We start from the raw sequence: 52763 nt of genomic DNA, 5'->3' as shown, positions 1-52763 counted from the left end.
GGTTTGGCAACATGGACTTAGCACAAGTGACTCCATTTGGGAGCCTATTGTCTTTTTTTTAAGATTTTATTTATTAATTTGAGAGAAAGAGAGAGACAGAGTGAGAGAGGGGGCACAAGCAGACTCCCCACTGAGCAGGGAGCCCAACGTGGGGCTTGATCCCAGGACCCTGGGATCATGACTTGAGCTGAAGGCAGATGCTTAACCAACTGAGCCTCAGGGGCTCTATCTCTTTCTTTTTTAATACTTGAGTTCACTGATAATCACCCCACTAAGTGTTTATACAAACATATGAGGGACTGGGGAATCCATGAGAATAGGGCTTGGTCCTTATACTGGAACTCCCAGAGAAGGTATTGTCTTGGTGTAAGGTATCCCTGAAGCAAACCCAGCTGCACGGCATATGACCCCATCAGTCAAACAGGACCCCATGTTCAGAGGACCCTTCGCTTGCTTCGGTGCTCTGCTGTCACCTTCTTGAAATTCTTAATAATTTCATCTTTCAACTTGTGTTTTTTAAGTGACGTCTTTTGGGACAAGGAGCATGCACATGAGCAGAGGAGATGCATGCAATATGTACACCCATCCTGTTCTGGCTGCCTCATCTGCATGCAGCATTCATGGTGCCCCAAGACTACAGAATCTGTAGGAGTTCACAGAGATTCAAAATGACTTCAAAGGAAACCCACTGGCTTCCACGGAGTGTTGGGAAAATGTGTGTGCTTCAAGAAGTAAAACAAAAATAGGTAAGTTAGTTTTTTGCCTGATTTATACTGTTCTGGCAAAACCAAATGCATATGCATGTACAAGCTACAAAATATGAATTGAGTAGTTTCAACTACTTCACATAGAAATGAAATATTCTTGTATTTCATTCAAAGCTAACATTGCACGACATAAACAATAAAATTCATGATAATTTAAATTTTAAATTTTCTTTACTTAGAACATTACATCATGATTTTAAAAATCATACCAAGTACAGAAAAGCTGAGGGAATAAAGGGAAAAAGCTTTATATTTTAGTACATTTAATGGCACTATTTTCTTGCTTTTTGAACAAGGGGCCCATATTTTCATTCTGGACTAAGCCCGACAATTTATGCATTTGGCACTGCCCTGAGCGGAGGAGGCAGGGAACAGTTGGTGCCAGTGGCCTGAGCTCTCCAAGGTGGTATTTGCCTCTGGTCTTCAAGTAACTAGATCCAATGGAAACATGATGCCTGGAGAGGTGTCCCTGTTCCTTAGCAGCCAAGGCCCGTGCTTATTTGTGATATAAAGTGACATTTCTTTCCTCTTACTGCTTTCCCCTAGAAATGCTCTTTGAGTCCATTTGTGTGTGTGTGTGTGCGCGCGCGCGTGCGTGCGAGCATGTCCCCTCAAGAAATTTTCCTCTTCTGCCAAGAAAAGGCGAGGGAAAAGGGAAGGACACTACGAGTAGAAAAGATACCTAGACGGTCCCCTTGGAAGGTGCAAGCTGATTGGAGGTGAGGCTAGGACAGGACCACAGACTGGACTGAAGGGGATGGGGGAGTCTTAGGGAGTCCAGGCCGTCTTGTGATAACAAACAAAACCCAAACCTCCTTATGCAAGTTCAGTGTTGACCAGGCAGCTGCCTTCCATGCAATGGCTTGGACGCAGGCCCCTTGCATTATGTGGCTCCACTTCTCACACTTCCTCACTTCCTGGCCCATCAGTTCCGTGCATTTTCTGTTGGCTAAATCCAGTCACATGGCCCCAACTAAGTGGAAAGGGAACTGAGAAAGTAGCTTTTCTATTGGCCCATGTGTTAGTCAGGGTTCTCCAGAGAAACAGACCAATAGGAGATACACACACACACACACACACACACACACACACACACACATAAAAGATTTATTATAAGGGATTGGCTCATGCAGTTATGGAGGCTGACAAGTCCCAAGATCAGAGTCATCAGACTGGAGACCCAGGATTGCTGATGACATCTGAAGGCAGAAAAAAACCCCCAAATGTCCCAGCTCAAAAGCAGTCAGGCAGAAGGAATTCTTCTGTACTTGTGGGAGGGTGAGCTTACGCACACCTTCACCTGATCAGATGAGGCCCACCACATTACAGTGGATAATCTGCTTTACTCAGGCTACTGACTCAAATGTTAATCTTATCCAGGAAACCCTCACAAACACACACAGAATAACGTTGGACCCAGGGGATCCCTGGGTGGCTCAGCGGTTTGGTGCCTGCCTTTGGCCCAGGGCGCGATCCTGGAGTCCCGGGATGAGTCCTGCGTCAGGCTCCCTGCATGGAGCCTGCTTCTCCCTCTGCCTGTGTCTCTGGCTCTCTCTCCCTCTCTCTGTGTGTCTATCATGAATAAATAAATAAAATCTTTTTTTTTAATAAATAAAATCTTTAAAAAAAAATAACGTTGGACCCAACACCCAGTCACCTCTGCTGCCCAGTCAAACTGACACATACAATTAACAAGAACAGCCCAGGAGGAGAATGAGAGTTTGATGAGCACAAAGCGTGTTCTGTGGGAAGGGCTGGATAGCAAGGAAGGCTGTTTTGGTGCAGAGGAAAAGTGATCTGTGGTGGGAATAGTTCCCTGGAGGGGGAACACGTGCTGGAGGGGCCCGCTCAGCTCCAGACCCATGAAAGCCCTGGAGGAGGGCAACACACAGCAGAACCCCCGGTGTGCTCTCACTGCTGGGCCTGGGGGCTCCTACCTTCCTGTAAAGGGAGACTCTGGTGAGAACATTTTGTCCGTTTGATAGTTTTATTAGATCCTGTGGCACAGGTAGGACTTGAAGAGTTGCCCACAAAGGGAGTGGGGGTGCTCAGCTCCCCAGGAAAGGCTTGAGGGACTCTTTTTATGTGGTAAAGCTGCATGCTCACTCCTGAGGTGTAAGCCTGACAACATATTCACAGGAAACCTGAAGAGCATGCTCCTCAGAGAGGCCAGAACTTAGGGCAGGGAGGAGCTGGGACCCCAGGAGACTTGGCATGGATGGGGGAGCAAGAGACAGAGACGGCACAAGTTAACTGCCAGACACACAAACGCATAGGAGCCTATGGTCCCAGGCCCTTCCCCTTTGTGGTTTTGTTTTGTTTATTTATTTATTCATGAGAGACACACAGAGAGAGGCAGAGACCCAGGCAGAGGGAGAAATGGGTTCCCCGAGGGGAGCCCGATGTGGGACTCGATCCCAGGACCCCGGGATCACGCCCTGAGCCAAAGGCAGACGCTCAACCCCTGAGCCACCTAGGCACCCTGGCTCTTTGCATCTTGATTGTCCAGGCCAATGGAGCAGACATTGTCTGACAGTTTGATGTTGAGGGTCATATCAAATATTTATTCAAATGAGAAAATGTTGCATAGTGTGATCACAACTTTTGGTGGGAGGGATGCATGTGTATCTGTGTATGTGTGCTGGAAAACAAGTAGGGGATGTGAAATAAAACATTAGCTGTACTTTTTAAAGAGTTGATTTGAAAATCCTGGTAGATGCAACAGCACACTTTCTGCCATCCCACGTAGTCAGAGCACCTGCGTTGGTTCACAGCATGGTTACGATGAAGGCAAGACCCAATCATCTTGAAGTTCCACTCTGGAGTTAGCAGAGCTCATCTCAGGTCCATAGGAGGCCAGGAACAATGGGTACCATGACTATTAGCCATGTTGCAATCCAAGCTACTCCAGAGGATTTGGCTGAAAGAACAATAAAACTCCAAACACTTAGATGACTTGACTTTAGGAAGGAAAAGGCTACTTCCCCTCTCCATTCTCCACCCCACGTCCCATCTATATCAAGAGAGAAAAAGGGAAGAGGAAGACAGATAGGAAGGGAGGAGAGAGAAGGGGTAAGAACAGAGGAGAGGGAGGACAGGACAGGAGAGGCAGCAGAAAATAAGAACAAAAAGGGAACAGTGATAAAGTGGGGAAGGGAAATTAGGGGCGCCTTTCTAGGATACAGTGGGTGGCTGGAAAGTGACAAGATTGGTTCAGCCCTCCCCAAAAAAGGGCCATGTTACTGTTTTCATCCTCTTTGCAGATGAGCAGTCGCCCTCATTTTATAAAGGACAGGGGACCGTGTCTCTTCTTTTTGCTGGATCTCAGGATGTGGTGTTGATTTGAAGGTGGTGTCATGGTCAGACACCAAACTGTCACATCAGGTCAGTGATGGCAGGAGAGACGAGAAGAGGCATGGCCAGTCGGGTGGGAAGAATAAAGACGAGTGTACAGGTTCCATAGTCCACATGTGGGAGCACAGGTGAAGAAATTAGCACAGGTGGGACAGTGGACGGGTCCAGGAAGACCAGGAAAGAGCAATGTCTCTGGGGCTATGGTCCCTGACGACTGGCATGACGGGGAACTCAAGTAAGCGCTGGCACCACAGGTATGACTTATTCTGGAAGGATATGGATATGTATCCTCAGGGATGTGGTTTCCGGGGTATGGAAAGTACAAGACCCAGAATGCTGGAGATAATAATCCAAATTTATTGAGGGTCCCCCCCCTAGTGTCTGCAGAATTGAAGGAACTGTTCTAATTTAAGTACCATTCATTGAAGACTTGTCAGGCACTGTTCTAGGTAGGGTATCCGTACTGCCTCATTTAGTCCTTATAACGGCATGAGATGAGGATTACTACTTTGTCTGTTATTTAAGGAAACAACTTGGAGAAGGACATGGACTTGGAGAAGCTAAAGTCACTTGCTTAGCTATTCAGTGTCAATCCCAGGATTAACCCCAAACACCGGACTCTAAAACCTATGAGCTTACTGCCCAATCCTGATTATCCCACAATAGGACCTGTGTAGGCTTGACAGAGGGCCAGGAGTGATGCTCAGATGAGTGGGTCCTCCCTAGAGAAAGAAGCTGAAACATGAAACCCAGAGTCTGCCTTTCTAAAGAGCAGAGTCCCTACCTTAGGATAAGACCTTCACTCCTGTTCACTACTCGTTCTTGCTTGTGCTCATCTACTTGGCCTTTCTTTCCTTTGCTGATTTAAGCTTTCTGCTAGAAACCTCCTCATGCACCCGCTCAACTGTGTCTGGTCTGCTCTTCCACCTGTGCTTCTCCCCTGCTCAACACTGACAGCTCCGATTGTCCTACAATTACCGGGGCCTCAGATTCTAGGACCATGCACTGTTAGACCAGGGGAGGAGAGCCAGCTGCCCTCCCAGGTGAGGACAATGAGCTCCACAAAAGCCAAGTAAGCTTGCTGAGGGGTGGGAGCAGAGCCAGGGGTAGGACCTGAGTCTCTCAGGTCTCACAGACGCCTTTGGGATCCTCCATCTGAGCAGGAGGCTGAATAGGATCCTCATACCTTTCTTCATTCATTTCATTCAAAAGAAAACGAATTACCCCATACCTGCACTCCCCACCCCCACGCCCAACTCCTTGTAAGCATCCTTTACCTAGTTTACACAGTGAGCTGAAGTAGATGGTGTCATTCTTGCTGCTCACAGGATTGCTGGCTTGGCAGGTGTAATAGCTGGAAAAATTTTGTCGGTAAACAGTAATTTCAAGCACAGGACTCTGGAGATCTGTGGGCAAGGGCCCTGAGTTCCCATACCAGGTGTAGTTTGCTGATTGGCCTGAGATCTCACATGACAGTTTCAGATGACAGCTATTGTTCACCTCCTGTAACGTCTGAATTTTGATGCCAGGTTTACGTACAGGATCTGAAGATGAGGAAGATGTTGTAAGATGAGACAATGGGTTTATGCATTTATAAGGCACTTACGCTTTGAACATTTAGCCAACAAAATATCAAGGGAGGTAGGGAGGAGCGCGGAGTGCTGCGGAAAGTTGTGTCATGGAGAAGGCACCCCCACAGGGGGAGCTAGTGAGCAGCTTTGACCTCTGGAGGTTCACACTGGAAGGGCTGCTCCTTGAGGGTGAAGCTAAAATGGATCCAGGAGGGGGAGCCATACACCCAGAAACAAAATGGGTCTATGCCTACAGGTCAGAAAGAGCCTCAGAGATCTCTTGGGGTCAGACTTGGTATCCAGCTGTCTGAGCTACCTGAGGCTCCTTCTCCTGCACCTGGCCCACAGTTGGCACCTTGGCCTGTCTGTCCATCCAGAGCTCTTGGGCTCAGATTCAGCCAGAGTCCTGGGGTAAGAAGTATACCCTGCACATGGCAAAGCCCTTTCCTGGAATCTGGAGAAAAACCTCATGTAGTCCCCACGTCATCTGTGATGAACAGCATTGTGTCTGTTGACTTTGGTATCTCAGGGTTTAGCACAGCGCGAGCCGGATAGGAATCTGTAAGCATCCGATGAAAGGATGGATGGATGATGGATGGATGGGTGATGGATGGATGGATGGATGGAGCAGTCATGAGACACAAAGGACAAGTCAGTAGCTTTGGAGTGAGACCAGCCTCAGTCTGGGACGTGGCTCTCATGGAGTGACGTTATCAAGATCATTAACCCCTTGAATTTCCTTCTCAGGAGTACACGGACTCTACCTCATAGCCCAATGTTAGTAAGAGAAAATGGCATCGCCCATGGGGAAGTGCTTCTTGCAGGGTGCAAGTGTCATATGCATGTCGGAGCTCACAGGGTCATCACTGCTGTCATCCTGCCACCAGATGGGATGAAACAGAATCCCAGCATCTGCTCCTTCCTTTCCTGGGGCCACTTTACCTGAAACCCTCTGGCGACTTTTCAATCTGGCCGTGAGTAAAACACCTGCAGAATCAGTACTGCTCTGGTGTCAAGGATTAAATGTGCCAGAGCCTTGACCAGATCATAGCTGGCCTCTGGCTGCCTGCGTGTGGGAGGTGGGGGAAGCTCCGCCTCCAGAGCCCTAGACCCGCCTCCTATGTGAAATCCCCTCAGATTACTGGACTTCCCCTGCGTGCGTGCTTAGATTGGGCAAGTTTTTTCTATTTTCTGCCATTTCCTATGGCCTCACCTCTCATGCTTCTGTCTTCCACATTTCACACGGAGAGCAGCACACACTCGGTGCTTTATGGATGGGATTCACTGAGCCAACCGGGGTGTCTGGCTCTACGATACCCCCTCTGAACTATCAGAAATTCAAGGGTGATGCTGAAGAATGAGCTTTCTGCTAATCCCATCCTAAGGGTCTTACTTCAGGAAGGTGTGCTTACATCACACCAGCTTGTGGAATTTCAAATATTCAGAAATGTTACAAGCTAATTGTGAAATCATTAGCGCCTTGGAGCTGGCTGTGATGGGAGTATTTACCAGAAATTGGTAAATGATACAAATTTGGGCTTTTCTTAACACCACCATATGAGACTTTGAATCTTTTCCTTTTCCCAGGAATTTTCAGGCCATGTGACTTGGAGGAAATATGTGAGAAGAGGCCTCCAGCCTTGGAGCCATTGAGAGGGTGGGACCTGATTGTATAAGACACTCTTCATTTCCACTGTTTTAGAGAAGAAAGAGGATTACAGATATATTCTGAGTATTTTCTAGAGATTTTGTATTTGTATTTTTTGGTAATTATCTGGTAAGAGGAAATTGCGTGATAAAATTATTTGGTTTGGAAAAAACCTCTCATTTTCACTTTTTGATGTTTCATTCCAATTACCTACTTTGATTCTCATAACATCCTAAAAGGAAGTGCTCACTCGGGATCCCTGGGTGGCGCAGTGGTTTAGCGCCTGCCTTTGGCCCAGGGCGCGATCCTGGAGACCCCGGATCGAATCCCACGTCAGGCTCCCGGTGCATGGAGCCTGCTTCTCCCTCTGCCTGTGTCTCTGCCTCTCTCTCTCTCTCTCTGTGACTATCATAAATAAATAAAAATTAAAAAAAAAAAATTAAAAAAAAAAAGGAAGTGCTCACTCGTGGCACATATACTAAAAATAGAACGATACAGAGAAGATTAGCATGGCCCCTTTGCGAGGAGGACATCCTAAAAGGAAGATATAATTATCCTCATAATATGGGAGCCCCGCAGCTCTCAGGGAGATACCTGTCTCGGTCTGCCCTGCCTCTCTTCTCTAGTTTTTGCCTACCTCAACGCCACAGAGGCGTCCTCAAGCACCACGTTTCTGTGTTATCACCTGACCCTTTGAGCCACAAATATTTCAATCAGATACACATACCTGAACCAAGTTGGTTCAATCAGTTTCTGTCTTTAAATTCTGCTAATTTAAACCAAGAGTTACAAAAGTCTGGGCTTTCAGAGGTAAGTCATGTAAATGGCAGGGATCCAGAGGCACAGTCCACAGATTCCTGAAGCTAGGGATTCCGGGCTGGCCCTGGTTTTCATTCTTCCTCCTGTTCAACCCTTCCTAACTCTTCTAAGTTCCTTGAATTGCTTTAAAATAATTCTAGTTCTAGTTTCTTTAATAGACTTCCCCCCTCTTTTTTTTTTTTTGCTAAATTTACATCAAATTGGCTTCTGTTACTTGCCATCAAAAGAACTTACCTAATATGGGCACAAAGATGTTAAGATGTTAACGATCTTTCTTCAAAGTCACACAGCAAGTAAGTGAGCTAGTAACCAAGGTTTTTAACCCAGATCTATCTGATCCCAAGTATAATCCTAGTCTTTATTCCACATATACAAGTTAGGCTGGAACTACAAGTGGAAGTTTCTGTCCTATCCATTCTGAAAGGTAGGGAAAAAAAAAAAAAAAAAACTTCCTTTAACAGCTCCTGCCCTATCCTCTGTCTCTTGTCACTTTTTTCCCTAAATCTGATGAAGTCTGGGTTCATGTATATTATTAAGATGAGCACAGAACTGAGCTCACAGGGTTGATCAGAGGAAAGCATGAAGAGAATAGAGAGGAAGTCATTTCTATGGTTTTCCCTCTCTTCACATCTGAGACTCACTAAGGTCAGAAGACGTAAAGGTCCCAAGGCTATCAATTTGGGCTCTGCTGGCCCAGGCTCACTCCCCAGAGGAATTGGCTCCAGGAGAAATGAACTAAGCCTGTCCTTAGATTTCTCTTTCCTCCTCCCAGAGAAAGCCTCCATGAGACCTAGGAAACCTCCCAGTGGTCCATCCGGGGCCCTGAGTGGGACTCCCCAAACTCACCAAGTACCTCCAGTGAGATAGTCCAGTCCTCCTCTTTTCCAGAGTCCTTCAGCACCCTCAGGATGTAGGTGCTGCTGTCCTCTTTCTGGACCTTGTAGATGCATAGTGCATAGCTTTCATCAAGACTAGCTCTGTTCTTAAACTTAGAATTGAAGAAGTTAGTCCTGTTGGACTCCCATTCTACAATCTTCTGGTTGGCGGTGTAAAACCAGGTGACCCTGGAGAGAGCAGGCAAATTGGAGATGTGTAGGCTCACGTTGCTGCCAGAGACGGCGATCATCTGACGTTGTGAATGACCTGCCAATGAGAGTGAGAGCCGTCTTGGAGAAGGGAGCATGGCCCAGCAGCAGAGGCCTGAGCTGGTGGGACAGGGGAGAGAGAAAGGGTTTCTGCTTAGAAGCAGTAAGTACAGTCTTCACCGGAGGCCTGGCCCTTGATCGGGAATTCAGTAAACGTTGGAGCTTGAGGCGTGGGCATGGGGGTAGGGCACGGTGCTGCTTCCATGTCAATTAATAGAAGTAGTGACAACAGACAGTCCAGATCAGTGTTCTTCCACCTTGGCACTATTGACATTTTAGGCTAGATAATTCCCTGTTGTAGGAATTGTCCACGTGCATTGAAGGATGTTCAGCAGCATTCCTGGCCTCTGCCCACTAGGTATCAGTAGCACATCTCCAGACATGACAATCAAAATGTCTCCAGATATTGCCAAACATCCCACCCCCATTCGGGCTGAGAACTACTGGCCTAAGTCATCCTTGGCAGACTCTCCAACATATGCCCAGGAAGATAGCACAACCCACAGTGAACCACTCCTTTGTGCACATCTTACGCATGCCTGTATCTTAGGAATCATGGTATACTGAAGTGATCTGTTTAATGTCTACTACCTTCTTCTGCCACCAGACTATAAACTTGAAATGACTCCTGGGAATCTAATTCATTTTCCATTATACTGTGATGGTTAAGAGCATGGGTTCTGGAATCAGACTGCCTCAGTTCAAATCCTGGCTCTACCACTTGCTAGCTATGTCAACTTGAGCATGTTACCTAATGGCTCTGTCTTTGTTTTGGCAACTATATCTTAGACTTTGTGACGGTTAAGTCTATGTGTCAATTTGCCTGGGCTAAGCAATGCCCAGACAGCTGTAAAACATTATTTCTGGATGTGTCTATGAGGGTGTTTCTGGAAGAGATTCACATTTGAATTGGTAAACTGAGTAAAGATGATCACCCTTACCAATGTGGTGGGCACCATAATCCAATGAGGGCCCAAAAAAACCAAAAAAGCAGATGAAGAGCAAATTTGCTCTTTGCTTGCGCTGAAATATCTATCTTCTCCTACCCTTGGACATTCATGCTCCTGGTTCTTGGACTTGGACAATGACTTACACCATTGGGCCCCCTGGTTCTTAGTCTTACAGATTTGGACTGAAACTCCACCACTGGCTTCTCTGTGCCACAAGCATGTAGATGGAAGATTGTGAGCCTTCGCAATACAGAGAAATACATAGTATGGGTTATGCTTCAATAATTGCATGAGACAATTCCTCACAATAAACCTCTTTCTATACATTTATATATAGTCTATTTGCCCTGGTTCTCTGAAGAACTCCAATACAGAGTTATATTAATAAAATGCTTAGAATATAACTTAATACAAATAGTCAATTAATACAAATAAAGTGCTTAGAATAATACTTGGAAGATTAGTAACTATTCAATGTCATGTATTGTTTTATTATTATTATTACCGACATTATTTTTTGTATCCATACACCTAGTACTATGCCTAAGTTATTAAGATGTTTAACAATTGGCTGTTGAACTTATTTTATTAGACCAAAACAGTGACAAAATAAGGACTAGACTAATGATATATTTTTTTAGAAATGGATGTCTATATGAGAATCTGAAAGATTGAAGAATATGAAAGAAAGAGCCTAAAATCCAAAAAATTGTAGCAGCTCCTGAATCAGCTTTCACTTAAATTTAATGGTCTAAAAATAAAGGATGTCAGTATGCACAAAGTATAGCACAAAACCATGTCACTGGTCTAGGACATGTTGGTGATGAGAAAGAGATCCCAGCACCTCTACCAGGACAGAGAACCTCGCTAAAGCTTCCTTGGGGAGGGAGAAAGAAGGATGCATCCAATGAGAAAGAGTGAAGGATACAGAGCACACAAACCCCAGTTATGATCCAGGCCCAGTTGTACCTTGCACCCTTTCTCCTTGAGAGAATGGAATCTGCTTTATAAGGACAAGGAGATATGTTTGTCAAGGGTGTCCTCAACATACTCAAGTGAACTTCAAAATTTAGTGTGAGGGGCAGGGAGAAACTATGCAGACACACAGTCACTGATTTTGTGAGTTTCTCAAAGGCAAAGACAATGTCTTGCTCAATTTTGAATCCCTACAATACTCAGTTGACATTTAGTATTAAGCAGACAACGAATGAATGGATGACAGTGACAAAATGTATACATTAGTGCTCCCAGTCTTTTTCTTCTCATGACCTCCTGCTAGTCAAAAATATTTTTCATATTTTTACTTTCCACTCAGCTTCTCCCTCTCTCTTGCTTCTTAAGATCAGTTTGAACTGATGAAGCAGGAAGGAAAAGAGTAGATAAGCAAACACCAAGACCACTCAAGCTGGTTTAGGAAATAGGGGTGCTAGCACATTGGGGCTCAAAAGAGTAAGACTGTCCAGGCAGTAGATGGATAAGATGGTTTGAGAAGACTAAAGAGGACAGGGAAGTTGGGTGTAGGAAGTGTTGCTGTAGTTTACAAATTAGATTTCCTTTAACATCTTTTGAGAGATGATAAGAAGAAATTTGAGTTATTGTTTAATTACCTATGACCAATGAACTGTGTTTCTTCAATATGAAAATGTGCTCAAACCTGGCCAGCAGAACCCTGTTTTATGGCTGGATCTTGATAATAATAATAAATGAATGAAAAATGACTATTATGACAAAGAAAGCAGAGTGTCAGTGGAAGAGGTGCCCAGGAAATCTAAAAAAAACAAAAACAAAAACAAAACAAAACACAAAACAAAACAAAATCACCAAAACCCAAACCCAACAACATAAAAGTATGTTGAATATGGCATCGAAATTTTCAGATATCAAAAGTCAATGCAAAACAGCTAAAAGAAACCTTTTTAAAATATAAAAATAAAAAAATATAAATCCAGCAGCCTCAAATGGGCCAAGATCGTGCTTGAAAACAGAAAATGGAAGAATGAATTTTATTTTGAAATATTTAATGAAAGGGTGGCCTGGAAAAGCAACATAAACCTGAATATAGAAGCAGTAGAAAGAATGCTTGATTGACCGTTTAAAGAGGGATAAAAGATATTCTAGTCTTCTGAAAGAATTCTATAGTTCATTCACAAATTAAAGAGAAATATGGCTTAATTTTGCTAATATAGATTGCATAGTTAATGCGGAAACGAAGTAATACAATTTGGGGTATCAAGATGGTGGTTTTGTCTGCTAATTGTCTACTAAATTCAGATAAATTGATATCTTTCTTATCTACAGTATATTTATGTATTATTTCCATTTTTAAAGTAAATTGACAAAATCTTGATTTGCCTTCCTAACAATTGCATACATTAGAAGGCAGGGGAAGTAAGTGTAAAGAAAGTTAATTCTAACAGGAAGAAGTATCTGGTTATGAGTCTGGATGCATAGAATAAACTATGATTATGTGCTGTTTACAATAGAAAACGAAGCAGCTGTGTCTAGCCCTGTTTCTTGTCTGTAGAAAAGCAAAATTAGAGTGGGGCAGAACCAGATCAAAGAAAGTGATTGTTTCATACCAAAGAATCTACCCACGAAAGTGAAAGAGGTTGTCATCACTCTAAAATCAGGTCACATGGTTTCTAGTATAACTATTAAGGAAGGAAAGACGTTTTAAAGATACTAATATTAGGGTTTTTTTTATATTAGTTTTAAAGATACGAATACGGAGTTACCAAGAGCTCACTGATGAAATCAACTATCTAACCTTACAATTTTTTAAGTAAGTAATATTTAAAACTGAAGTATGATTGACATACAACATTGTATTAGTTTCAAGTATACGCCATAATAACACGACATTTGTATACGTTGTAAAATGATCACAAGAAGTCTAGTTTGATGACTTTCTGCAGTGTTATGCTTAGATTCCCTTCTCACTATCTTTTGTGGATCTGTTAGAGATTTTTGCTTGTCATGAGGCTCACACGTAACAGGCTATATATAGAACAGTCTACTTTAAGTGGATAGGAAGTTCAATTTGATTGCATTCTGAGATGCTGCATTTTTACTCCCTTTACCATATATTATGTTTGTGATGTCACATTTTGCATCTTTTTCTTTTGTGCATCCCGTAACTAATTATTGCAGTTACAGTTATTTTTTACTACTTTTCTCTTTTAACCTTCATACTAACTTTCTAAGTGGTTATTCTGCTTCCTTTACTATATGTATTTACCGTTACCAGTGAGACATTTGCGCTCAACCATTGAACCACCCAGGTGCTCCTATCTTTGCTTTTTAAAATTCTTTTACCTTTTTGCTGCCCTGCTTATATTAGTGTCATTGACCTGTCTTCCAGCTCACCAATTATTTCTTCCACATCATCTAGTCTGCTATTGAACTCTTCTGGCACATTTTGCAGTTCAGTTGTCACATTCTTCAGCTCTGTGACTTCTGTGTTTGGTACTTTCTTATATTTTCTCTTTGTTGAAGTTCTTACTGTGTTCATCCATTCTTTTCCTGAATTCAGTGAGTATCTTTATGACCATTCTTTGAACTCTTTATTCGGGATGCCTGGGTAGCTCAGGGGTTGAGTGTCTGCCTTTGGCTCAGGGCATGATCCTGGGATTAAGTCCTGCATTAGGGTTCTCGTGGGGAGCCTGCTTCTCCTCTGTGTATGCCTCTGCCTCTATCTGTGTATCTCTCATGAATAAATAAATAAAATCTCTCTCTAAAAAAAAAAAAAAAGAACTCTTTATCAGATTACTTATCTCCAAAAAAAAAAAAAAAAAAGATTACTTATCTCCATTTTATTAAGGTTCTTTTTTCTGGGATTTTGTCTTATTCATTCATTTAGAATTAGAATATATTCTTGCTTTTCCTCATTTGGTTGACTCTCTTTGTTTATTTCTCTGTGTCTGGCAAAACAACTACCTCTCCCAATATTGAAGGGGTGGGCCTATGTAGGTGATGAATCTTATTATTTACCCCTGCCCTAGTTCTTGGTTGTCTCTTGCTCTCTCTCTCTAATTACTTCAGACCCACAGAGCCCAGAAACACAATCCCCCCCCCAACCACCAGAAAGGATGTTCAAGGGGCATCCCTTGTGTGAGCTGAGTGTACCTGCTCGTTTGGAGGGACTATGGGAGGTGGGAAGGAGCAGGACAGTAGCCCACTGAGGAAGCAGCATGAAAGGGTAGAGCTACATCAGCAGCAGGTTAAACTGAGTGCAAAAATGGTGCCCACCAGCACTAGCAGGCTAGAGATAGAATGTAAAAAATGACAGCCACCAGCACCTCCATTCCTAGATAGAGTCCCAACAGGCTTTTGTCCCTATAGCAGACCCTTTAAGATCATCAAATTATTCTCCTTCACATTTGACATAGGCTCTTTTCAAGCTGTGCTTTTGTGCAGGGTTGCAAAATGAGTGAATCTGCTTGTGAGCCCTTGAAGAATGGAATCTTCATTCCCTACAGCCCTATGGTTCTCCTGGATATAAGCTCCATTGGTTTTCAAAGCTAGATATTTAGGGAAGGGCTTGTCTCTCCAAGGCAGGTTCCAAGGGTTAAGGTGCCTGATATAGAGCAAAAAGCCCTTGTTCCTCAGGGAGGAGTTCTATATTTGTGAGAACCCTTCCCCATGGTGGGTTGCCATGCCAAAGGTGGGATTTGGGTGAGACTGGTTCTCTGCCTCTCCTAACCACCTTGATACAGCCTTTTTATCTTTTGTTGTAGAGTAGCTGTCCAGCTAATTCTCAGGTTCTTTTCAGACAGAATTGTTCTATATATAGCCATAGATTTGTGTCCATGGGAGGAGATGAGTTCAAGATATTCTTATGCCACCATTGTGAACTGCCTCCTATCTTAAGGAAGTAATCTGACAATAGATATCAGGACCCCAGATTTTTGTCATGGGTGGCAAGAAGAATAGAGTACTATTTCCTGAGATGGGAAGACTAATGATTTTACTTGGCCAGATTGTAATGGGTCAAGAATTCAATGGAAGGTGAGAAAGGAGAAAACAAAAGTAAACTAGTCTAAGACATTTCAGTGTGAATGGGAAAGAAATTGGTAGGGCATTGTGTAGAGAGACATGACAGGTGAAAAAAAAGAGAGAGAGAGAGAGAGAAAGAGAGGTTTCTGGTTTTATCTTTTAGTTTTATTTAAGAAGGAAAAAGACAGCTATGATAAGTCAAGGGAAGGTATCCGTAGAGAAGGAGACATGGAAGAGAAAGAAGGTGATCAACGGCACTGGGCTGAAGGGAGCTCAGAGCAGAGTTAATGGCCCAGGTCTTGCCTGGAAGGGGAGATACGTCATGCTCTGAGGGAAAAGGGAGGGTGGAAAAGACACTTGGGGATATAGAGAAGTTTATAGTTTAGAGGTGGTAGGCAACAAATTGAGAGGCATTCTGCATTTTTTCAGTGAAGTAGGAGGTAAATCCTTTGCTGAGATCCCAGCTTGACTGAAACAATGATTCACAACTTCCTCACTCCTTCCCTTTTTCCTTTCCTCCATCTATCCATTCATACACACACACACACACACACACACACACACACACATACATCAATGTATTCATTTATTCACTCTTCTAATAGATGTAGAGTAAGCACTTACAGTCGACTAGGGTCTGTGGTAGGCATCATACATACAGTGAAAGAGATAGGGACACTTGGGTGGCTCAGTGGTTGGGCACCTGCCTTTGGCTCAGGTCGTGATCCTGGGGTCCTGGGATCAAGTCCTGCATCAGGCTCCCTGTGGGGAGCCTGCTTCTCCCTCTGCCTATGACTCTACCTCTCTTTGTGTGTCTCTCATGAATAAATAAATAAAATCTTTAACAACAACAACAAAAAGAGTGAAAGAGATATATCTCCTTATCTTAGAGAGAGCTTCCATTCTAGTGGATACAAGCAGATGATTCCACTATTGGTAATAAGTGTTGGGATAAGGAAAGTATGGAATACTAAGGGAGCACATCACTTGAATTTAGGGGTCAGGAGTGGCTTCCATAGAAACTGTGAGTAGAAATTAGTATAAGTAGAAATTACCCAGGGAAAGAGGAGGACTGGGAGTAATCAGTGCTCCAACTAGGGGAGAATAAAAGTATCAAGTGCTCAGAGACCACAGAAGCAAGATCCATTTAAAGAAAGAGAAGTATCTCAGGTGATTAGAGCATCAACCAGGGGAAAATAGGAAGTGACCACATTATCCAGTGCAAACTTATGCTCACTGTCTGCTGGAACTCTTGCTCACCACGGTCACCACTGAAGAGTTTTCAAAAGAAGATAAACAGATAACCATTTTAGAAAATGTATACCAACAGCAGTATGGTAAATACTAGACAGAGAGAAGAATGGAGTAAAAATTTAAAAAAAGAGCTTTTAAGCAGGAGAGGAAAGTATTGTGGTAATTGATGGGAGAAAATAATGTCTTGGTTTAGAATAGGTGGTTTGATCTGGCAGGAAAGGTTGGTGGAATTAAATATGTTTAAGAGACTTTTTGAAGGTATAATTAATAGAACTTACGCACTGAACATGACAGTCAAGGAAAAGAAAGGAAGTGAGGATGACTTCCAGAATTCTGGCTTCAGTAATTGGACAAAGAGATGTCATGTACTGAGAAAGGAAACAGAGATAAACAGTAAATTACAATAATATTTTTTAAAGTCTGCATATTTTTTGACACTCATTCCATCAAGAGGTGGGTTCTATGTTCCCTCTCTTTGGGGCTGGCCTCCAGGAGCAGGATACAGCAGTAGTATGACTCACAAAGCACGATTAGAAAACACCATGCGGTGTTTGCCCACTTCTCTCAGTATACTCACACCAGAAGTTTCAGCTGCTATGTAATAAGCCCAGACACACAGTTATTGGATATTGCTCAGCCTACGCACCAGCCACATGAGTGAAGAAGGCTCAGAGATCACCCCAAGCCCCGCCATGATCTGGTTGCATGCACATGAGATATACAAAGGCGCTGAGCACAATCCACCCCCACATTTGTGCACAAAATAGGTGATTATTATCTAAATCTGCAGAGTTCTGGTGGGTTATTACACAGCAATAGACAACCAGAACAAAGATAATGAGTTAGATTTCGGACATGTTTGAAGAATGTGGAGATGTTTAAAAAGCTGCTAAAAATTCATGTCTTAAAAAAATAATACTAAAAAAATAAAAATTCATGTCTGGGGTAAAGAGGGAGCATTGGGCTCTAAAGTTTACTTATGTCCTTCCCAGGGTCTTAGCTTCTCAGATTATGTGTATTACATTTGCAAAAACAATTCTACACTCTTTATTTGATTTGACCCAAATAATAACCCCTTGAAGAAATGGGAAGCATATTATTATAATACCCATTATAGAATTGAGAAAGCTGAGGCTCAGAAAGCATTTATGATTTATAGAAAATCCCATGGCCTAGAACTCAGAACAGAGGTCTTCTGCTTCCCAGTACATGCTGCTTCCACTGCACTCTGCCAAGTGCTGTGGGCAGACGGGGAAGACGCCCAGGGGTAGAGGATACCTGAAATCAGAGAGCTGAGAAACAAGCCTGAAGAGGAATGAAAGAAGAGATTTAAAAATGCTTCTCAAATTTTTCCACAAAAGTACCCCTTACCAGGGAGGAGAGAACTACTAGGTCCCCAAAAAGATCTAGACATAGAGCCCAAAAGAAAGTTCTTTGAAGTCATTCATTTGTATATTTAACAATTATTTCTTGAACCCAGGCTATGTTCCAGCCACTCTGCTAAGTTTAGCACTGTACACGGTCTCTGTCCTCCTATCCTTCCAAGGATACACACACTCAAGCAATGCACCAATCACAATCTGGAGGTCTAAGGGAAGAAGTCACATAAAAATGAAAGCCTAAAGGAGGGGCAGAAGGAGAGGGCCGTGCAGTGAATCCTGGGCAGAAGAAAAAATCTAGCCATAACAGAGAAAGCACCTCTTCTGAGGCAAATAGTAAAGTTAAATGTAAATGGATATGATTAATAGAGGGGAAGTCATAAATTGGGGATAAGATGACCATCTGTAGGCATAATCTATGCCTGAAGAGACTTAGATACCAGTCCTGATATATTCCGGTTCTCTTAGCAGCACTATCTTTCCCAAGACTTGGATTAGTATTTCCCATCGTGTCTCTAGATGTACACAGTCATCAACCAGATCCAAAGTACTATCACTCTGAGAGGCCTGCAGGTGTGATCAAGAGGCTATGACTGAGCATGACTCTCTCCTCTCCCTAAAAATTACACTGAATCTTATGATGCTGTGTTAGTTCCCTGTGCTTGTTCATTTTTACTCATTTTTTTTCCATAGTAGTGAGCACTAAAGCCTCTGACGTGAAAAAGACCTGAGTATTTCTTAAGGGGAATGGTGAGAAAGGCAATAGCTTAACTCCCATTTCTCAGCTGACCTGAAAAGAAAGGAAGTGGAAGGTGAACAGTTGTACACGAGGGGGACCGGAACAGCCATGGCGGAGGAATGATCCTTAACTCTTAACAACTAGATGCTGCGGCCTCCTTTGATATGAGGCACCCCAGGCCTCTACTTAGACCCAGACTACAAAGCATGGAATTAAATCTAAGGAGCCTGCTCCCCCATCTCCCTGAGGTCCTGTTTTTGTCATAACCCCTTGGGAAAAGAGAGAGAGGCTGATTCTCTTAGGGCTCAGGAAGGTTGCCCAGCTCACCACAGCCCTGCTACCAGCATAGAAGTATCTGCTGCCCGGAGACCACACTCCACTTTCAGGACTGAGCCCCACCCTATATCCCCTTTCCCATCTCACCCGTGCCTTCAGTGCACAATTGCAGGCACACGACTTGCGTAAAGTACCTTGAATGCTGGTTGCCAGGAATAAGTGAAGTAGAAGTAGATGTTCCAGAGCCAGACAGCACTCCCACCTTTGAGAGTTCATGTTACTTCCCAGGAATGCTGGAGACAGGCCAGAACCAGTCTAGAAAGGTTTCAAGACCAGAGCCCCTGAAATCATGGCCCAAAGTTAAAGAACAGCACTAGTTGAACTCTCCACCACTCTGCAACTCATGGGTGGAGTCTGAGGCCAAAAACAGGAAGCCTCCATATCTGAGAGCACAAAAAAGAAGTGAAGTGAAATGAACTATTTTGGTTGAATGTGCAGTTGGTTCTGTTTTCTGAGGAGAGGATCTATAGCTTCTGTTGGATTCTCAGAGATGTCAGTGCTCTGAAAAGATTAATGTCCAAAAAAAAAAAGAAGAACAGAAAAGATTAAAGTCCTCTGATAGAGAATATCTGCCTTTGGTTTCCCAGACAAGAGTCACCCTGATTAATCCAGAAGTTAAAATTAGTAGGAACCCACCAAGTCTGCAGGGGATTTCTGATCTCAGTCACCTCTTAAGCCGTAAGAGAGAAGAATAGGTCATATATAAAAGTCATTCAGAGCACAAAGCCAAAAAATCAGATTTCCCACATCCTAAGCTCCACCCTTTATGATAAGGTCACTGCTTACACCTTTACATTGGCCCATCTACTAAACATTAGTAGAAAAAAATAAGATTACTTGGCCAAAAAAAAAAAAAAAAATGGATTTCCCAGACTTATAGTCTTTGAAATTTCAGGTCCATCCCTCTTGAATCTAAATGGATTATTTGCCCATCTAAGGCACTTTGGGGACCCATAAGGCAAGCCACAGTCCCTAATACACCATATTTGTAACTATTTTTGAATTGGAGATATTTCTGATTTAACATAGAGGAACCCAGTAAAAACACTGCTCTCCTCAATCTGGGAACTCCTGTGATGGAACTAGTTACCCTTCCCCAAAGGATCACCATGGGGAAACTGAGTCAGCTCAATGTCTTAAATTGCACATGACATCTCATTCACTTGAACACATTGGAGCCCTGGGAGGTGAGCAGGACAGGCATTATTGCCTGCATTTTGTAGCTGAGTCTCAGAATCAGACCGAAGTTTACTCCAATCCACCCCAGCCTTCAGCTCTTCCCCTAATGTGGGCTACAGCACATCTTTGGACTGGAAGAGGAGCTAAGACAGGAGTAGAATGAGCTAAGTTGAAGTGGGGTTAGCTAGACAAGATTTTAAAGCAAATTATAAACAGGATACTGAGGAGAAGAAGGAACAGACAGAGTCACAAGAGCAGAGTAAGAAAAAAGGAAGGAAGTGAAGTAAACTGTGGGTGGGCTTTGCTCATACCCTGACTCCTCCTGGGAGTTTTCAAAAGGGATCCACCCAGTGAAGCGTCTGAGGCTAGCCTGCAGGGGCTAACAGCACCTATTTCCAACCAGAAAACGGGCTCTACTTTTGCTGGCTGCCTTCTCGTTGGCTCCAGTAAGGGGCAGCACAGCACAGCAGGTGTCTGAGTAGGCTCCTGCTTGGCCACATCCCAGGGAGACTACAAGAGCAGGGCACCCGGGGGCAGGCCTAACATTTAAGATGTGAGCAGAGGAAAAGGACCCTCAAGAGGAAAATGAGAAGGATCCATCATCAGACAGAAGGGAGTCTAGGAGGAAGTGATGTCTCAAAAAATTGGATCCAGATTAGCAGAAAATGTATCCATTGAGTCTTTTTTCTTTTTTCTTTCCTGTTTTTGTTTTTATTTGCATTTATTGTATGCAGGATTTACTCTCAGGCCATACATTTTTGTTTCTTCTGTTTCTTTTGGGATATCCTTTTCCTCTGTGCAACTCCCTCTTCTTGTTTAGGAACAATCTGCTCTTTGTCAGTGTCATCTCAATGTGACAGGGAGAGCTCCTGTAGGGTTAATCCAACCATGAGCCCTGTAAATTCTACTCCACATCTTGGGAGTTTTGTTCACCTGGATGTGCTCAATGACCAGAGAATCTACATCTAAACTCTTAAATTCAGCATTATTTTCTGCATTTTTAAGCATGCGCAGTAAAAACTCAGCACTCTTTTTGGGCCACTGACCCTGTGTCCAGCCCCACTGTTTGGCCTGGGCACACCTACCAACTCCACCATCGTAGCAACAGAGTGGCACGCATAGCTTCCGCAAAGTGACATCCTTCATATACTTGGTGGCTTTTCAGATATGCATACCTTTGATGGCCTAGGCAGTTTCATGTGTGTTCTTAAACTGAACATGAAGATTTGAACCACTTGATTTGTGTGATTTTGTAGGGCTTTCTGGGTCAAGTGAATAACAAACATTTTCAGAGATCACCTCAGGCTGCTTATAGGAAGAGTTATCCATTGCATTTAATAATTGTGGGTCACTAGTAACCTTACTCTTCTTTTTTTTTAAGGTTTATTTTTTTATTTATTTGAGAGAGAGTGAGCACACAGAGAGAGAGGGAGAAGCAGACTCCCCGCTAAGCAGGGAGCCCAATGCAGTGCTCAATCCCAGGACACCATGACCATGACCCTAGCCAGATGCAGATGCTTAACCAATGAGCCACCCAGGCTCCCCTCTACTGACCTTAAACTTGCTGAGAGCCACTTTAGTGGAAGCAGAGGCCAGAGTCTCCTATCCCCTTCTCCTTTCTCCTCTTTACATATATCTATTATGTATTTCTTGAGCTCTACATCATTTCTCAGGATGTAGAAATGAAAGTTACACTCTTACCTGCTCTTACACAGGCCACAGTCTTGTGTTAAAATGTGGTTGCGAAAGGGAGAATTATGGGGTCACATAGAAGGACCACCCAACGCAAACTGTATGGTCAAGGGAGTCTGCTGGGTGACAGTGAATAGGTATGACCCCTTGGAAGAGTAAGGGAAGCATGTTACACAAGGAAGATGAACATCATAACATCTGAGAAGCCAGAGAACTTGGCTAGTCCAGGAAACAGGATATTTTGTATGGCTGAAATAAAAGGAAAGGAAAAGAAACCAGGTCCAGTACCAAAGCTTTGGTGTGTAAACGTTAGGAGTTTGGATTTCAGCCCGACCCTTTCAATGGGAGGTGAGTAAAGTATTTTGAGCAGATGGGTGATATGCTTTATTCCACAGGTTAGGGAGAAAGCTGATGAAGAGGAGGATGAGGCTGGAAGCAAGGAGATATTACAAGAATCCAGCCACACAATAATGAAGATCTCAGCAGCAGCCGTGGTGGAGAGGTGATGAAAATACATCAGAATCAGCAGAACTCGATACCTGGTTTTGTATGGAGGAGATGGGAACAAGAAAAGGAAAAGCCTGCTTGCTGGCTTGGGTGACCAAATCAATGGGTTGGGCGGGGTGGGTGCGGGTGACGAGCACGAGGGATAAACTCAGTTTGGAATATGTTCAGATTAAGATGCCTGAAACAGACTTGAATATGTGGATCTGGGGCTCAAGAGAGAGACCTGAGCTACATATCAGAAATTGTGGTTGAAGTCATACCATGTACAGGAAGGATCTCTCTTGGGAAGAATATGTAAAGCTAAAAAGGGCTTGAGGAGGAAATCCCCCATGTCTTAGGCCATCCAGGCTACCAAAAAATACCAAAGACTGAGAGGCCTTCCTCTCACATGCTAGAGGCTGGGAAGTCCAAGATCAAGGCACCAGCAAATTGAGTAACTGGTGATAGTTCATAGATGGCCTTCTCACTGCGTCTCTGGTGGAAGGAAGAAGAGAGCTCTGTGGGGCCTCTTGAAAAAGATACTAATCCCATTCATGATACTCTCATGACCCAGTCATCTTCCAAAAGCCCCAGCTCGAAATACCATCACATTAGGGATTAGGTTTCAACATGTGAATTTGGCAGGAGTGGGGACGGACAGAACGACAGGGGACACAAACCTTCATTCAATAGCACCCTGGTAATACCAACATTTAAGGAATAGTAAAGGAAGAGGTGCTTACAAAGATTTGCCAGAAAACTGGGAAGAAAATCAGAGCACTGAAAAGGAACTTAATAGGAAATGAGAAAATTCAAAAAATTGAGATATTCACAATATCAAATGCTGCAGAAATGAAATGGAATACAGTTACAGAGACTTGTCTATTACAAAGTATACAAATGGGCAAATTACAGAAGGAGAATAAGAAAATGCTCAATACACATGAAAAATGTACATTCATTCTAGGAATCAGGGAAATGGAAATTAAGCAAATAATGATAATATTGCCTATTAAGTTAAAAAAATAATTTGTTAGATTCCAGTGATGTAAATATTAGAGGAAACCAGACACATACGCTGTTTATGGGAATATAGATTGTGCAGTCTTTTAGGGGGGAAATTGGTATTTCCTGTCAAAATTTTAACTATATAATACCCTTCATACTTTGTTCTACTTGTAATAATCTATATACAGACACACTGGCACAACTGCACAAGGATAAATGAAACATAAAATGAGGGATGCCTGGGAGGCTCAGCGGTTTAGCGCCTGCCTTCAGCCCAGGGCATGATCCTGGAGACCTGAGATCGAGTCCCACATCAGGCTCCCTGCATGGAGCCTGCTTCTCCCTCTGCCTGCGTCTCTGCCTCTGTCTCTCTCCTATGTCTCATGAATAAATAGAAAAAATCTTTAAGAAAAATAATAAAATGATGTTCATTACAACATAATTTATAATGAAAGAAGTTGGAAATAAGTTACAAATACCAACCAATAGGAAGCTGGATGGGAAATTATGGTATAAATACATTCAGGAGAAAATATGGAGCCATAATATAGAATGAGACAGAACTGAATGTATCAATCTAGAAGGATTATCTATGATATATTGTTGAAGAAAAAAGCCTATGAAAGACTCCTATTTTTGCTAAAATCTGTGCATGTGGAAAGAGTTATGTATAATATAGTTTATATGAATACCAAAAAATTGGAAATAATTTATATAAAACTGGAAACGAGGGTCCAACTCTATTTGGGGATAGGGAGGGAAATTTGAATAAAGCCTTTACCCCTTATTATGTTTTTTTTATGATAAACATTCTTATTCCGAGTTCCTATTCTTATCTGTTACTACATATTCCAAAGGAATAAAATCTCCATTGGATTTAATAAATCATCAGTTTCAAATGAATCACGGGAGGAAATCTGAGCTCGCATTGAGTAGAAAAATAAATGAAAAGTGAAGAAGTGAGTACATGAAATCCAAACATTTTTTATTTTATTTAAAATTTTCTTCTAGATTTTTATGTGTTTTTTTCAAAGTTTTGTTTAACGTCTTGTTCATTAACATTTAGTGAAATATTGGCTTCAGGAGTAGAATTTAGTGATTCATTACTTACATACAATACCCAGTGCTCATCCTAACAGGTGCCCTCTTTATTTTTATTTTTATTTATTTTTATTTTTTTATTTTTTATTTTATTTTATTTTATTTTTATTTTTATTTTTTTTTAAATTTATTTTTTATTGGTGTTCAATTTACTAACATACAGAATAACCCCCAGTGCCCGTCACCCATTCACTCCCACCCCCCGCCCTCCTCCCCTTCTACCACCCCTAGTTCGTTTCCCAGAGTTAGCAGTCTTTACGTTCTGTCTCCCTTTCTGATATTTCCCACACATTTCTTCTCTCTTCCCTTATATTCCCTTTCACTATTATTTATATTCCCCAAATGAATGAGAACATATAATGTTTGTCCTTCTCCGACTGACTTACTTCACTCAGCATAATACCCTCCAGTTCCATCCACGTTGAAGCAAATGGTGGGTATTTGTCATTTCTAATAGCTGAGTAATATTCCATTGTATACATAAACTAACTATTTATTTATTTATTCATGAGAGACACAGAGAGAGGCAGAGACACAGGCAGAGGGAGAAGCAGGCTCCCTGCAGCAGCCCGATGTTGGACTCGATCCTGGAACTCCAGAATCACCGCCCTGAGTCGAAGGCAGGGGCTCAACCTCTGAGCCACCCAGGCATCGCACAGGTGCCCCCTTTAATCCCCATTACCCATATATCTAGCCCACCTACACCCACCTCTCTCTATCCTCACTCCACATTGATTCCCCTACAAACACCCCTACCACACCTAAGATCAGGGTTCATGGTGAGAAAACCAAGATAGACCACAGAGAAGGGCTAGAGTGGGTCTGCTAAACCTCTTTCTGCAGAGCCAGAAATCAAGCCAGAAAGGTTTGAGAGAAGATCTCCAAAGGGGAAGCCGATGCTGAAATCATGGAAATACCTGCCAAGGAGCTGCCAAACAGACCAGGCACAGGAGGCTGAAGGGCTGAAGAGCTTACATGAGGTATGTGTGGTTTTGATATGTAGAGACTTCTGTGACTGTACTGTTCAAAATTCTGTTTTTCATTGACTTTCATAAAAAGACAGGCTTTTTTTTTTAAAGATTGTATTTATTTATTTATTCATGAGAGACACACAGAGAGAGGCAGAGACACAGGCAGAGGGAGAAGCAGGCTCCCCGCAGGAAGCCCTGAATGGGACTTGATCCCAGGACCCCAGGATCATGACCTGAGCCAAAGACAGATGCTTGACGGCTGAACCACCCAGGCGCCCCCAAACAGTTTTGTCTCAAGTTCTTTTGAAGCTGTGTTGTTAACATGCTTCATTATTTTGGGGTTGAGGAGAGGTGAAAATGTCACTAGCAGAAGGTTTAAGAAGCAGATCCAAATGGGGGAAAACAGCTTTCCCTTCTAGTTCCCTAGCTGAAAGGCCTCTTGGTTCCCAAGAAGAGAGATTCCCTAATATTGACACACATCAGCCACTTGGCACAAACACGTTGTTATGTAGGGAAACTAATTTTTGTAATGTTCTCTTCTCCCTTAAACCCAAAGCTTCCTTCCCAAATCAAAGATATTAGCCCCCCAAATGAGGCAATCTAGACCTTCCAGTGACAATATCAAAAGGACATCACTTAAGCTGCGATTCTGTTTTTAGACTGTGGAAACTGAGAAATCTGGAGCTTTTTTTGTAGACTGAGCCAAGGTGCTTGGAATTTTCAGCCATGCCATCTCCCATTCTCCAGGGGTGGGAGTGGAATGGAAATTTAGTTAATAACTGATTATGCCTACGTGATAAAACCTCCATAAGAATCCCAATAGTATGGGGTTTCAGGAGCTTCTAGGTTGGTGATACACCTTAACTCTAAGGGGTGAGCACGACCCTCCCAGACCTTGCCTAATATATCTCTTCATCTGGCTACTCATCGTTATCCTTTATCATATCATTTATTATACAATCAACTAATAAACGTGTTTCCCTCAATGCTGGGAGTCTTTCTAGCAAATAATTGAATTCATGGGGAAAGGTCATTGGGACCTCCAATTTGTAGACAAGCTGGATAGAAGCTATGGGTAACCTAAGGAAGTAGGAGAACTCAGAGTTGGCATCAGAAGTAGAGAGCATTCTCAGAGATCTGAGCCTTTGAACCTGTGGGGCCTGCACTACATCCAATTAGTGTCAGAGTGGAATTTAATTGTAGGACACCAAGCAGATACCACAGAGAACTGGTTGGCCTGGGGGAAACTCCCACATAGCTGCTATCAGAAGAGTTGAGTGTGGTGACACTGTGAATGTAAACGGAAGACATGGGGGGAGGAGTGGGTTCTTCCCACCCATGGCCCATTTATCTTTTTCTTCTGTGTGGTGTAGGTGCAATTTGTTTCCTAATTTCTCACCAAAACATCTTGGCCATCTTTCTCTTCTTGGCTTACTCTTTACCTTCTTTCTCTTCTGACTGGATAAGGCATCCCATCTTTTCTGGCAATCTGATCACCATTTGTGTGTTTACATACATCTATGGTAATTTATGGTCACTTTTTATGGTAACTGAAAGTCACTTTCTATTGTAACTGAAAGAACAAATATAGTTTTATGTCTCATCCTGCCTGATGTACACACTTGGAACATAGCAAAATAGCAAAAGCCCAAATGACATTTGGAAAATAATCAGCCCGTGGATGTGACCAGTTGTGATAATATCTTTTCCCCTGGGATGGATGGTAGACTGCAACTATCTGGGAATTGGCTCTATCAGAGTATTCTTTGAGTACATTTCCTCAAACCTGACAAACCTAAAAACCATTCAGAATTAATTTGTTCACAAGTTCCCACCCATTGCGTGTCCCCAAGTTTAAATGGGACAATATGTTAGTGTCAAGTACATGCATGCTTGTCTAACATACCTAACAGCTTTATGAGAACAGGAAAGTAGATGATACAGTCTGACAAGGTTATAACATTCTACAAGACAATGTGTTCTGAATGCCAAACAATCAAACTGCAGAGAATATCATTAGTTATTCTAAAAAGGCAGAAGATAAGGAAGACTGTGGGAAAATTACAGGATATGACAGTTTGGTGGGGGGGAAGGACTGCCATCTAACTAGCTCATGAGTCAGACTTTAGATAAGAGGTTTGACACATATTATCTCATTTATTCCGTGAAGGGACTCTGGGAGACAGGCATTGTTGTCCTTGTGTTTCAGAGGTCTGACTGTGGGAATCACCACCATTTACCTGCAGGACATATTGCTCCCTCACAGGAGAGTGAGTCTCAAGACAGCGCTCACTCCACTCTCACTATTGTGTGATCTACACGGCCTTATCTCAGTTTCTCTCTCTCTCTTTTTTTTTAAAGATTTTATTTATTTATTCATGAGAGACACAGAGAGAGAGGCAGAGACACAGGCAGAGGGAGAAGCAGGCTTCTCTCAGCGAGCCCTACTTGGGACTCGATCCCGGAACTCTAGGATCACACCCTGAGCCAAACAAAGGCAGACGCTCAACCGCTGAGCCACCCAGGCATCCCTACACGGCTTTATCTCTCTAAGAAGCAAGCCAGGCCAAGGATGTTTTCCTCCCAAGTGTGGGAGGTAATATCTAAACCCTTGGAATATCAAGCCTGATAGAAATGTCTGTGTTTGTCTGGATGCCTTGCACCAATCAAACAGTGACAATGTGATTCAGAGTGGGGGCTTTGGGTCATATATCTAAGCTTAACTTCCTGAAAGGCTGAAAATTGAGATCAGCTATATGGGTGCCCATATAATGAAGCCCCGATACTGACTCTGGACACCAAGTTTTGAGTAAGCCTCCCTGACTGACAATACTGCACATTGCCAGGATGAGTTAATGCTGTCTATGACTCAATGGGCAGAGGACAACTTAAGCTCTGCATTTGAAACCACTCTGAACTCTGCCTTATGCATCTCTTCCTTTGACTGATTTTAATCCGCATCTTCTCCCTGTAATAAAACCATAACCATGAGTATAATGGCTTTTAGTAAATTCTATGACTCCTTCTAGTGAATTATCGAAATTGAATGTGGTTCTCCCCCTGCTTCTCGCTCTGCTTGTGTTCTCTCTTTCTCTCTCTCTCTGTCTCAAAAATAAACAAAACCGTTTTTTTTTTTAATTTGAATGTGGTTTTGGGAAGCCCCTGAACTTGCAATTAGAAACTTGTAAGAAATGAGGGAGTTCCTAGGGACTGGCCCTAACTTCACAGTTGGCAACATTCACAGTTCCTTTCTGGAGATCGAAGGAGTGTTGATAGAAGTACCAACATCTTCTCCCCTTTGGGACCTTCCAGAATTGCAGGGATGCTCAACCATCAGAGGTGGGGGACTTATAACAAAGGAGTTAAAACAGTGACTCTCTACTTCTCTGTGAATGTACTAGAAGGAATTAAATTGCATTCACAGCTATCAGATTATTCTCTCACTTACCCTCTACTCCTCCCATTATTTGAGTTAGAAGTGTTTATAACTCTGACCATGATGTTTTAGTCTCAGGAAGTAAATTTCTTTCATGTTTCAGTAAATATGTCATTTTCCTCTAAGATAAACAAAAGTGGCAAACCACCTAGACCAAAATAAAAAAAAAAAAAAAAAGAAGACTCAAATAAATAAAACCAATGAAAAAGGAGACACTAAACTGACACCACAGGAATACAAAGAAAGCATCATAAAAGACTATAATGAATAATTACATGTCAACAAACTGGATAACTTAGGAGAAATGGATATATTCCTAGAAACAAGCAGCCTATGAAGACCGAATCATGAAGAGAGAGAAAATTTGAACAGACCCATAATGAGAAAGGAGATTGAATCAATAATCAAAAACCTCTCAACAAAGAAAAGACCAGGAACAGAGAGTTTCACTGGTGAATTTTACCAAACATTTGAAGAATTAATGCCGATCCTTATCAAAGTCTTCCAAAGCATTGAAGACAATGGAATATTCCTAAACTTGTTTTATGAAGCTCAAACTTTAAGTTTCTCGATTTTACATTTTAATATCATGCTTAATTATTTTACAAAGGAAAAAATTTAAATGATAATTGAGCACAAGATGACATCTTAAGAAAAGTGCCTGCTATGGTTGCTATTTGGCCATTTTGCATAATATACTCTAATTATAGGTGTTTTTAAAAAGAAATAACTATTGAAAGAGATATTTCTAAGATTAGATGAATTATAACAGTGCTGTCACAGATTAAAGCAACAACCGTTTCTCACTTTGAGATGACACAGATTTCCCCCAGAAATATATGAGCATTATTTTCTTTACAAATTTTCTTTCACCCCCCAGAGTTGTGAATCTTCCCCCACGTTCTGCTCTGCCACAATACCACTCTCATAGAAAAAGGAGTCCTGAGTCCCTAAAAAATCCTATCTCTTTTCTACTCCCAGTTTTCCTCTCCAAGTAGAAAAAATGAATGATGGGTATCATCCATAACTACTCAATTTTTATTACTTAAGGCAATCATTCATTCATTCAATATATGTGTTGAGGATCTGCTATGTACCAGGCACTGTTCTAGTTGCTGAGAATAAAGTAGTGAACAAAATAAAGTTTTTCTTTTTTCTCTTCTTTTTTTTTTTTTTTTTTTTTTTTAGATTTTATATATTTACTTGACACAGGGAGAAAGAGATAGCACAAGTAGAGGGAGCAGGAGGGGCAGAGGGAGAAGCAGGAACCCCCCACCCCCCACCCCGAGCAGGGGGCCTGATACAGGCTCAATCCCAGGACTCTGGGATCATGACCCAAGCCAAAGGCAGATAGATGCTTAACCAACTAAGCCATCCAGGTGCCCCAAAGTCTTTCTTCTTATGTTTCTTCGATTTCAGCGTGGTAGATGCTATGGAAAATAATAATAATAATAATAATAATAATAATAATAAGTAAGTGAATAAAAAGCAAAAGATCAGGGAGTGATATTCTACTGAGGGGACAAGAGAGCCCCCTCTAATAAGTAACATTGAGTAAATCTTAAGGAAGAGATAGCCATGTGGAGATCTGAGGGAAGAGCTTTCCTGTAGTGCAAAGGACTTAAGGTATGCTTGGGGTATTCAAGAACAGTGAGGTGACTGGTGTGACAGGTGTGGAACACAACGGTGGGAAAGAGCTAGGAAATCACATCAGAAAAGTAGCTAAGAGTGATCCTGTAGTGTTGGAGGCCCTGGAAAGTACTTTGCATTTCATCCTAAGTGATAAGAGAAACAACGGGCAAGCTGAGGAATAACATGATTTAGTTTATGTGTTAAAAGTATCTCTCTAGGGTACCTGGGTGGCTCAGTGGTTGAGCATCTGCCTTTGGCTCAGATCATGATCCCAGAGTGCCAGGATCCAGTCCTGCTTCCCCATAGAGAGCCTGCTTCTCCCTCTGCCTCTCTCTCTCTCTCATGAATAAATAAATAAAATCTTTTTTTTTTAAGTATCTCTCTAGTGGCCTGTGAAGAATAGGTTATAGGGGACTAAGATAGAAGCAAGGATATTAGTCAAAGAGCCATTGCAATAGTGCTGGCAAGAGATGGTAGTGGTGAAGATTGATAAGAGTAATAGGAAAGGGGTCAGGTTCTGAGCATATTCCAAGGTAGAGACAATAGAATATGCTGATACATGAGATATGAGATATAATAGGATATTAGAGATATGAGAAAGTAAATCAAGGATAATTACAATTTTCTGGCATGAAAACCTTAATGACTAGAGCTACAATTTACTGAAATAAAGAAGACAAGCGGAGGAGGAGGTAAAAGGTAAGGAAGCAGGAGTTTGATTTGGCACATGTGGAGTTTTGGATGCCTGTAATACATTCAAATGGAGATGCTGTGTAGGTGGCTGGATATACAAGCCTCGAATTTAGGAAAGAGGTCAGAGCTGAAAACAAAATTCAGTATTCCAAATCAAGAGACTGAACGAGGCTGACTAAGGAATTGGGATAAAGAAATGAGTAAGTGTAAGGACTAAACCCAGAGACTTTTCAATATTTATAGATAGAGGAAATTTGCATCACTAAGCAAAGGAAAATGAGAAGCCTTGGGGAAGAAAGAACAAAGAGAGAATGGAGCCTCATGGGCCAAAACATCCTTAAAAAGACAAAATAATTCTGAAATGGTCCTGATGTTTTATGTTACAAAGACAATTACTTTGTTTCGGCATAGGCTTTCAGTTTCAGTTTCTCTCTTCGACATGTGTCTTGATGGGATGCCCCAGGACTTTTCTCTGATGTCATTTGTCCAATTTAGCCCCTTCCCATATCAAAATAGTTTATATCTCTATCTTCCCAGAATCCTTCGCTTGGGTTTTTAGGAAAGGAAAGCCTGACGGGAATCACTAAAGTCAAACTAAATGAGAATGAAGCATCTGCTTCAAAGCAATGGCTGGGGAGGTTTCTATAAAACACCTCTTCTCCAACCTCATTCTGTTTGCCAAGAATGTCAGCAATCAAAATCACAACATTTCAAACCTCCTGTTTCTACCATTGCCACGTTTATAGTAGTATGGTTTACAGATGGCTGATACCTTATAGTGGAAAAAATCAGTGGTTTGAAGTCACAATATTTATGTTCTATACTGACTCTGCTGATAAAACATTGGGAAAAATACCTCTCTATCTCTTAATCAAACTAGGTCAATATTAGTAAACAGGTGTCAAGTTAGAAAAGTTAAGCCAAGTTAGAAAAAAATGGTTGTGAGATCCCTGGATAGCGCAGCGGTTTGGCACCTGCCTTTGGCCCAGGGCGCAATCCTGGAGACTCGGGATCGAATCCCATGTCAGGCTCCTGGTGCATGGAGCCTGCTTCTCCCTCTGCCTATGTCTCTGCCTCTCTCTCTCTCTGTGTGTGTGACTATCATAAAAAATAAAAATTAAAAAAAAAAAAGAAAAAAATGGTTGTCCACTAGAGTTCTTGTTTACTGTCTTATTAGTTCTCATAATTTGCAGATTCTTTTGAATTTCCATCTCAGCAGATATGATCAGAAAATAATGATAATTTGTCTCTCTTTTTCTAATCCATATATATTTTATTTTTCTTGTCTCGTTTTTTTTTTAAGATTTTTTTTTAATTTATTCATGAGAGACATAGAGAGAGAGGCAGAGACACAGGCAGAGGGAGGAGCAGGCTCCCCACAGGAAGCCTGATGTGGGACTCGATCCCAGGACCCTGGGATCACGACATGAGCTGAAAGCAGATGCTCAACCGCCAAGTCATCCAGGTGTCCCTCTTGTCTCATTGCTTTGACCAAGACACTACCCAGACCATACTCCTCATTCCAGAAAAGATGAAGTAGGCACATTTCTCTTTATTTTCCCTACAAAGTACAGATAAAAATACTGGACTTTATATATAAAACACAACCACAAGATTAATTCTAAAAGCTGAAAATAAAATAGGCCAACTGGAGACATCTAGATCCAAAGAATGACATAGCAGCAGTTAGTTCCTTGGATTTCCTTTCTGTCACCTCTATAACCTGGGCTGTGATGAGACTATAATCCAAAATGCCAATCCCGAGAAAAAAATCTACTCTCTCCTGGTAAAGAACTGGAAAATACGCAGCCTAGCAAGACAGAAGCATTTAGACAATAACCACCCTCTTCCAGGCAAATAACATCAGAAAAATGTAGGATCCCTTTCTATCAACAAAGGCCAAGTAGCAAATCTAGACTTCCACTCTCCCTTGTAAGGAGGAATCCCACCCTCCCCACTGGAGTGACAGTGGAAGAGGCTGAGTGGGAAGACTGAATGTCCACCTCTACCCTGAAATAATGAGGTACTACTCCCCTTTTCTTGCGTGAGGTGGTGTTGAAGAAGGTCTAGTGTATTTTCATAAGCACTCAATGGCAATAATTCATCCTCCTCCACCACTACAGTGTCAAAAAATCAATCATCATACCAAGAACCATAAAAATATCAACATGAATGAAAAAAATCTAAATCAATATGATAGATGTCAGAATTATCTGACAGGATTTTTAAAGCAGCCATTATGAAAATGCTTCAACAAGTAACTGTGGTGACGCCTAGGTGACTCAGTGGTTGAGCATCTGCCTCTGACTAAGGGTGTGACCATGGGGTCCTAGGATTGAGTCCTGCATGAGCTCCCCACAGGGAGCCTGCTTCTCCTTATGCCCTGTGTCTCTGCCTCTCTCTCTGTGTCTCTCACGAATAAATAAATAAAATCTCAAAAAAAATAAAATATAGTAATAATATCAAATGCTATTGGGGATATAGAAGAATTGAATCTGTCACAAAGTACTAGTGGAAATATAAAATGTTACAACTCTAGAAGATAGTTTGGCAGTTTCTTAAGAAATTAGACATATATTTACCGTACGACTCAGCAATCATTTCCTGGGCATTTATCCCAGAGAAATTTTTTGCTTTTTGTATTTTGAAGATTTGTGATTACTAGTGATACACATTTATCATTGTTATATCTTCCTAATAAATTGATCCTTTATCAATATACTATGCCCCTCTTTATCACTTTGTCCTAAAGTCTACTTTATCTGATATCAATAAAGCTAGTCCAGCTTTCTTAAGCCTAGTGGCCGAATGTTATATATCCATCCATTTACTTTCCACCCCAACTGTGTCTTTATTTATAAGCTCACTTCTTGTAGACAACATATAATTTCATTTTGTTTTCTTATTCATTTAAAAAATCTTTGCTTTTTAGTTGGAATATTTAGTCTATTTATACTTAGTGTAATTACTGATATAATTGAATTTAGGTATACCATTTTACTGTTTTTGCTTACTCTCTTTTTGGTGTCACCATTTTTCCTTTCTTTTCTTCTTAAAAGTTATTATTAGAATTTTTTTTAGAATTCATTTAGCGCCTCTATTGACTTTTTAGCTATTCCTACTGACATCATTTTCCTAGTGATTTCTCTTTATTTCCATTTGGATATCTTTTTTTATGAAATACCTATTTCAGTTTCTTGTTCTTTGTGTTGTCTGCCTAATTCTTATTGATGGTAAGTCTTCTTTTTTTAAAATGTTTTATTTATTTATTCATGAGAGACCGAGAGAGGCAGAGACACAGCCAGAGGGAGAAGCAAGCTTCCCATGGGAAGCCTGATATGGGGCTAAATCCTAGGACCCTGGGATCATGACCTGAGACAAAGGTAGATGCTCAACTACTGAGCCACACAGGTGTCCAATAGTAAGACTTCTTTATGCATTATGGATATAAGACTCTTGTGGAATAAATGTATTATAAATATCATTCCCCTCTATATGGCTTAACTTTTTGTCTCTCATATTTAGTTAAAATAAGTTTTTAATTTTGCTGTAATATACTCTAAGCCTTGATTTTCTCATCTGGGAAATAAGAATTATGGTAGTATTTCACAGGGTTGTTATGAGGAATAAATAAAAGAATGCATATACTCCTGCCACTTAGCAAAACTCAGTAAATATTATGATCACCAGTGCTACCCTTTCCTCCTCCTTCTAATCTTCTCTTTTTAACATTTCCTATGTTTTGAGGATCTGAGAGGTCATATAATGTAGCAGAAAAGACTGACCGTATGGCCTTGGTCAATTCCTAGCATCTCTGAGCCAATGATTCCTCATATGTAAAATGAGGTATTTCATCACCTTTGAGATTCAACTCATTTTTCCATCCCTTATTGACCACCTACAACTAGCAACTAAGAAGGGCAGCCTGAGTGACTCAGCAGTTTACCGCTGCCTTCAGCCCAGGGTGGGATTCTGGAGACCCGGGATGGAGTCCCACATCGGGCTCCTTTCATGGAGTCTGCTTCTCCCTCTGCCTGTGTCTCTGCCTCTCTGTTTCTCATGAATAAATAAATAAAATCTTAAAAAAAAAAAAAAAACTAGCAAGTAAGAGAAGCATTGGAAAAAATACAAATGGTTTGTTCACACTTCTCATTTTCATGACTCCTCCTACACTTGCAAGTGGTAAGGGAAGGGATGTGAGCACTGCAAGAAGGAAATAGTTCATTTTAGTGACAGACATCTGGAGGACAACATGCTTGTTCCCCCAGCGCACTTCACCATTTTCTTTCTCCTCTTCCAGCTCACAGGTGAGTCCAGATCCTCCTATTCTCCTGAGTGCCTTCCCTATCCTGATGTATACCTCTAGGTTTCTGGGTCTACTCTGGGACTCTGGTCCAACTCAGGTAGCTCTGCTACTTCATCTAATATCTTTCTATAATCAGTGGTCTCTAAATCACAAGAAAGGAAGAAAATACTAAGAATGAATAACTCTAGGCATACACTCTCCTTCGACTGTCCCAGGAAGGAATGGCTGAAAGAAGGGGTATTGGGTATTAGAAAGACCTGTATTCTAATCTAGATCCTGTTATCAATTAAATAAAGAATGCTTTCTTCCCTGGGCCTCCTCTTTCCTTCCCTTTGAGGACTATTTTAAAATCAAACTGAGATCATACAGGTATATATTTATTTATTTATAAATATATACCTATATTTTAAATATTTATACTTAAACATATTTATAAGTATATATAAGTATATATTTAGAAATATATTAGAAATATATTTAGATGATTATGCATAACAAGGATATTAATGGAAGGAAACATTTGAATTTTCTCTCTTAACCCAAATAATTCAATCAGTCTCTACTTAGAAAACCTGCTCATATTGTAGGTATTTTATTTTTAATACTATGAAGGACTGAAGACTTCATAGTCTTCTATGAAGACTTCTGTTCCTGTCACAAGAATTCGAGTCTTTGAAGGTTTTACTCTCCTCAGGGTTCTCAGGAAGGACCTGGAGCCCCGTAATTTAGAAATATCTCTCTGGTCACCAAACTCATGGGGTACCCATGAGGTCTCCCTCTAAGGGCTTGGCTGCTATGTTTATGTGTGCCTCAGCCTGCCCAACTGACCTGCCCAAGACCACATAGTCAGCCAGCGCTCCCAGTCCTTTACCCCCCACCACCTGGCCTCACCAAGGGTTCAGCATCTGCAGACTGTTTAACCTCCTTGAATGCAAAAGAGTTTTGCGTATTTAGGAAGAACCTGGTTCTAAGCAAGTGGCCCTAGAGGTTTTTATTTTAAAAACCACTCCCTGAATAGAAACAGTGATCAGAAGTGGAACTTGAAGGTGACATGGGAAGGACACAGCAGTGCTTTTCAAAACCCCAGGTGCCTACCTGAAACCTAAACTGTGGGCAGCAGGGTAGGTGTGTGTGTGCTCTGCTCAAGAAGGCTGTGGATAGCATGTGAAGTACACCTCCCACGGCTGAAAGGAGTCCAAGACTGTCCTAGAGCCTCCCATGGGCAGGGCAGTGGAAGCAGTGCTGGCCTTGAACAAGGACTCCTGGATTTGACTCAGTAGCTATTATGGAGGATAAGTTACTCAGCCTCTGATCCTTGGTTCACACAAGCACATAACAGAAAATGAAGTTCCAGAATTACTATGTTTTAAATGAGACATATAGGATAGTAATAATCATGTGTTTTAAGTTCTGCCTATGTCCAAGGCATTTGTCTACATCTATAAAGATAGACATTATTATCCTTTCATAAAGAAACTGGTGCTTGAGAGGTCAAGTATCTTGGGCAAGATCATACAGACACTAAAAAGTAGAGCCGAGATTGAGTTTCCAAAGCTAGTGTTCTTTCCATCACACCAAATTCACTAATGCTATGCCTGATATTGGAGAAGTATTCAGTAAATGTGTAGTTTAGCTGAATCTTCCTCAGGAAAGCTAGTTGACATTCTTTACCTCTCCAGCTACCTGAGACCAAGGTAACTACAGATTGAAAATGCCCAAGAAGAGCAGGTCATTCCATCTCCAGGATGTGGATATACCAACAGGGAACCACCTTGGCTGAGTTCAGAAGGGCCAAAGAGAAGCTCTTGCAGCCTCTATTTCTCATCTGGAAAATAGGCACAATAATCTGTGTTTCCCACCCCTCCTCACAGATTTTTGTGAGGATCAAGTGATGCAGTGGTGTTGAGACAATAAAAGGAGAACAAAAAAAGTGATGAGCAGGTACTGGGGAGGTGTTGAGAGGACCAGAAGAGACAAGAGGGAGTAGAGGGAGATGAGTGAGGGACAGAGCACTGGGAGCTTGTACATGAACGTGGTGGATTAGGGCTGGGCTGGAGTGTTGCAAAGGCATATGGCATATCGAGAGGTTTGCAAACCTCTGTTCCATGTGTACCAGACGTGGTGCTGATTTAAAATTCTCTCTCCATGGTACATTAGTCACGGGGAAATTGGGTAAGAAGCAGTAGTCTCGGGGATCCCTGGGTGGCGCAGCGGTTTGGCGCCTGCCTTTGGCCCAGGGCGCGATCCTGGAGACCCGGGATCGAATCCCACATCGGGCTCCCGGTGCATGGAGCCTGCTTCTCCCTCTGCCTGTGTCTCTGCCTCTCTCTCTCTCTCTATGTGACTATCATAAATAAATAAAATTTAAAAAAAAAAAAAAAAAAAAAAAAAAAAGAAGCAGTAGTCTCCAAAATTGTTTTTTTCTTTCTCAAGCAGGAGTTTGCTTTTATGAAATGAAATCTTATGCAGAATCAAATGTGTAAATTACTGTATAGAGTCAGAGCCTCCTTGATGGAAAAAGAGTCTCTGAGCCTCCACCCCATCACCCATCTTTGCCCCCAATACTTTCTTTAAGCTCTTCAGAAACACACTGAGGTGGTGCTACAGGCTTCAGGGGTGTTGGGGGCATACGTTGGGAAGCCCTGCCCTAGGAGTCCTGGCTCCACTGACTTAGAGCATGTCACTGTGACCCTTGAAGCATCAGTCTCCTCACCTGTGAAGTGGGATGAGACTAAGTAGTTCCTAAGACCTCTCCCAGCTCTGAGATGCTCTGGTTTCCATCTCATTCCATGAGATGCTATGATATGCTGGTACATTCTAAGGGAGGCACTGCATCCTGGTAGAGGTGCTTGGGGACCAGGCTGGCAAGCAGGAGGTGAGCTTTACAGCCTCCCCTACCGTGAAGTCTTCCTCCTGGGTACCATCTATTGATTCTGGCTGTACTAATGATGTCCCATCCTCCTAACTTGGCTCCTTTGCTCCACTCAATTCTTGCATTTTGTGGGGGAACAGGTGAAGAGGAGGAGGTGATAACCCAGAGGAAAAGGAGGTGGCAAAGGGGAGGAGCTGTGTTTCCCTTCCTGTTATGAAGAGCATCTTACAGTTGACTTTTTGATGCCAAAATATCTGAGTCTTGGTCAGGACGGAAGCCAGAGGGTCTCCTGCTCCAGCTCCCTCCACCTCCAAAAGCAAGTTGGCAGGGAACACTTGCTGCAAGAGATCTCACCATGCATGGTGATTGGACATAGTGTTTTGCATTGAATTAGCCAGTAAATGATTGGTCTATAGGCATTAAGTTCCAGGCCACCTTTGAGAAGCCCATTCTGCTGAGAAGCCATCCAAAGAAGCCTCGGGAAATCTCTGTTTCTCACTTCTAGCCATCGTTGGGGAAATGAGAATTAAAAATGAGAAGCCTTCTCAAGGCCTGTCTCATAACACTGCTCCTAGCCCTCCCCTCCCACTTCCTACTGTGTGGCAGAAGGCTCTGTACTTCTTGAAACACTTTCATCCACCCCAAATCCTGGCAAAGGTTCGTATTCAGTCTCCCTATTGTAGGTTCCCCCAGTGCCTACTACATCCCCTTTCATAACCCATACAGCCACTTATTTAATGACTATCTCCTAATTCCATGAGTACAGGATCAGGATGGTGTTGCTCCCTAGTTATATCCTCAGCTCCTAGACAGTGCCTGGCACAAATATGGAACAAGATCAATTCTTACAATTCATCAATTGTGTGAATTCCTCACAATTCAGAAGGAATGACTGAATGAAGACAGGATGATCTATGTAGGCCACAGAGCGGGGAACTTCAGTTCAGCTTTGGAGAAGCCTCTTGTTTCTAGATCCCTCTAACAGTCACCTCTGTCTTGACATTCACCCAGAGGATATAGCACCACATGTGTGAAGGGGCGAAAAAAATGATTGCCCCTAGCCTAAGTGTGTGCACACATGCTGTAACGCTAAAGCCACATCCTTGCAGCTCTATCATCTTTTCAGCTTAAACACCTTCCAAACCTTTTTTTTCCCCAAAGATCTTATTTACTTATTCATGAGAGACAGAGAGAGAGAGAGAGGGGCAGAGACATAGACAGAGGGAGTGGCAGGCTTTCCACAGAGAGCCCCATGCGGAACTCGATTCCAGGACCCTGGGATCATGCCCTGAGCTGAAGGCAGACGCTCAACTGCTGAGCCCCTCAGGTGTCCCAATCTTCCCAAACCTTGTGTTAAAAGTCCAAGATTACACCTCTTTGGGGCCAAGTGATAACCATTCTTTATTAGACTGCAAATTATTCACCTTATGTTGAAGTAAAAGGATGTAAACATTAGTTGATCAGTCAGAAATTCAAACTGACACTGACTTTGTAGCATGTACTGGGTCTGTTTTGATAGCTGTTGAGATGATCAAAGACAGAGCAACTGGAAACCATCCTGCTTTAGTATTAGAGATGCTGGGGAGCAACTTTTTGAAAAATCCGATTCCTTAACAGAATGACTTGAAAAAGTCTCAAGGGATCCAAAGAATGTATGCACTGACTGATAAATTATGGGGGGCAGGGGGCAGAAATGTTTGAAAACGGGAATCAGCTGCCAAGAAAGGTATTTACCCAGGGGGGAAGCCAGTACTTTTGGAGATAAATTTAGCAGAAAAAGTTGGTTAAAATTCCAAAACTGTAATCAAGGGACTAGGTCAACATTTGGTAGCATCAGATTCCCTTTCTCTGGGGCACTAGTAGAGTAGCTTGTGCTTGAAGGAAGGTCACCAAAGAACGTGAGGGGAAAACTGCATTCTGTAAGGCCCAAGGGCTTCAGAATTGACACCTGAGCCCTTGCTGCTGAAGAGGAGTGAGAGAGAGGGATGGAGCTAGCACAAATGCCCCGGGGCCCTCAAAGTGAGCCATAGTGGAAAGACCCCAGGCTCTGGAGCTGGAGTGACACTGGGTTATATCTTTGAATCATCACCTACTAGTTTTGTGCCTTTGGACAAGTTATTTAGGTTTTTTTGAATCTCAGTTTTCTCATCAAATCAAAAGTTGTTTGTTTTTTTTTTTAAAGATTGTATTTATTTATTCATGAGAGACACAGAGAGAGAGAGGCAGAGACACAGGCAGAGGGAGAAGCAGGCTCCATGCAGGAAGCCCGACGTAGGACTCGATCCCACTCGATCATGTCCTGGGCCAAAGGCAGGCACCTAATCGCTGAACCACCCAGGCATCCCTCATCAAATCAAAAGTTAACAAATTTTTGTTGTAAAGGGTCAGATAGTAAATACTTTAAGCTTTGCAGGCAATATAACCTCTGTCGAAACCATTCAACTCAGCATTTGTAGTGGAAAAGCAACAATAAATAATACAGAAATGAAAGAACATATCTGTGTCCTAGGGTACCTGGGTAGCTCAGTCAATTGGGACTCCTACTCTTAGTTTTAGCTCAGGTCATGATCTTAGGGTCATGATCTCAGGGTCATGGGATGGAGCCCCACATCAAGCTCTGCACTCAGCACAGAGTCTGCTTGTCCCTCTCCCTCCCCCTCTGCTCCTCCTCACTCCAGCTGTCTCTATATTAAATAAATAAATAAATAAATAAATAAATAAATAAATAAATAATTTTTAAAACCTTTTAAAAAAGGTTAAAAGAAAGAACATGGTTGTATTCAAATAAACCTTCATTTAACAAAATAGGCAGCAGGCCACATTTGACCCATGGACTATATAGGTTGTTGATCCCTGTGTAAAAGGATCAAAATTCCTAGATTTCAGGATTGCGTTAGGTGTTAGGCATAATCTTTATAATAAATATTTAGCATATACTCAACCCTAATACATAGCAACTATATTGGGAACTCTTGCCAGGGTAGCTGGGTTTTAGCAGAAACTATGAAAATAAATCCCTAGTGAAGCAATTTTAGATCCCTGCATAGGACAGTACAGGAGTTTGTCTTTTGTTAGAAGAGGAATGAGTTGCATCAGTGCAAGGGTGGTAGAAAATATTATGGTAAGACAACACCAAAAAAAACAAATACTCCAATTAAAAATGGGTAGAGAACCAGAACAGACATTTTTCCAAAGAAAATTTCTATGTCTAGAGATGAGCGATAAATGCATGAAAAGATGTTCAACATCACTAATTACCAGGGAAATGCAAATCAACCACAATGAGATATTGCTTCATACCAGTCAGAATGGCTATATCAAAAAGACAAGCAATAACAAATGTTGGTGAGGGTATGGAGAAGAGGCAATCCTAGCTCACTGTTGGTGGGAATGTAAATTGGTACAGCCGCTGTGGATATCAGTATGTAGTTTCCTCAAAAAGATAAAAACAGAAATACCATATGGTCCAGTAATTCCACCACTGGGTATTTACCCAAAGAAAATTAAGACCCTAAGTCCAAAAGATATAAGCATCTCTATGTTTACTGCAGCATTATTATAATAGCCAAGATATGGAAGCAGCCCAGGTGTCTATCAATAGATGAATGGATAAGGAAGACGTGGGTTAGACACACAATGGAATATTACTCAGCCACAAAGAGGAATGAAATCTTGCAATTTGCAACAACGTGGATGGACCCACGGGGTATTTATGCTAAGTGAAATAAGTCAGACAGGGAAAGACAAATACAGTATGATTTCACTCGGATGTGGAATCTAAAACAAACAACCAAACAAAAAACAGAAATAAACTCATAAATACAGAAAACAAATTGATGGTTGCCAGAGGGAAGAAGGGGTGAGGGGGGTGAAGAGTGAAATAGGTGAAGAGGATGAAGAAGTACAAACTTCCAGCTATGAGATAAAGAAGTTACAGACATGAAAAGTAAGGAACAGAGAATAGAGTCGGTAATGTTCTAATAACGTAGTATGGTGACAGACAGTGACTACACTTATATGGTGAACACTGCATAAAGTATGGAATTATTGAATTACTATATCATACACCTAAAACTAATATAATTATTGTATGTCAACTATACTTCAATTAAATATATATATATATATATATATATATATATATATATATATATATAGGGACGCCTAGGTGGCTCAGTGGTTGAGCATCTGCTTTTGGCTCAGAGTGTGATCCTGGGATCCTGGGATCGAGTCACACATCAGGCTCCTCACAATGAGCCTTCTTCTCCCTCTGCCTATGTCTCTGACTCTATCTCTCTGTGTGTCTCTCATGAATAAATAAATTTTTTAAAATCATATATATAGGGCAGCCTTGGTGGCTCAGCGGTTTAGCACCTGCCTTCAGTCCAGGGTGTGATCCTGGAGACCCCAGATCAAGTCCCATGTTGGGGTCCCTGCATGGAGCCCACTTCTCCCTCTGCCTGTGTCTCTGCCTCTCTCTCTGTGTCTCTCATGAATAAATAAATAAAAATTTTTTAAAAATCATATATATATATATATATATATATAATATATATATATATATATATATATATATATATATATATATATAAACGGATCCAGCTTTGACACAAAATAGAACCTGGATACTTGGTTAATCACACAGAGCCAGTTAGGCACAATGCCCACAGTAGTTTGAATTTCTTTCAAAATCAGAAGAAAAATGAATATGGTAATAATAATAATATGTAATAATGAATCTAGCTGGCACTATATCCATTTTTATACCAGTGCAGTCATAAAATATAATTTTTAGTATTTTTTTATGGATGAAGGGCCAACTAAGGCAAAAGTGAATACAGCCTACAAAAGTCATGGCGCAGCCCAGCAGCTGCCTCACTACAATACAACTGTCAGGAGCCGATAGCCTGGTTACTTTGTTAGATTTTAAAAAGATTTTCCTAAGGCCCTGGCTGGCCCAGTTGGTAAAGCGTGTGACTCTTGACTCACAACTCGGGGTTGTGAGTTTGAGCCCCACATTGGGTGTAGAAATGACTTAAAAATTTTTTTTCTTTATTTCCTCATTTTTGTGCTCTTAGAAATTTCCTCATGACCCATATGTTAAGAGGTAGAAGGGGAAATAACTGGGTTTTGTACCTGTATGGAGCACACTTTTAAGAATAAATAAACAAAATGTGTTCTGGTTTTAGTTTTGCCGCTATTTTTGATCCTTGAATACTTTCTTTCAATCTCTGCTATTTGGTTTTCTCATTTATAAGTGATGACCTATGAGGCCTCGATCCTATGGGTACTGATGCGATCTCTGCCTCTTACTAGACTATTACTTTTAGCAAGTCATTTAACTCATTATGGCTCAGGTTCCTGTTCTGTAAGAGGAGAATATTTGTTTTTAAAAATCCTACCTCTAAGCATTGTTTTAAAAGTTAAATGAGATCACAGTAGATGCTTTAAGCTGTTAGCCCCTATCTAAATTCCCTTTGTGCTCTGTGCTATCATGAGTCTGTCCCTCAGATCTTAACACGTAGAAGATTCATTCCCTATATTTGTTCACTAGAAATGCTCTGTGAGCTACTCTTGGAAGCTTTTTCCACAGCTATTCTTGACTATTTTCCACCCAGAACCACATAACCAGTGGCAGTTGTTTATACATCGTACTTTTTGAGGTGAATTAAGGTTGTGGTGAAACAAAAATTTCTCAGCGAAGCGAACCCCTACTACAACTCCTAATAGTTGGGGGTAAGCATCATGAGTCAGTCTGGGCATACTGTAAAGCATCCAGTAACTCATGCTTTGGCTTTCCACTTAAGAAAGGACACAGAAATTCCAGTGAGTGAAATCCTTACTTAAGGATGATCTCAAATGCACTCTAATTTATCAGAAAACAGAAAATGAAACACCTGTAAGTTTCCAAGCTCTTATCACTAGGAACTTAGAGCTCCCTCCCCAGTGTCCTGATCTCTAATTGAGAACCATTGCCCCCATTAACAGACAAGCTGCTGCTTCTTCATCTGCATCAAAATCAGTACTCCCCCCCAAAAAAAAATCAGCACTCCCAGGAGCAATCTGGAGTCCCAAAAAGGGATTTGAATGAAAACCTCCCCACTTGTCCCCTAACAGGAACTTATCCAAGATGAAGCTGGCCTCATGAGCTACCTCAGAGCTTGGTCTTTCCAGCCTGAGGTCTCTGGGAAGGGGTGGGTTCACCTGTAGTTCCTCCTTTCAGGCAAAGCATTCTGACTTCAATGCCTTTGCATGAGTGAGGTTTCAAAGGGCTTCCCAAGGGCTAGTTGGGTTGGCCCCAGAGAGTTTCTTGGGACCTTCCCAAGACCCAAAGCAGGTGAGTAATTTGGTGGCAAGGGCGGCGACTTAGGTTTACTTTATGGTTCTCTGTGTCTGCAGGGCCAGTAACCTCTGGAGCTCTGAAGGAGCTAGTTGGTGACCTTGGTGGGTCTGTGACTTTCCCTCTGACGCTCCCAGGAATTCAGATTGACAGCATTGTCTGGACCTTCAACACAACCCCCCTCATCACCATACAACCAAGAACGCCAGACAGACAAGCCAATGTCATAGTGACCCACAGTCATAATAAGAAAAGGGTGGATTTCCTACATGGAAACTACTCCCTGAAGCTCAGCAAACTGAATAAGAGTGACTCGGGTGACTACTACGTGGTGATATACAGCTCTTCCTTCAAAGAGCCCTTCAGCCAGCGGTATGGGCTGCGTGTCTATGGTGAGCAGAATCAGTTCCAAAGGTGGATGACTGCCTTCATAAAGTGGTAAACACTCTGATATTGGAGATGTCCAACAAAGGTTGGATAGAGACTTGGCAAGAATGTGGAAGAGGGAACTCCTGCGTGGATGAAGTAGATGTAGTTGACCCCTAAGGCCCCTTCCTATTCTGCAAGAGGCAATGTAGTGCAGAGGATGGGTGAAAGGGAAAGCAGAGATCACACAAGTCAAATGCTGGCTTCTCCACCTACTGACTGCATGGCCTTAGCCAGGCTACTTAAGCTCTGTGAAACTTGGTTTCCCTATCTGTAATGAGGAGGAAGGGGATACCTACCTTAGAACGATTATTGTGTGTAAACATCAATTACACCTCCTTCCCTACAGTTTCCAGCCAATTGAGAAATCCACACAAGAATCAAAAGGAAGATAAAAATATCATCTTTATTTTTTCTGGTGAAACTAGATAGGAGAAATATTTTCCCCCAAGTCTAGACCTTGGAGCCCATTCAGGGAAGATGAACAATTACTCAACAAGTTATAAAAATAACTGAGCTGCAGGATCAGGGACACGCAGAGATGGGCCTCCAGGTTTGCCCTTAAGAGGTGGGCCATGTACCTGGACCAGGTGTGTCCTCCACATAGACATGTTGAAAGGAACAGAGAGCAGGCATTATGCAGTCAACCGAGGCAGGGGAGAGCGAAAGGGCAAATCACACTTAAACGGCAATCTTAAGAGCTCAAAGTAGAGAGAAATGTAGTAATGAAATGATGTTGGATGTCAGATTCTCACCATCTCATCCATGAACCAATTGCTCATCCTCTCGGGGAGAAAAATGAGCAGAGGAGGATCAGAAATATTATCCCCACACTATTCGCTCCTGGAGCATAAAGTGAAAGTCTCTTCAAGGAAGCCTGCAGACATAAGACTAGGGAGCGTCTAAAAAACATAAAATTAGCTCCCATTTAAAATGCATCTAGCACGAGGCTGGCCATATAGCTTTGCTTCGAAAATGGCAGCTGTGTTCTTGTTGCATTATCATTATTTCTATTGCTATTATTAATACTTTTATATAGCTGTGGGAAGGTAGACCTAGACAGTTCCGCTTCCCAGATAAGAATGAGAATTCTGCTATGAATTGCTGCTTCCTCTCCACTCTGGAGCACCCCAGAGATTCTGCACCCCAGGTCTAAGGTGTACAAGAATAATTCAGAAAGAGCATAGTTTCTACTCTCGGTTGTCCATTTCTCTTGCAGAGCACCTATCAAAGCCCAAGGTTACCATGGGTCTGCAGAACAAAGAGAATGGCACCTGTGTGACTAATTTGACCTGCTTCGTGGACCAGGGAGGAGAGGATGTGACCTACAGCTGGGAGTCCCTGGGGCAGGCAGCCAATAAGTCCTATAATGGCTCCATCCTCCCCATATCCTGGAGGCTGGGGAAAGGGGGCATGACCTTCATCTGCGTGGCCAGGAACCCCATCAGCAGCAATTCTTCAAATCCTGTCTTTGCCTGGAAGCTCTGTGAAGGTGACTGTCTCCTCTCTTTCTCCAGGGGCCTCTGTCTCAAGACCTATACCTTCTCCAGCTGCTGGTCCCCATCGGAACAGCCCATGAAACCTGGAGGCCCCTGGGAAGTCACCCCATTGGGAGGATGGTGGCAGTTGCTCCAATAGTTGGGTCGTCTTCCCTAGCTGATTCCTCTCCCATCCCTGTGCCTCCACCGATTCTCTCTTTAAAGGTGCTGCTGATGACTCCGAATCCTCCGTGGTCCTGTACTTCCTGGGGGCGTTGCTCTTCATGCTCACTGCCTTTACCCTGGTGCCATTTATTCTGTTTATGCGGAGAGAAAGAAGAAAAGGTAGAGCATGCACTATTTTTGCTTTCAGCCTCATTCATGCATTTGTTCCCTCATCTATTCAACAAATACATGTTGAACTGTGTGCCCGTCCTGGTATGAGGCACTAAGTGAAGCGGCCACATTCTCTGTCCTCAAGGAAAGCACAGTCATCCTGACTCCTTAATTCTGGAGTAAGGGAGTGCTTCTCTTCTAAGTCCAAAGTCCTCCCAGTTCCCTCTCCAGTGCCCACCCCTCCCCTTCCCCCAGAGGGAAGTTGTGGTCCTCCTGTTGACACAAGCCCTACACTGCTGACTGCCCCTCTGACCCGGGAGACAAGGGCCTCCAACTCTGAGGTCCCAGAGACCAACACACTCCAGCCAGCCCTTCCAATTGCCCTGTCAGAGCCCTCAAACCAGACCCAGTCCTCCTCACTGAATAAATTCCAGAGACGTCTCTTTACTTCCCACCTCAGTCTAGACACATTCCTCCTGAACAGGCCTGTCTGTCTTTCCATGCCAAACCCCATGCTCCACATCCCTGTTGATTTGTCTTCTCAAGTTCCCCCAATACTGTCCATATGAGGTGTTGTGAAGGGACCTAAGCACCAGTTGCATATAAATTGCAGTTGTTAAGATCTTTCCTCCCTCTTGAAAGCACTCTGAAAGTGTTTCTGACTTTCTCTGCTTCCCCTTTTGTCTGCCTTCACCCAGAATTTGGATAGTGAAGTAACCACGGTAACCAGTTCATTGTGGGATTTTCCTGCATGTAGCCCTGAAAGTCCCATGTCCCAGAATACCCTTCAGTTGTAGGGAAGCCAGCATGGCAGTCATTCTAAGTGGGTCTTCCAGGGGGTAGGCTGGTGGAGGTGGTGAATCAGAGGAGGGCCAGCTCTGATTCTCTCCCACCTTGGTTTTCAGAGTCCATTGAAGAGAAGAAGGGAATGGATACTCATCAGGAAATTCTTAACTACTATCCCCCTTCTGGAGAGACCCCAGTGTATGACACAATCAGTTGTGTTAATGTGAGTCCTTTGCCATCTTTCCTGGGGCCTGATCTTCCTAAGACCCTCCTTGCTTTAGTTAAGATTTCTCTGTGGACTTGAGCAACATGGATTATGAGGATGTATAGCCCTTGAAATCCAACACATCTGTGTCTCCCCAAGTCCTTATGGATACTTTCCTGTGCCAGAGTCAGGGACCTCTGGTTCTGAGCCCCTGGGTCTGACCCAGCCAATAATGCTCACCCTGGGATCTATCTAAGGTAATCTATGGGCCTCTCCCCTCTGCAGTTCACAAGGGCCACTCAACAGGCCAAACTCCTTTTGCAAAGGACAGCAGGTAGAGAAGTGTGACTTTGGCCTCATGTTTGAGTTATGGTGTCAGACCACTGGCTGTGGAGATGCCTTTTCCATCAGGAGACGTTTCTGGGGCCCACGGTTGCTTTAGGCCCACAATCAAGGCTTTCTAGGTGCGGGACACCAAGCTGAAACAAGCAAACACATGGTCAACTCAAAGGAAACTCTTTGAAAAGAAGATCATAAGTTTAAAGAAACCCAAATAATAAGACAATTTGGAGACATGACCTAGGCAGACAACTTCAAAAGGCCCCCCAGGAATCACAGTAGCCCCAGCCGGGCTAGCTCCATAGAGGCCATAGAGCACTTTTCTACACTGGCCCATTTAATGAAGAAATAAAAGCACTTTGGGGCCTCAGCAAGCCAGCTTCAGTGCAGCCCTTGGTGTCTCAGGTTGTATCTTCCTGTGCTTACCTACAACCTTTCTGAGAGGAGACATTGCACTTCCTTTTGAAGCTGTTAGTGTCCTGAGAGTTCCTTTCTGCCTCACAGGGGAGACTGCTCTGGGCTCCACCCAGCCTGGCTTATGTCAAAATGGATTGCTTTATCACCATCCTCCTTCTTCTCTGCCCAAGACATGCTCCCAAGAGGCCACAAAACTATCCTGGATGTTCAGGAAAAAAACGTCATGGACCCAGGATACTTTTCTCCAGCCTGGAAGGAGCTTTTGCTGTTGCTGTCATTGTAGTTTTGTTGTTTTGACCCATCAGTCATCCTCACATATTTGCTCCGAGGGCCATTTAGGTCAAAGGAAAAGCTTACTTGCAACATTAGCAATATTACTTCAAATTATCCTCCAATCACCTTAGGCTGCTCATAGCTCATGGGACTTCTATACCTTAGACATTTTCAAATTTATTTAAACACAACACAGCTTAAAAATCAGGCAGTTGCTTCTTGAAAAAAAAGGTTTTAATCATTATGATAGCACTCACCAACAAGAGTCCCTCCCTGTCCTCATTCCTGGCCCAGAACCTCTCTTCCTCCTTGGCCATCCTCCCATCTCTGCTTTCTCTTTTCTGGATTCTGGGTGTCTCTTTGGGCTTGTCTAGATGACCCTATGATTTTTTTTTCTTTTTTTAATAGAACTGTATTCCAGAAGAAAATTCTGCAAATACACTTTATTTCTCTGTGCAAATACCCCCAAAGGTAAGAAACTTTAGAGCTGAGATTTACCTTACTTGTCTCATCTCTTCCTGGTGCAAGCTTAGCTGAAAATGTGTTGGGGCCCAGGGATTTCATATTCTCTGATATTAAAAATTTTCCCCAGTACATCCCATTCCCTTTGCTTAGGGTTACACAGAATATATGGAATAAATGATAATTATGTTTTAGGAGTTGAATGCGGTAATATGGAGCAAATAGAGAGGGAGAGAGGTTCTAGCTAGGGATGATCAGGAAAATCAGCAGGATCCTGAGGATTTGGATGGAGGAAAGTCCAAGGCTTGGGCCTCAGAGAGGAGGATTGCCGGGGAGACAACTCCAGCTTGCTTCTGAGCCACCAGTAAGCTGGAGGCAGGAGAGATTTCTGCTGCTTTTCTTTGGTCTAACTATGTTACATCTGGTTTGCAACCTCTCCCGGGTTATGCTACTAATGTGCTAGCTTTAAAGCTTATTCCTTCACAGATCACACTTGGCAGAAGCAATGGTATCTTCCCATCTCCCCTCCCAAATGGGTCAGAAAGGATGAAGATGAGCAAAGCAGTTTGCATAATAGTAGGAAAGTAATAGGATAATTGGAAGTAAAGTTCAGTTCACTAAGCATTCAGCAAGCAGATGTGGTATAACCTTAAGTAATAGTTTCTCTACAGTGAGAGGTTTGAGATGGGTGACCTTGGCAAGGAAGGGTGTCTGGGGTGGCGGGGTCTCCTGGTGGGATTCAGCGCCCTCCTACCTCAGCAATTTGCCTCTTTATATCTGCCTAACAGATGGAGAAACCCCACTCTCCCCCCACATCACCAGACACACCAAAGTCATTTGCCTATGAGAACGTCATCTAAACAGCAGTACATCCCTTCTGCCTCCCCGCAAAGGAAAAAAAAAATCACTGAATTGACCAGAAATATTGAGGAAGAATGAAGAACACTGACTTCCTTCCAGAATAACTCTCCTCTCTACTCCTTCATATTTGAGTTCCTAATGCCATCGACTCCTGAGAAATCTCCTCAAACCCCATATGTGTAACTATCCCTTCCTGGAAATGTTACTGGGAATTTATCATCCAATTCCAAGCAAGAGGCTTAGAAGTATCTCTATTGAAATGTCAATGCATTGTCCATCATACGAATGACAGCTCCCATTCCAGGGCTTGGAGATCAGGACTAGACCAAGAGTCTTGTGGCCAAAAGGGTGAGAACATAGGAATGGCAGACATTCCCAGAAGAAGCAGGGGTAGCAACCAGAAATGGAGTCATTAACCAACTCATTACCTATGTGCCTGGCACTGTGCTGCGCTTACGCTGGTTTTGGTCAGGTGTGCTCTCTGCTCTCATGAAATTAGTTCCTTGTGAATGACTTCGGTGGGCATTAGCAGCAGATCTGACCACAAATTCCCAAGAACAAGAGAGTCAGGTATGGATCCATAGGACCTGGGGGCCAAAGTGTCCAAGGACAGAGAAGCCATGTAGAAGATGGGGTTTGGCTGGATGGATTCTCCGAAGTGTACCTGGCCCGAAGACAAGGACCACGGCCTCAGCTTTACTTACACTCTGCAGTGCAAGTGAGAAGCCAGGGCCTTAGGGCTTGTTCAGAAGCACATCTCAATAGAGAAACTCCACATCTCAATGGAGATGTCGCCTTTAGAATATATTATAAAAGACTTGGAGATAGGGGTGATTGTGTGTAAATATTTAAAGTCACATAATCTGTTCACCTAATATTTATTGAAGATCTCGGCCAGGTCAGTCTGGCAAATAAACCTGACATAATCTCTGCCTCCCTTTTTATTTTTTTATTTTTTATTTATTTATGATAGTCACAGAGAGAGAAAGAGAGGGAGGCAGAGACATAGGCAGAGGGAGAAGCAGGCTCCATGCACCAGGAGCCCGATGTGGGACTCGATCCCGGGTCTCCAGGATCGCGCCCTGGGCCAAAGGCAGGGCCAAACCGCTGCGCCACCCAGGGATCCTTCTGCCTCCCTTTTTAATGAAATGAAAAACATGGCAAGGAGGATGATTACTCTTGATATGTTTCTGGACACATCTTGAATGAAAATATTGGGAGGGGATCTGATGCTCCAGGTCTGAGGAGTGTGAACTGTCAAATGACAAAACTAAAACAGTTTTGCTTGAAGTCCTTTATTCAAAGGAAAACAACTCATGGATTAGGGGAGCACAGTGACCCAGGAGCAGTGGAGCACACTTCTCAAGGGATTTGGGGCAAGGCCAGTTTTACAAAGAATTAGCAGAGATAACACGGAAACAGGGCATAATTGGCTAGGAGAGTGGGGATTTCTTGAGTGAGGTGAACCTCCCAACAATAGATGAGTTTCTTAAGACACCCCTAACTCTCCCATTCACATCCCACAGTCTCTTGCATTGGGCTGGCTGCTTTCATGTGAAGTAAAGTTTTGCTCTGTAGGTCCTCACATGACTCCTGTGGGGCAAGCTGGTCTGGGTACTTAAGTCCATTCTACAAATGTTAAATTTGAAGCAAAGAGAAACTTCAGTATGCGACCAAGGCTAGAAAAAAAAGTGGTGCCCTCTCTACCACCTATCGTCCACCACAGAGGATGAGGAATATGGGAGCTCAAAGCTCGAGAGGGGTGGATCCCCTTCTTCCCAAATGTTGCATGGAGGAAAGGATATAGTTTTGGAGACAAGCAGGCCTGGCATCAAAAGTCCTTACTAGTAGAGTGATCTTTCAAAGACTTAGGTTCTGTGAGCTTCTATTTTCTTATTTCTAAAGCCCTTATAGGGTTTGTAATGTGGAATTATTTAAAACAAGTCTTGAGTACATAGTATGTATAATAAGATTCATATATGGGTCATGATACTTAAAGAAGAGAATAATACAGAAAAAAATAGTTTAACTTTCCACAAGTCAACTTAGCATAAGATACAGAAGCATTAAAATGAAGAATCAGCCCTTAAAAGAGAGGTGTCTGGTGTAGGAGAGAAGAAATTTTCCCTTTTCCTTCCTAGATCCTTTGGCTGGTGGAGTAATTAAATTGACAAACGATAGATTAAAATTGAATAAAATTGATTTCATGTGTATGAGCCCCATAAAATAATATGAGACTCAGGCAGGCAGGCAAATGAGGATTTTATACCATCCTGAGCTAAGGAAAGGGGTTGAAGTCTAGGGCTTCAAAGGGGAGGAAGGCAATTCACAGGAGGATAAGAAGAGCAAAGGTTTTGTTTTTTTTTTTATTCATGAGAGACAGAGAGAGAGACAGAGAGAGAGGCAGAGAGAGAGGCAGAGACACAGGCAGAGGGAGAAGCAGGCTCCACGCAGGGAGCCCTACGTGGGACTGGATCCCGGGTCTCCAGGATCACGCCCTGGGCTGA

At 42.5% G+C, this 52763-nt stretch overlaps 2 protein-coding genes and 1 non-coding gene across 7 annotated transcripts; 2 read left to right on the top strand and 1 right to left on the bottom strand.

The window, feature by feature from the left end:
* Positions 1-3310: 3310 nt before the first annotated feature.
* CD48 (CD48 molecule) lies at positions 3311-19321 on the bottom strand. 3 transcript variants are annotated; one of them, XM_025420778.3, is made up of 4 exons: positions 19092-19320; positions 9006-9302; positions 5399-5665; positions 3311-3687 (listed from the first exon to the last, which is right to left on the bottom strand). In XM_025420778.3, the coding sequence occupies exons 1-4, from the start codon at positions 19171-19173 to the stop codon at positions 3608-3610; spliced, it is 726 nt and encodes a 241-aa protein (XP_025276563.1). In that variant the 5' UTR covers positions 19174-19320; the 3' UTR covers positions 3311-3607. The 3 variants fall into 3 exon arrangements, with proteins under 3 accessions (XP_025276563.1, XP_048962929.1, XP_048962928.1); XM_049106972.1 differs by lacking the exon at positions 19092-19320 and adding an exon at positions 16782-16802; XM_049106971.1 differs by lacking the exon at positions 3311-3687 and adding an exon at positions 3740-4387 and having other exon boundaries at positions 19092-19321.
* Positions 7797-7902, top strand: LOC112643274 (U6 spliceosomal RNA). Its single transcript, XR_003125750.1, has one exon. It is a non-coding gene; the product is annotated as a U6 spliceosomal RNA (small nuclear RNA).
* Positions 19322-35341: 16020 nt separating the features above from the next.
* Positions 35342-51188, top strand: SLAMF7 (SLAM family member 7). 3 transcript variants are annotated; one of them, XM_025420780.3, is made up of 7 exons: positions 35342-35462; positions 44733-45065; positions 46319-46591; positions 46803-46922; positions 47819-47922; positions 49342-49404; positions 50184-51188. In XM_025420780.3, exons 1-7 carry the CDS (start codon positions 35408-35410, stop codon positions 50253-50255), a joined length of 1020 nt encoding a protein of 339 aa, XP_025276565.1. In that variant the 5' UTR covers positions 35342-35407; the 3' UTR covers positions 50256-51188. The 3 variants fall into 3 exon arrangements, with proteins under 3 accessions (XP_025276565.1, XP_025276566.1, XP_035567162.1); XM_025420781.3 differs by lacking the exon at positions 47819-47922; XM_035711269.2 differs by lacking the exon at positions 44733-45065 and having other exon boundaries at positions 35388-35462.
* Positions 51189-52763: the final 1575 nt, after the last annotated feature.

Source organism: Canis lupus, chromosome 38 (assembly GCF_003254725.2).
Source record: "Canis lupus dingo isolate Sandy chromosome 38, ASM325472v2, whole genome shotgun sequence".
NCBI lineage: Eukaryota > Metazoa > Chordata > Mammalia > Carnivora > Canidae > Canis > Canis lupus.
Note: the sequence above shows the minus strand (reverse complement) of the source record. Positions and strands in the feature narration are given on the sequence as shown.

Coding starts and splice junctions, on each gene's coding strand:
- CD48 (XM_025420778.3), bottom strand. CDS start 19,173: ATGAACTCTCAAAGGTGGGAGTGCTGTCTGGCTCTGGAACATCTACTT. Junction 9,303..19,091: donor CCTGGCAACCAGCATTCAAG/GTACTTTACGCA, acceptor TCTCATTGGCAG/GTCATTCACAACGTCAGATG. Junction 3,688..5,398: donor CAGCTCACTGTGTAAACTAG/GTAAAGGATGCT, acceptor TTGTTCTTTCAG/CCAAATCCTCTGGAGTAGCT.
- SLAMF7 (XM_025420780.3), top strand. CDS start 35,408: ATGCTTGTTCCCCCAGCGCACTTCACCATTTTCTTTCTCCTCTTCCAG. Junction 35,463..44,732: donor TCTCCTCTTCCAGCTCACAG/GTGAGTCCAGAT, acceptor CTGTGTCTGCAG/GGCCAGTAACCTCTGGAGCT. Junction 49,405..50,183: donor CTGTGCAAATACCCCCAAAG/GTAAGAAACTTT, acceptor TCTGCCTAACAG/ATGGAGAAACCCCACTCTCC.